We start from the raw sequence: 72089 nt of genomic DNA on the forward strand, positions 1-72089 counted from the left end.
AATCACCGGGATAAAAACTATCTAATTGTCTTAATGCCTGATCACCATTAGAATTTTTAGAAAAGTAATTTAATGCAATTTTGGTCGGAAGGTTCCCTGAAATTGACGCTGGCTTCTTGTGATTAATAATTGTAATTTCACTTAGGATGAACACCACGTCTTAAGGATTGCATGGTTTTTCAAAGGGTTTTCATAAAGCATAATGAGTCTTTCATGTTCAGATTTGATCCGAACGTCCGGACAGGTTGCAAGTTAGATATATGTTCTATGTTGGAGGTTCCAAGTAGAATATAAATTAGGAAAACCTAACGTGTAGATCATAAGTAATTGGTTAAAGTTCATAGGATTGCTAGGTGATGGTGGAACCCTAGTGTTTTCTTAATTTGATTTTTCAAAAACTGTTTCCTTTTCTTTCATCTTCAATATTGCAGATTAGTTTACTTTTATTAATTAAATTCATTTTTAATTTAAGTAGGTTATAAAATCAATCTTCTCAATTTCTACTTTACAATAATTAATTGGAATTTGGTTTGATTTGAATTATTTAATAATCCCTATGGAGAACGACCTTGCGAGATCCGTTTATACTACAACAACCTTGTAATTCTTGCAAGTATTATAGGAATTTTTATCCCGTTCACATGATTATAAAAACGAATGCCATTTTTTTCTTTACTACTCATGTGAACGGGATAAAATGGCATTCGTTTTAATTCTTGCAAGTATTACAGTAAAGAAAAAAATGGCATTCGTTATTCCAAAGGTGGGTCAGCCTTTGGGTGATTCTTTAACAGCTCATACCATTAACATACCAAGTTGCATTACTTATCCGGCAGTGGAGGAAGGGTCTACATTCGAAATAAAGCAGCACATGTTGAATATTCTTTCTACATTTCATGGGTTATCAACCGACGATCCTAACATGCATATTGCTGAATTTTTAATGGGATGCAAGAATAATTTGGTGAGAGGATTTTCAGCTGAATCTATTAAGCTTTGTTTATTGTCATACACTATGAAATATCAAGCAATGAGATGGCTTCTCACACTCCCATCTGGAAGCATTAGCACTTGGAACCAACTCAGTGAAAAAATTTTAAACAAGTATTATCCAACTTCAAAGACTCTTGACATGAGAACTCAGATTTTATCTTTTGCCCAAAAACCAAATGAGGAGTTTCATGAGGCATGGGAACGTTTCAAGGAGTTGATTAGAAAATATCCACATTCTAGTATTAATAGTACTAATCAAATGCATATATTTTTCAGAGGGTTAAATATGACTACAAAAACTATTGTCAATGCTTCATGGGGAGGTTCATACAAAGATAAAAATGCACAAGAGGCTTGTTTATTATTTGAAAAAATGGCAACAGATACACAACAATGGGCAGTTGAGCAGCCACAATCCAAGTCCGTTTTTTAGATGTCTAATGGTTCACCATATGTGTCGGTACAAATTGAAAAAATGGGGAAAAAGCTTGAAAGATTTGATGCAAAATTTGACATGTTATTACAAAGAATTTCGGGTTCACAAGTTGCTGTACAACAGCCTTTACAAGCTGCCTGCAACATTTGCAGCATGACAAATCATGATTTTTTGAGTTGTTCACATAAAGATGCTTATCCAGAGTTTACAGCGGAGCAGGTTAATTCATTTAATAATTTTCAACATCCCCGAAATGACCCTTATTCAAATTTTTACAACTCGGGTTGGAGAGATCATTCTAATTTAAAGTGGGATAGAGATCAGCATGCTAAACCACAATTTCAACAACAGATACAGCAACCTGCTACACCTAAGGCTACTTGGGAGATAGCAATTGAAAAATTAGCCAATACTACCAGTCAAGAAATCTAAAAACTGCATGCATTAATGAAAAATATGGAAAAACAAATTGAACAAATTGCGTTACAGGTTTCAGAAAGAACTTCGGGTACATTTCCTAGTCAAACACTACTTAATCCAAGAGGACGAGAAGAATGCAATGCTATACGGACTTTACGGTCTGGCATAAGTTATGACAACGGACATGAAAATTCTGTTGGAAATTCACAGGCAGCAGAACTACCCCAAACTAAATCTGATACTTTTGCAGATTCTGCAATTTCTGCAAATTATGGGATTCCACTAGATAAATCCGAAAATACTGCAGAAGCTACCACAAAAACTGCAGAACATGTTTTTGTGCCTCCTATGCCTTATCCAGAAAGGTTGAAACCTAAAGCTAAAGATCAACAGTTGACAGATTTTATGAAGACTTTGGCTAAAGTTCAAATTAACCTTCCATTAATTGACACAATCAAGAACATTCCATCTTATGCCAAGTTTTTTAAGGATGTTTGCACAAAGAAAAAGAAACTCGTTGATTTTGAAAAAGTGATTCTTACATAACAATGTAGCGCAGCTCTATTACACAAGTTGCCCCCAAAGAAAAAGGTCCAGGGAGTTTTACTATCTCTTGTACTATTGGCAATTCTGATTTTAAAAGTGCTTTAATTGATTTAGGTGCTAGTGTAAACTTAATGCCTTATTCTGTTTTTAAACGTTTAGGTGAAGGAGAGCTGAAGCCAACCTCCAACATATTCAATTGGCGGACCGTTCAATTACCTATCCTAGAGGGATCATTGAAGATGTTATTGTGAAGGTTGACAATTTGTATTTACCAACTGATTTTATGGTGTTGGACATGGATGAGGATTTGACAACACCCATCATTTTGGGCCGCCCATTCCTAGCAACAGCCCGGACTCTTATTGATGTTGAAGTCGGAACACTAACATTTCAGGTCGAGGATCAAACAGTTGTTTTTAGGTTGTTTAAAGCAAACATACATTCAGGTGATAAGCAAGAATGCATGTGTGTTGATGCATTAAATGGTTTACCTAGTGTCAAGTTTATGACCAGATTGTCAACTGACCATCTGTCTATAAAGCCTCTAAATTTGATTTGTGATTGCATAAGTCCTAAAACGCAACATCAAAGGGTGCTACATGATGACCAGCAGATTAACATTAAGAAAATACATGAAAATTTGCCAGGCAACCCAAATTTTAAGAAAATACAGCCTAGTAGAAAAGTGTGGTTGTTAAGTTCCTATTTCAAATCATCTCCAGGGAAACAAGAGTCTCGATGGAAAAGGTCCTTTTCTAGTTACTAAAGTTTTTCAAAATGGTAATGTGGACATCACGGCTGAGGGCAAAGATTTCCCATTTAAAGTTACCAAACATCAACTTAAACCATGCATAGGGAAATTTTGTGCAAGCAAGTCTCTGACTCTGAAGGAACTAGTGATCTAGCCACCGGACTTCTGCAACGTCTAGCTACAGACTTAAAATAAAGCGCTTGTTGGGAGGCAACCCAATTTTTCTAAACTCTTTCCTTATTTTATTTTTCGTTTGATTTTTGTTTTATTATTAGTTAAATCTCTAGATGCATTTACATACCTAAGTTTTAATAAAAAAAATACAGATTATAAAAATAAAAAAAATAAAAACGTGAAAAATCCAAAAATATTGTGCTTTCTTTATTTACGCAGTTGATTTTAGCTCCGTTTTTAATATTCGCATATATTGGTTAATTGCAGGTTGCACTCATGGAAACTAAAGGAAAATAGAGACAGCTTATCTTATACTGGAATCATGCACCCAGCAGCAAGTCTACATTAACATCAACCACATTTATCCTATGCTGTAATTTCAAGTAATTAACATAAAGTCATTCACAGATGCAAGTTTGGGGGTGATTGTTGCAAATCCAGTTTTCATGGCATAAATTTTGAGGAGTTATTTTCTGCAGCTCAGTTTTGCAATGTATGGATGAAGAGCACAGTTAAATCACATGTCCATACACCACAAAATTGAGTACTTTTATTACCAGATGTTCAACAATTACAATTGCAGGGATTCAAATTTTACCTCCTATATGCACCAATCAGGCCTCCTGGACGCTCTTATTGTTCTTGTTTACTGAAGCGGGTGTATTCCTTTTCTTTCACTCGGATCTATTATTGATCTGCATATCCTGCACAAAGAACACCAAAATGAGTACATGCCGGGACATAGAACAAACATTTATACAGATCAGGATCCAAACAGAGTCTGGAATTTTTCTTACCTTTATATGGTCAGCAGATTTCGAGATGTCCGCGCGGTTCATGTCTCTTATCATTACTGCACCGAAGCCATACTGGGGTTCCTACACATATCAGAACAAAGTATTAGGTCTGTTTGCGAGAACCCTTCAATACAAGGATGAAATTAGGCATGTGTTTAATTGCACAAGCATATGAATTTAAAGAAGAAGTTTCATGATATTTTTATTAGGGTTCAAAGTTTGAATCCAAGTCTTGATCAAAATGGAATGGGAGAACCAATTTCAGTTAAATTATCTTCATTTTTTAATTATATTTTTAATTTTCCAGATTTATGTTTTTTTTTTCAGTTTTTTTTTATCTTTAATAGTAATTAAAATCCACATAAGCATTCATGTCATTTAATGAATAAATAAAAACCCTTGGATGTCATGTAATCAAAAGGCTTAAAAAGAGTGTAAAAATATGTGTCCCTTGATCATATCCCTATATATATATATATATATATATATATATATGTATATGTGTGTGTGTGTGTGTGTGTATTAGTCCCTAGAATCGCAAAAAGGTTAAGAAGAAAAAAATAGAAGTTTTGCATATATTGATTTAATATCAACATATAGAAAAGGTGTAAGTTCGAAGGTTCTTCCCTTGTGCAAGGAAGAACTTCATCAGAAGAAGAAGGTTATGGGCTGCTTTATCCTGGAGACGACATGGTATTTGTGAACTGCTTGCACACTTTGGGTAGAGCCGCGAAATGTCTTAAAGACAGCGACTTAGTCCGTGTCTCATCCCAATAATTATTCACCACTCATGGCTTCTACATTTTTTGGGTAACTTCGTTCCTTTCTATTTCAGTTTACAACAATTTTAAGACGAAATCAATCTGCCATGCATTATAAGGAAAACTTTGCTTCTCGGGAAAATCTTGTTAAAGAGCAACTGATTATAATGATATCAGAAATCAACTTAGTTGATGGATCTGAGGGGTGGACACTGGTGCTTCTAGCCCTGTTTACTACGATCGTTCTCTTTTCAAGACCTATTCTGTGGCTGAGGGAAGGAAGGTGTTGTTGGGTGATTTGCACTCAACTGATGTTGGTGGTACTGGAGAGGTGGAGTTGAAGTTTACCTCTGCAAAAACCATGATACTGAAAGATGTGATGCACGCTCCAACGATAAGGAAGAATTTGGTCTCGGACTTTCTTCTCAACAAGGTTGGATTCACTTAAACCATTGAAGCAGATACGTATACTCTTATTAAAAATGGGGTTTAAATTGAATGTTGATGCTAATAAGATGTCTACTTCTACTTACATGTTGTCTTCTTTTCAAGGTTCTAAAAGATACTAGGCGTTGGCCTAGCGCCTAGGCAGGCGCCTAGGCGGACTAGACGGATTTAAGTAAATCTATTGTATTTCTTATAAATAAGTGTCTATTTATACTTAAAATATATATAATTTCATCATAAACTAGAAAATAGAATGACATATATATTATGAAGTCTTGGAACAATAAAATGTAAAATAAAAGAATACATAAATTATAAGTTTACATTTTATTAATTTAAAGAAATTCATTATATAACATATATATCTTATGTTATTTTATATGTAATGAAACATAAAATACATAAAAATTAAATATAGCGTGTTTTTTATTTGATAGTGTATACCAAAAATAAATAAAAAAGAACTATACTTACAAAATATAATAGTATCATTTTCTTTTCTTTTTTTTTCTTATTTTGTCAATTAGTGCCATGTTCTTTCAATTAAAGTGCTATTAGGATTGTGTGACATAGTGTTTTTTTTGTTCTTGGCTTCTTTATGGGCAAAAAGAGTCGCACTTACTAAGCCATATGTAAAGAGTAAGCAAAACTTAAAGAAAACTAAAACAACACCGTGTCAAATTAAAAGATAAGGGTTAACTGTTCACTTTCTTCTTCTCTACGATGGTGAGTGTGCCTGCAAGTCTGCCGAAACCAAGCTCTACAACCATGGCTAATTTATTAAAGTCGGGATTCGCATCACACCAAAAGCCACCTTGACTCCGCCTTAGACCGCCTACACCACCTAGAGCACCTAGGCGGCCACCTAGGCTCCACCTCATTCCTTCGCCGATTTTTCTTCTGATCCTACCTTAATCGGGGCTGCTGAGAAACGACTAGCACCTAGGCCGCTTTTTAGAATGCTGTTTCTTTTAATACATGGCATACTAGACTTTGTCATGTTAACAAACGCTTGGTTAAGAACATGAGTAACTTTGACTTTTTACCCAACTTATCGTTGAATGATTTTGAAAAATGTGAATATTGTAGTTAAGCTAAAATCACTAAAACTTCGCATAAATTATCAATAGAGAATCTTAACCACATGACTTAATTCATTCCGATATATGCAAATTTGATAGAGTGTTAACTAGAAATGAAAAAGGTTATTTTATTACCTTTATTGATGATTGTTCAAATTACTGTTTTGTCTATCTTATGAAAAATAAAAGTGAAGTTATTGACATGTTCATAACTTTCTTGACTGGAGTTGTAAATCAATTTAATCGTAAGATTAAAAGATTTCGTAGTGATAAAGGACAAGAATATGAAGCCACTGAATTTGTTAATTTGTTTAAGTCTCATGGAATTATTCATGAAACTACTGCTCCTTATTCTCCTGAAATGAATGGTAAAGCTGAAAGAAAAAATCAAACTCTTTGTGAACTGACTGTTGCTACTTTACTTAGTTTTGAAGCTTGCTTCTTATTGGTGGGGTGAAATTGTGTTGACTGTATGTTATGTGTTAAATAGGATTCCTAACTCAAAAACGAATATTTCTCTTTATGAAAATTTGGAAAAATAAGAAACCAAATGTGTTGTATTTTAGAACTTGGGGTTGTTTAGCTTATGTTCATAAACCTTATCCAAAAAGATCGAAATTGGCTAGTAGAGCATATGAATATATCTTTATTGGTTATGCATGTAATAGCAAAGCATATAGATTTTATGATTTGAAAAACCATGTCATAATTAAGTCACTTGATGCTGATTTTTATGAGAATAAATTTCCTTTTAATCGTCGAAATAGTGGGGGTCCTAATTCTTTTAAAATTTATTAACCTACTATTGTAGAACATAGTGAATCTGCATTAGAACCTAGGAAAAGTAAAAGAGCTCGAATAGCTAAAGATTTTGGGCTTGATTTTCATGTATATAACTTACAAGAAGATCCTAATACAATTCATGAAGCTTTAACTTCATTAGATGCAGATTTGTGGCAAGAAGCTATAAATGATGAAATGGACTCCCTGGAGTCAAATCAAACTTGGCATTTGGTGGATCTTCCACCTGGTTGCAAAACAATAGGTTGCAAATGGATTCTTGCAAGAAAATTAAAACCTAACGGTTCAGTTGAAAAATTTAAAGCCCGACTAGTTGCCAAAGGCTATAGATAAAGAGAAAATATTGATTTCTTTGATATTTATTCACCTGTGACTAGAATAACATCTATTTGTGTATTGTTTGCTTTAGCTTCTATTCATTATCTTGTTGTGCACCAAGTGGATATTAAAACAACTTTCTTAAATGGTGAATTAGAGGAAGAAATATGTATGGATCAACCAGAGGTTTTATTATTCTAGGACAAGAAAATAAAGTTTGCAAGTTAGATAAGTCACTTTATGGATTAAAACAGGCTCCTAAACAATGGCATGCAAAATTTGATAGTTTGGTTACTTCGAATGGTTTTAAAATAAATGAAAGTGACAAATGCATCTATTATAAGTCTGAAAGAATATATGCACTATAGTATGCCTATATGTGGATGATTTGCTCATTTATGGTTCGAATATTCATGTTGTGAATAATTTCAAATCTTTGTTATGTGCTAATTTTGATATGAAAGATTTGGGTGAAGCTAGTGTAATACTTGGTTTGAAAATAACTAGGTCCGAACACGGGTTTTCTTTAGATGAATCTCACCACATAGAAAAGATTTTAAGAAAGTATAATTATTTTGATTGTAAACCAGCATGTACTCCTTATGATCCTAGTGTAAAACTGTTCAAGAACACTAGTGACAGTGTTAAACAATCTGATTATGCGAGTATTATGGGTAACCTTGGCTATGCTACTGATTGCACTAGGCCTGATATATCTTATGCCATAGGAGCTTTATGCAGGTTTGCCAGCAGACCCAGTTTGAAGCATTGGCATGCTATAGAGAGGCTTATGAGATACCTTAAAAGGACGATGAATTTCATATTACACTATGAGAAGTTTCTTGCTGTCCTAGAAGGCTACAGCGACGCTGATTGGAATACCCTTTTCAAATGACTCCAAAGCCACTAGTGGATATATGTTTAGTATTGGTGGTGGGGCCGTGTCATGGAAGTCTAAGAAACAGACTATTTTGGCTTAGTCTATTATGGAGTCAGAATTAATAGAGCTAGTTACAGCAAGTGAAGAAGCAGGATGGTTGAGAAACCTATTGTCAAATACCCCTTTATGGGAGAAATCGATTCCAGCAGTTTTGATCCATAGTGATAGCATAACGGCAATAGCTAAAGTGCAAAACCATTATTATAACGAAAAAAAGTGACAAATACATCGTAAGCACAGCACTGTAAGAGATTATCTCTCTAATGGAGCTGTAAGAATGGATCATATACGGTCTGAAGGAAACTTAGCTAAGGACTAGCACAAGAAAAGGTTTGGAAAACCTCGAAAGGGATGGGGCTAAAACCCTTAGAAAATTGAGTCATTTGTGATGGCAACCTAACCTATAGACTGGAGATCCCAAGAAATAGGTTCAAAGGGTAGTAGCAAGTCACAAGTGATATGAGTGAAGTCTTCCTAATTTTTATTTGGAATATTATTCCATGTCCATCCCTAAGAAGCATGACATCCTGAAGCGTTTTTAGGTTGAGAGTTTTTTCTCTTAGTAAGGTATATACTCTATGTTGAGTGGGATATCTAATTGCAAGTATATCCTTGATAGTCTTACCTATGTGAATGTGGAAATGAGACCGCTTCCTACGAAATCTTGACCAAGTTTCTAGTGCGTTCACTATACTGGGATACAAGCACATGGCCGTAATGTATTGGCTTTTTGAACTTCACCTTAATAAAGTTGTGTGTGTGGTGTTGTCAGAGATAGAGTTCAAAATTATAAGTTACTCTAGTATAAACTGGATCACTAACACTATGTACAGGTTCAAGTTGAGAAACACCTTTACTTATGCATAGCCTTGTGATATGTTGCTAGATATACAATTTTTAAACAAAAACAAGTAGGGGATTGTTGGAGCAGTTATGTTTTTATTTAAATATTCATATATATATATATATATTTATGTTTTGTTTTATTAGAAATATTTATATAATTGTTAATTGCTATTAACCTTGTCAGTTAATAAGGAGTAATTGGCACCACATAAATATGTTTTGAGATTCCTTCTCTGCATAGAGAAGAAGAACAAATCTTTATCCATAATCATTCCATGTTGATTTTTTTTTTTTCCATTTTGATCTCTTCCGTTTTGTTTTTTCCTTCTGATTTCGTACGGTTTTGCACCCCCTAATAACTCCCTTAACGTCTCTTTCTTTATATTATATATATATATATATATTTAATAGCAACATATCAAAAAGGTGTAAGTTCGAAGGTTCTTCCGTTGTGAAAGGAAGAACTTCATCAGAAGAAGAAGGTTCTGGGCTGTTTTATCCTGGGGACGACGTGGTATTTATGAACTGCTTGCACACTTTGGGCAGAGCCGTGAAACATCTTAAAGAGAGCGACTTAATCCGCGACTCCGGGTAACTTCATTCCTTTCTATTTCAGTTTACAACAATCTAAGAAAGGATTAATTATTAAAAGTGTATCTAAATTATAATATACTAGGTACCCAACTGTGAAATATTAGCTACAGGTAAAATGAGTAGAAATATTGAAAGTCTATCTCGTCCAAACATACTATTAACTTTGGATTGTTACTGTTTTACATGTAGTGTTTATTATTAAAAGTGATTAATGAGATGAGATTAGCTATAATACTTACATGCATGTGATGTAATTATTATCTTCTAACGGTCATACATAATTCATGTAAATATATGTATTTAATACAATAACCATTTGACGGTTAGATACATCGGAATTGACCACTCAAGAATCCTACATATATGGCTCCCTAGCTCAAAAGCATATCAATCAAAGAGCGCCACAAATATATGCTTTTTCTTATATAAAAATAGGCAGTCACTCAATAAGAATGAAATTACACTTAGCAAACTCTTTCAAGAGAAAATCCTCAAGAAAGAATGTTTGGCTATGGACCTGCTTAGGGTGGGCACGGGCTAGGCCGGGCCTAAAATTGAAGGAACTGGACCGGACCCGTTTTATTTACAAACTGGGCAGGGCGGGGTGGGTTTTGGATTTTTCAAAATGGGATCCGGACCTAACCCGGCCCTTTTGAAATAGGCCGGATCCTACAGGTCCCCACAGGTCCAAATATTCACTCACGTAGTCTGGTCTTCGTCATCCTCTTCGCTCCATCAAAACCACCACGCAAGATCTGCATTCTCAAGGCAAATAGGGTTTTCACAATACCTTTTCATACAAACCCACAAATCCAATTTGCCTTCTCATCAACTATGAATTCAAATAATAAAAGAAAGGGAATACCTTAGGGTTTCTGAATCTAAGCAATTTCAATCAATTCCCCTGTGATTTCCTCTTCTTTCTCATCGACCACCAAAAGGTGCTGCAAAGAGAAAAATTAAAGAAAAAAAAAAGCATTGATGATTGATCTATAATTTCAAGTTCCAGATAAAACATAAAATTTCAAGTTCACAAAACAGCTAAATAATCCCAATAAAAACCCTTGCAGCTAAAACTTAGTCGACCTCGTTGATCTTGGGACCTAGGCCGCTGGCACTGGAAGAGCATCACCATCAACTAGCTGGCACTGTCACATCCCGGCTCGGGCCCCTACCACATCCCAAGCTCGACTCTGCCGTAGCACGATATTGTTCGTTTTGGGCCCCGACCACGCCTTCACGATTTTGTATATGGGAACTTCCCAGTGGGTCACCCATGATGGGATTGCTCTTGCTCGAACTCACTTAACTTCGGAGTTTCGATGGAACCCAAAGCCAGTGAGCTCCCAAAAGGCCTCATGCTAGGAAGAGATGAGAATATACATATAAGACATAAAGGATCCACTCCCCTAGGCAATGTGGGATGTTACAATCCACCCCCCTTAGGAGCCCGCGTCCTCGTTAGCACACTTTTGACCAAAGATTAGCTATGATACCAAATTGTCACATCCCAACTCAGGCCTCCACCATATCCCAGGCTCGACTTCGCTATAGCACAATATTGTCCTCTTTGGGCCTCGACCACACCCTCATGTTTTTTTTTTCTGGGAACTCACATGAGAACTTCCCAATGGGTCACCCATCATGGGATTGCTTTCGTGCGAACTCACTTAACTTCAAAGTTCTGATGGAACCTGAAGCTAATGAGCTCCCAAAAGGCCTCATGCTAGGAAGAGATGGGAATATACATATAAGGCAAAGAGGATCCACTCCCCTAGGCAATGTGAGATGTTACAGGCATCGTCGCCAGCAGCTCCCAGGTTCACTTTGTAATTGTGTTACAGATGCTCTCCAACTCCACCTTGTCTTCGTCTCGTTGCCTGCTCTCCCTCGCAACAGAAAAATTGGTTTTGGGATGTTGAAAGATCGAGATGGGAAGGAGAAGACAAAATATTAATTTCAATTCTTGCTTAAAACCAGGGCAACCACACTCTCAGATTTTCAACACAGCCATTTTGTTGTTGGTCTCAAGCAAAAATCAAATAACTCAACAAATTAGATACCCTAAATTCCGATCTTTATCACTGGCCTTCAACCCAAACCCTTGAATTTTTTTCTTCACCGAACCAAAAAAAAAAAAAAAAAAACCAAGAGCATAAGTAGAGAAAAGGACAAAAACAGAGAGAAAGGAGAGAGCACAACACCTAGAAAGAAAAAAGTGAGAAAATCAAGATAGAATGAGAGAGATGAGAAAACCATTAAAAAGAAAAATTAATCAGAAAAAATAAACCACAAGGAGACAGCATACACGCAAGGAGAGAAGACAAGAAAAAAGAGAGATTAATGGGAGAAACGAGTCTAGCCAGGGCCCTGTTTCTTGGGACTTTTGGACCCGTCCAGCCCCATTAATTTGTTGAACTTGCCCCACCCTACCCTGTTTGTGTTTGACAATTTTCAGACCTGCTCTGCCCCGCAGGTCTAGTACCCGTTTGCCCACCCCTAGACCTGCTATGTGAAGCATTATGAAGCTACAGTATTTGGAATTAACCTTAACTAAAATACAGACACTTAGACATGTTGTTTACTGATTACTATTGTCTGTGTCTATTGGAATTGAGATCCTTTTCAGATCTCTGTGTTTGGAACTCAAGGATCCAGAGATTCGAGCTATTGAAGAGAGAAATATTTGAGGGGTTTATGAGAGAGATCCGAACCCTTCGTTTGTGTGAGGTGGCCAGTGTGATAAGCTAATTGGGGTTGCATGATTAAAATGAATGGTCTAGATCTCTGAGTTCGTCAACTTCAGACACAGAGCACCGGAAGGGATCCCAATTCTATGTAGAGTGTTGGTCATCCATAAAGTAAATCTTACACGCTGATCTTTTGATGTTCTTGAAACTGGTAGTAATTAAATAAGGGAGATGATTTTCACACATATTTTTTAGTCTCTAACGCACTCATATTTGATCATGTTTATTTCCATAAAGAACTTATATGTTAAGAGGATTAAGTGCATCGACTCGAACAACAAACGGCAAGGTTTGATGAAAACTATATAGGCTATGTTTGGATGGGGGTTTTCACGTTCCAAGAGATTGATGTCAAGTTATGAATTAATGAATTATAAAATGTTATACAGAGGGGTTAGAAAAGTTCTCCATGAACATTGTAAAGGCACATGAGAGGGATTTGTAGACGACACCTCCCAAAGAAGGAATTAGCAAATCTCTCCCATGCCTATGTAATGCTTATGGAGAGTTTTTCTAGTCCCTTCCACTTGACATTTTGTAGTTCATTCCTTAATAACTTGACATCAGTACATCCCTTGAAAGTAGAAAACCCACATCGAAACATAGCCATGGAGTTGATTTGATCTCTCTATGGTCAATGGAAATTATGTTATATCAATTAAAAATGTGGATTAGGTGTCTATATGCTACATCAATTCTTTATCTTTATAAATGGTATCATTATCATGTACAATTCATTTGTTTCTTATTTTGTCTTCGATAGTATTAGTATCACGTTTATATGTAAGAAGTTAACAACGAAAAGTCAAGTCTTCGAGTAACCTTTATTTTTTGTGGCATCAGTTGTGTCATGAGTCATGACTGATCGTTGCATTCCTCTAAAATATCTTGTCTTGATTTTTCTTATTATCAAAATTGTGACTGATATAATCTTTCTTAACGTTGGTCTTTGCAAGAGACGATTTTTTATTTATTTTTATTTTAAAAATGATTAGTCAGTGGCTTTGTCATGGTAGTTCATTTTTTCGGAGTAAGAAAAGATTCACAAAGATATTTCAACCTTCCGGTGACTACCATCGTGTGGTTCACTAGTACTAGAAATCGAACATAGGACGTGCCGTGTGGAATATAGGTCTGGAAAATGATTTTATAAGTGGTATATTTTTCTTATAGTGCCTTCAATATATAATATGAAGTATTAATTAAGGTGGAAGATGTTTTGGCATATATAGGATGTGTTTAAAAACACCGGGGTTGGAATAAAGTCGACATCTTAAATACCTGTAAAAGATAAAAAATTGATCACTCAAACATTTATACTTATTTAACATTAACATTGTCTTGTGCTTGTTATGTTCTTATTAATTATCACTTATTGAAAAATAATAAAAAGACAATGGTTGTTCAAAAATTACCCCTCCATCTTGTTAAAATTATTTGGATTGTCACCAAATTCTGGAAAGAGTTAAGAGTTTAAGTTCATCACCACCAATTTCTTAAATACTTCTGTAAACACTGTTTGTTCTAATTTTTCCACTTTTATATGTTGGAATCTTATCCCCCTACACATAATCATGTGAAACTTAATTTCATGGTTCTTTTCTGAATGATTCTGCAGCTGCAGGTTTCATTATTCGATCTCAAAATGGTGAGCTTTGATTGCTAGAGATAGGCCACTTTGTCCTTTTAATGTGCTCTTGGCAGAAGCTACAACACTGCGTCTTGATCTTACGCAAGCTATCAGGGCGCAATATAAAAAGATTTTTGTTGGAGTGACTTAAAAATTCTTATTGATCACATTAATGGTATTCTAAACCTTGCTCATAACTTTGAGTCCATGAATTTTGTGGAGAAGCAAATTTTGTCGCTTAGCAAGTTTAGGTTATTCTTTGCATTCATATTGTATTTGTCTTCTTGAATTCCTGTTCGATTTATATTTAATTTGGATACCCTGTCGCTTTATTGTGGAAATCTTTTGTTGCATGATTTAATTTGAATTTCTACATCTTGTGTCATGCCTCTCATCCACTTAAAAAAGGTAGACTATTTAAAATAATAGAGCCCGTGACACACTTGTCTTCAACAAGAAATTTATTGTTGTCGAAGGCAGGTGGAATCAATATTTTGACAGGTGGTCCCTTGCGCGTCATGTTGGCACTTGGCATTATGTGCTAGTGAATGAAATTACATAGTTTTTTTTTTTTTTTTTGTTAAATAAAGATATATATTAACAGGGCAAAGCCCAAAGAGAACAAGGAACAAACAGAGAGAAACTCTCACAGTACCAAAAACAAAGGGAAACAACCCCAAAACAAAGCCTAACCCACACAGGGGAAGACGACGGGAAAGCCTAGAACCTAATGAGCAGCAACATTCCAATTATGGAGGATCATCATGTTAATGGTTGAGGGCTTAACATGTAAGGTACACAGCCGACACCGGATCATATTAGTGATTGACTGAAGAAGAGCAGCAGAGGTTTTCCTACAATTGTTGAACATGCGGTTATTCCGTTCACACCAAATGCAATAGACAGTGACTGCAAGAGAGAGCTTTTTAACCACCACGGGAAGGGATTTCCCCCGCCAATGGGTTGCCATAGAGTCCACAAAAGAAGGCCATGGAGGATGAAGCCAAGGAACCCCACACCTCATCAACACATGCTGCCATAGACCTTCAGTAAAGGGACAATCAAAGAAGAGGTGGGAATGAGATTCCAAGTCAGAGTCGCAAAGAACACAGTTGAGGTTGGCATGAGAGGAAAACTGACCAATACGATCAAGCGTAGTTAGCTTATTTTTGATGGCTAACCACAACACAAAACTCGCACGCGGAATAGAAGCATTATGCCACACCAAATGATCCCAAGGAATTTTCGGAGCCACAGAAAGAATACAATTCCATATAGAAGCCAAAGAGAAAATACCAGTGTTGCTAGGGGCCCAAAGTGAGGAATCCAAACTTTGAGAAGAAGGCACAATACTTTGGGAATCTGATTGAATGGAACGGAAAGCCGGGTTAGTAGTAAATGGCCAACACCACTCCGAGGCCATAATCACAGAGGAAAGTTTAGTATTTAAGTGGAGACCAGAAGCCAACACTACCTCATTACCCCAAACGTCTAAGAGAGGGCCATGAGGATGCCAATTATCATACCACAAAAAAGTTGAAGACCCACCCCCGACTGAGACATGAATAAAAGGCTTAATTAGCTCACGGAGCTTCAAAAGTTTTCTCCAATTCCAGGAGCAAATAGAAGGCACAATGAGACTCCAAAAACTCTTGTCTTTAAGAAAATAGGCTTTAACCCACTTAGACCACAAATTCCCACCTGTTTCCCTGTTCCCACCACAAACCAAAATCCAAATATGGCGAGCCATAAGAGATAAATTCCAAGAGTGGAGATTTTTAATCCCCAAACCCCCTTCATCTTTAGGGCAACAGACCTCCCTCCAAGAAACTTTAGCAAAATAAGAGCCTGATACCTTACCAGACCAAAGAAACCTTCGAAACATTTGCTCGATGTCTTTTGTAATCTTTTTTGAAAGGAAAATGTGAGAAGCCCAATAGACTTGGAGGCTACTTAAAATTGAGATCACCCATTGTAAACGCCCAGCAAAAGATAGAGTTTTATGCTCCCAACTACGAATACGATTATCGCCTTTCTCAAGTAAAGCAGCAAATCATCAGCAAAAGCCAAATGACTAAGCCTAACCTTGTCACATCTCCAGTGAAAACGAAAACAAGGGGAAGCAGCGACTCTAGCATGCATCGTTAAGGAAAAAATCTCCATGTCAATAACGAAGAGGTAAGGAGAGAGGGGATCTCCTTGCCTAAGACCACGTTTCCCGGGAAAAAAGCCGACTAACTCACCGTTAACAGCCACAGAGAAATAAGGGCTAGATATACAACACCGAATCCATTGAACAAACCTCGGATGAAAATTAAAAGCTGAAAGCACTCCAAGCAAAAAATTCCAATCCAAAGTGTCATAGGCTTTACGGATATCCACCTTGATTGCACACCTAGGAGTACCATTGTTCAGATGATAACCTCGAAAAAGCTCCTGTACAAGCAAAATATTATCCCCAATACGCCGTCCACCAACAAAGGCAGACTGAGCATCACTAATAATGTTAGGAAGGACAACTTTGATTTTATTAGCAAAACAGATGTAACAGACCCATCACTTCTGCAAATAGAGGCAATACGGTTCCGATTAGCACGTTGCTTAATAGAATTGTAAAAGAAAGCAGTGTTCCTATCGCCACAGGCCATCCAATGAACACGAGATTTTTGCTTGACAAAGCTCTCCTCCCTCACAAGGCAATCAGAGTAGTTCTTCAATAAGCTTTGCTCTAGATCAACCAAAGACAAGTTGGTGGGCGTAGAAGCTAAATTTGCTTGGCAATTATCAAGGGAAATCTTAGCATTCTTAACCGCAAAGGAAGCATGATGGGAAGGGTCACAATTGAGCCTTTTCAACTCAACTTTAACAAGCTTAAGCTTTTTAGCAACCTGGAATTGATGACAACCTTGTATAGGAGTGTTAAAAGCATGGGTAACAATATGTAGAAAATTCTCATGATCAGCATAGAAATTGAAGAATTTAAAAGGAGACTTTCTATGAGTTTGGGAGGTACCCACAAAGACCACCCCAGGGCAGTGATCAGAGGCACCAGGAGGAAGAAACATGGCGGAGCTGCAGGGGTATAAAGATAACCAAGCACTGTTTACAAGGACACGATCCAATTTGCGGTGGATAACCATGCCATTAAACTGCCTATTACACCAAGTAAGGAGCTGACCATAGTATCTCAAATCGTCAAGCCCAACATCAAGTAAACATTCACCAAACTCAATGACAGCATTAGACCTAATATTTAAGCCCCCATCAATTTCACCAGTGAACCGAACAACATTAAAGTCACCAAGACTAATCCAAGGACTATACCCAATGGAGTACCCAAAGGAGCAAAGGTTTGCCCAAAGAGACCTACGGAGAGTGTCGTCATTAGAGCCGTAAACAAAAGAGGCAAAGAAATTATGGCCGGTATCAATAACTTGAATCTGACAATGAATAACTTGATCCGTCTCAGCCAAGAGGGAAACATGAAGCATAGTAGGATTCCAACCCACCCATAACCGGCCATTAACATGACAATTGTAATTGTTGAGGACCTTCCAATTACGAAAGATAGACAAAGTAACAGCATCAAAATTATTCACATGGACCCTAGTCTCGATGAGGCCAACCAGACAAAGTTTATTTGTATCAATGAACTTACGAACCTTCAGTTACTTAGGGAGCCCGTTAAGCCTCCTAACATTCCAACAAGCTAGATTAATCATTTCGGTCTGACAGAGGCGAGGCCTGGGCACTAATACCCTTACCAACAACTTTAATAGGTGCATTTTTACTCTTGCTTTACTTTTTCTTTTTCTTCTTTTGGCGAAGCCCCTTGGAAGGGAGAGCATCAACATTCCTACCCAAGATACGACTCAGCCATCTCGACGTATCAGGAGAAGCAGTAGCCTGAATTTCAGAGTCAGAGGTAATCTCAAGGCGATTAAGAGCCTCAAAAGAGTTCGACACCGCCATGTCATCCTCGGAAGGGAGAGAAATCACCTTGGGGCTAGAAGGGAGCAGTTGTGGTTGAGTACCAGAGGTAGTGGTAGGAAAAATAACCATCCCTTTGTTACGCCCTTTCTTTTTAGGAGTTTTAAAAGTATTAGAGCAATCAGGAAGCTGATGAGGTTCTCTGGGAAGAGGTGGAGGAATTACTGAGGTGGGTTTGGCGGGTGTTTCAGATGTGGCAGGTTTAGGCGTGTGGGGGCAAGCAGATTCATAATGGCCAAAAGTTTTACAATGAAGACATAAACAAGGTCTACATTGGTACTCAACATTAACTTCCACAGAAACGGGAATTTCCCCTTCCTCCTCAGGTTGGACCACAAGATCAAATGAGTCAATAAGAGGCACAGAGGCATCAACTTCCACACAAATTCTCATGAAAGAGATTCGCTTCTTCAATTTAGTGAGAGAATCCACATGAAGGGGTTTTCCCACAACACTTGCAATATGACAAAAACCTTCATGATTCCAGTGTTCAAGAGGAACATTGAAAAACTTAACCCAAATAGGGACTTTAACATATGAGGCCTTGGATAGCACCATCCCAGGTCTCCATCGAGTAATAACCAACATTCTCCCTGAAAGGTGCCAGGGACCAAATTCAAGCACACTAACACAACTTGAATCATCCCTAAATTTGAAGAAAAAGAAGCCACTATCTTTGGCAAGAACATCCACTAGACCCTTGTTTGCCCACAACTTTTTAGCTAAAATGCAAACAGCAGAGAATGGGAGTTTCTTATCAATAAAATACCCAACAAGACAATGACGCCATTCTTTCGCCGCTTCAGCCGCAACAGTGATGGGAGGGCAGACCACTTTCCTATTGCCCACAACTTTTGGTTGACAGTAATGGAGGTTGAGAGGCCCAGTTAGACGAGTTCCGTTACCACAAATGGCATCCGAATACCTACCTTTAGGACTCACCACCAAGGCATGAGGAGTCGCATTCAGACTAGTGACAAGACCAGGCTCTTGAAAAATGGGATTTTCAGGCCTCGAGACCGAGGTACAGAAACCATCATGGGAATAGGAATTATCCTTTTGTAAAGGAGGATAGCTCTGCACCTTTTGCAATAGATGGGAAACGGTGGGCGACTTAGTCAGGATATAGGGACCCACATTTGGGAAGGGGTGCAAATTCAAACCAGAGTCAGAACAGATATCTTGTGGGTGGACCCATCAGGGGAGACCATTCCGTTAGAACACGGTAGACCACCGTTTCCCCCCAAGCCCAGATCTTGAGTTTGATGACTAGATGGGCAGTCCAGTGCAGCTTCTTGGTGAAGAAAGATCCCATTCACAAGTCGAAAGCTATATTGAAGATTACCCAAATGGGAACTAGGATTTCTCAAAGCAAGCAAAGAGGTGGAGGGAGCGGGTGTAAGTGGAGCCGATGAAGGAATGGGAGGGGGTGCATAAAGTTTAGTATAAGGAAGATGATTGGGGTGATTAGGAACACCTGCTTTGGGGTTTTGGCTAAGAGGGCGAAAAGGGGGGTTGGATTGACCATGGGGCCTGAGGTTGAGGGTAAGAGAAGGAGATTGCTCATCAGGAGATGAAATCATTGCATCTTCTATGCTATGAAATTACATAGTTTCTAGGGCCGAATACACCATATTAAATGCATCAAAGCAGGAGGAAGTAGAAGAAGAATTAAAGAACAAAATTAGAGAGAAAGAATGTGTACGAGATACATAAAGGCTCAATATCTCAATAGTACTTTTGTCTAAAATTTCGAATGAGACTTCATATCCCTTAAGGGTGCGTTTGTTCTGGACTATCTCGGATTGGGCTAAGCTCAAAGGCTAAGCTAGACTGGCTTAGACTAGACTAAGTTGGATTAATTTAGTGAAGCATTTGTGGATGCAAATTTCTTCCTCCTTGATCTTGGACAAAATTGCATCTACAAAACAATTAACACCTTAGGTCAAGGCCAAGAGCCTCATGCGCCCATGATGAATGGGGGGGGCTTTGGCCGAAGAACCTCCAATGCCAAAGTTAGAATTTAGAGAGAAAAAGTGTTTGAGAATTCTAAAGAATTTTAGCAAGAGTTCGAAGTCATTTTTTGGAGAGAATGGTGAGCTATATATAGGGATATGGCCGACCATATTAGGCAAATAGGGACCGGCCATTTAGGTATTTTTTGGGTGTAAATTATGGTTAATTAGCCATCAATAGATTAATTAGGTAATAAATCTATTTATTGACTAATTAACATATTTTGAAAGAAATTATTTGGGGAGTTATGGAATGATTAAGATAATTAGCTAATTGATTAGCTAAAAAAGGGAAAATGAGGTAAAAAATATATGGAATGAAATATGTTTTGGGAGTTACCTTGTAGAAGGGATTTAATGAGATAGGTTTTGAATTGCTATGTATTTTGGGCACTTTTGACTTGGTTGAGGGATGATTACCCGCTGCTCGCGCGTAGGAATCCCGTTATGCCTTAAGGGTATTTTTGTCCTATTTTGTCCAAAAATCCACGTGTCGCCTTGTGATTGTTTTTGGTTCCACAAATGCCCCCATACCTATTGGGCTGCTTGTAGAAAAGGGCAACAGGTGTAGAGATGTTCTTGCTTTAGGAAACGTAGGACTGCTTCCTATTTTGATGTAGATTCCCTCTTTAATAGGAAATTAGATCTTTCTAAGAAAAGGAAATAAATTTCTCTCAAAGCCTATTTAAGTTCACCTTAAGTGGGTTATTAAATCAACTTTGGAGAGCGATTTACCCTACAAGAGATAGAGAGCTTAGAGGATATTTGTTCCCCCTCCTCTAGCAATCTTCTACATCTTGCCCGTGCAAAGGACCGTCTTTCGTTGATTTCTTCGTCTTCTCCGTGCCACATCGATGTAAAAAATTTAATTTTTCTTGTTTTCTTCTTGGATAGTGTTATCGCTGGGCAGCCGTTGGGATGGTGTGGCATGTCGGCTGGCAAGGGCCAAGAGTCAGCTCGGCATAGGTTAAGGAAGTGTTGTGGTAGGGACTACTGCTTTAGGTTGCTCAACTTAGCTAGAGCCATGGATAGCTTGTGCGGCTGGGATCGCGGATTGAAACGCTGGGATGTAGTGCTAGATGGGCTGCATGGCTCATGTCTTTTGGGCTCTTGGTCTTGACGCGGGCTAGGCCGGTGATTGAGAGAAATGAGAAGGTCGTGGACCTTATAAGCTACTGGAATGCTGGGCATGCAGGCCTCTTGCCTACTAGAATGCTAGGTTGAGCTCCCCTACTGAGTACCGTGAATGGCGTTGGTTGCTTAGTTCTCTTCGTCGGGAGAAAGTTAGACTACTCCCGAAAGATGAGGTAAAGAGGATCAAGGCGGATGCATTGGCTCGTCTGATCACTATCGTGGAGCCTACTATTAATGAAGGTGGAAAAAAAAGATCTTCCTCGCCTGCTCAAGAGATACCGGTTGAGAAAAACTGAAGACTTCCTCCGCTGCTCATAAGGGTCTGCCTGCTGCCGATGAGATCAAGAGGTTAGATTCTAAGCTTGTTGCTTTAAAAAGGTCTAATATTTATGCCCTCACTTCTTGGCAGCTTGAGACCGCTCGCCATGAGATTGTTGACTTGAAGACTAGGCTTGACGCGATCCAAGTTAAGTATGAAAGTACAGAGAATGAGATTGGATGTTACATACCTTAGATTCAAGATCTTGAGTTTGCAGTTTCTAAGCTTCGTTTCGCTGCTTATGCCAAAGATGAAGAGTTGATTGCTGCTTATAATCAAGTAATCCATTTTAAGAGAATCATTGATAGGCTTGAACCCCAAGTGTTGGAACTTCAAGGTGTACTGAAGATCAACAAAAGTTTGAAGAAAAAAGTGGATGAGCTGCAGTGCATCCGTGTTGGTATGCTTGAGAAGAATAAGCAGCTGAAGCGTAAGAAATATAAGCTTAAGGTTTCGAGACCTTCTTTATTTCTCTGGAAGACTTGCTTGCTTTTACTTTTGAGGCTTCCATTGGTGAAGTAGTTGGAAAAGTTAGTGCCCAGGCTGGGGTAGCCGGGGGAGAAGCGCCGGATGATGCCGCTATTAAGAGCGTTGCAACTACTGAAGGTGTGACGACCGAGTAGTCGTGGGATGTTCAAGCTGTTGTAGTCTTCTAGGTAGCCTTCAGGATTTTATTTATTTTTCCTTGTAGCTCTTGTTTTGCTTGAACTCTTTTGGCCTTTGCTAATTGTTTATAAACATGCTTCCTTCGCTTTTCTTCATCTCCACTTTTTTTGTTCATGCCCTAACCTTTAGACTTGATAGACCAATGGCAAGCATGCTACTTTTTTATAAGCAGATAAGCTCACGTAGCCTATGCAGTCGTAGGTGTTGGTGTAGAACTTTGCAAAGTTATTAGCCATAGGGTTGGCAGCCGAATGCTTTACTTATAGAAGCAGACAAGTCCGCGTAACCACTAGGCTGCTAACCTTGGCTTTCTCCAATTTCGTAGGTTGTATAGCAAGTATCACAACATTTTAGGACTTGGTGTAGGTTGTTTCGCACTTGGCAAAGGTGAAGCTTATTGACTACGTAGCATGTCGGTAATGGATAAAGCTTCGTATATGCGCGCTAGCTTGTTTAACCTTTCATAAGAATGTGTGGTTGTATAAGTCTAACATGGCTTTATTGCTCGAAGGGCAAGCCGTAGGCAGTTTTCTGGAAACCGTAGGTTACCTTAGTGCCATCGGTAGCAACTTTAGGGTTCCAAGGTAGCCATCTGTAGGGCGTACTGCGTAATGTGCCCCCTCCGTCTCTAGGGCCCGGTTCCCCACGGATTAGGACAAGAGACCCAAAATCCTTCAATTAGCTAAGCCTTGAAAAATACCATCGTGGCTACTTTTAGGAATCCCGGCGCAAGCCATCGTGCAACTAGTTATTTAAGGCAGTCAGGCTCATCCACGTTTGGATATTCGGAGTGTAAAGTTTATCCTCCCGTCTTGGAGAGCTGACCCATGTGGGTGTCGGGCAATTGGTTTACCCTCTCGCACTGGAGAGCAATTAGTTTACCTTCTCGCACCGGAGAGCATGGTTGGTCTATCGGGAGGCGTAATTCTTGCGATGAGTCCCTAAGAAGGGCGTAGTCTTCTTTTAAAGTGCAGGAGTGATCAGTTGTTGTAAGTATGCAGTTGAGTCAAGTTGTGATTATTTCTGAATTCCTCATTAAAAAATGAGTGAAACGAAGAAGAACTTAGTTGTAAGGTAGGAACTTCATAACAACTGGATAGTCCTCGACTTCTGAGGTGGTGCCCATCGAGCTTTTTAAGTCTTTGGGTTTTGATGTAGTAGGAGGTCACACATGGTACTTCTTCAGATTGTAGGCGCTCCACTGCTTTTCAATCTTTTTATCGTTTCATGGTGGCAAGGGTGTAATTATTCTTCCTGCCTACTCTGCTAATCTTGTACGGATCATCCCAAATGGGATCCATCTTTTTAGAGCTTTTTCTGCGAGCAGTGATGAAGGCTTTTCTTAGGACTAGATCTTCAGGCTGCCCATAGATATCCGAGGAGTTCATCTGGCCATTTTCCCTTTTTGTTGGTGAGGGATTTCTTGAGGTAGTCGAGGATCATCTTGTTGGATGCTTCGGCCTGCCACTGCCTTGAGGATATCTTGGCATGGACATGTGCTGCTTGATGCTATACTTTTGGAAGAACTTAGCTACATCTTAGCCCACGAATTGCGGGCCATTGTCGGTGACGATGGATTGAGGGATGCCAAATCAAAAAATAATGTTCCCCCATATAAAGTGCCCTACGTCTGTTTTAGTCGTGGTCATCTTGGGCTCTGCTTCTACCCATTTGGCGAAGTAGTTGGTTGCCATGATCATCATGCCTCTGCCCCCAATAGCAGGCGGCATAGGTTCTACCAGGTTGATTGCCCATTACATGAACAACTAAGGACTCGTTTGCAGGTGTAGCTCGTTAGTAGGTAGTGCTGGTACCTGCTTGTAGCGTTGGCAACAGTCGTATTTTTGTACTAACTCCTAAGCGTCTTGGTGCATGGTAAGCCAGTAGTAGCCTGCATTAAGAGCCTTTTGTGCTAAGGATCGACCTCTGGAATGATTTCCACAAACATCTTCGTGGATTGAGCTTAAAACCTTCAAGTCATCGGGAGGCGCTAGGCAACGAAGATGTGGTGGTGTAGGATTTTCGGATGAGAATGTCGTTCCACATGTAGTAGCGTGTTGCCTTGATTTGGAGCTTCCTAGACTCCAATATTTTTGTGGGGAATTTGCCATTGACTAGGTAGTCTACGATAGAATCTTGTCAGTTTGGAGTTGTACTAACCTGTGACACCTCGGCTGCTAGCTTTTCATTTGTTCTCGGCTCATCTAGATACTCCACCGAAATAGAGCGTTTGAGTTGGTGGTCAAGGGCGGAGCTTAGGCCAGCTAGTGTGTCCACGTGAGCGTTGTCTGCCTGTGGAACTTGAGTGAGGGTGTAAGTCTGAAGCGCCTCAAGCAGTCTTGCTAGTGATTAGCTGGGAATCAGAATGAATTGCGAACTTTTTCACTGCCAAACCTTTTGCCATTCAGAAGCCTGCTAGTAGGGTTTTGTATTCTGCTTCATTGTTGGATACTTTGAATCCTAGGCATCGAACCGTCTGAATGACAGGATTACGCCTACTCTTGAACCTTTGTAGTTAGATGCTCCGTGGACATGCAAATGCCAGAAGTCTCCATCGGTTGGAGCAAGCATGGCTAGGGCGCGTTCAGCTACCTCTGGGGCATCGTTGGACCGCTCTGTTGCATCATGAATGTGTGGTAGAGAGCCTGTGAAGCTGGGCCCATGTTACACGTAGCAGGAGATGCTCAACTGTTGGTATTGGACCACTCTAAAGTTGAATTATGGAGTAAGGGTCGGCTAGGACCGTGTGACATGTAGTAGGAAGTGGTGCTGAACTGCCGGTACATGTTGCTCTATGTAGAATCTTTTAAGGCTACAAGGAAAAAACTTGATTTCGAGTGTGTCCTTCCAATGTTCGTCTTCCTTTGGCGCGTCTTTTGGGCCGAGTTGTTACATTCGTCAGAAAACTTTGCATTCGCCAAGGTCTTATGCATTTATCGTCGCGTGTCTGGATTGGGCAAAATAGTGCTTCATGAGGATGACTGCATGCATTTGAAGGTAAAACTTAAGCTTCTGGGTTACAACAACTATCATCAAAGTTAGCTTTTGAATTTTTAATAGCATCGAGGAGAGCTTTTAAACTGTAGAATACAGGTAGCATACAGGTAGTCGGGCACCCAGCTATTCTCGCATAATGGTAGAGCTTATTGCTGCTTTAGATACCGTCAAACATGCTAATAAGTCCTCCACTACTTCCAGTTTGGATAGTAGGGAGGTGATGTTGGGTACTTCTTTATGTCCTTGAATGTGCATTGGCAAGCTTCGTCCCAAAGTGCATGCTTCTCTACTAGAGCGAAAGAGTCTGCCAGAGTTAGATCTTTTTTTCATGATTAATTTTTCGAATAGCGGGTGGTCTGCTGGAAGTCATTTTTGGAAGGCTGCTCTAGCTATCGAGTTGTTGCATTCGATTATCCTTGCCTTATCTACTTTGAACCTCCTCACATAGTCGCGAAGCGACTCCTTTGGGTTCTTCTTGACGTCGAACAAATGGTCGGACTTCTTTTTGATCGAGTGATAGGATGAATATTCTTTAGTGAAAACCAAAGAAAGTTCGTCGAAATTCCAGATGGATAGTGGCGGTAGAGTGTAGAACCAATCTTGTGCCTCGCCCTGTAGAGTGGTGGCGAATATCTTGCATACGAGATCATCGTTGTTTCGATAGAGGATCATTGCACTTCAGTAGTGCTTTAAGTGTCTCTCTGGGTCTTCATCCCTTTTGAAAAATGTGATATGTGGCATGTTGAACTCGCATGGAGGATTTGCCTAGATCTCGTCCGTGAAGGGTGACCTACTTATGTTGGTCATGCTCCGTCGTAGTGCCTCGTCGGTGACCTCGTTGCATTGGAAATTGCGCAATCGTTTGGTCAAGAGTCTCTGTACTTCTTCCTGAATTTGCCTTTATTGAGGTAGTGGAGCTCTCAGCTGCCCCCAACTATGACTTGTTGGTCTAAGTTGCTCTTCCATATGTTTGGCTCGTCTATGTCACGGATGCGAAGCGTGTAGCGCGTTCCTAACAGGCGAGTGAGTTCTTCATAGGCTACTGGTTGAACTTAAACTGGATTGAGTGACTGCTTCTTTCCGTCCGTCGTGCTGCCTACTCTGATATGAGGTGGATAATGCTCCTTGCTGGTTTAGCCACGAATAAACACTTTGCCTGGAAGGTTGCTCATGTTGACTATCGGAGTGTGACCCCAACTGTAAAGGTATGCTCATCTGTGGGCCTAGTCAAGAGTGCACGCTCCTCTGCGCTCTAAAATGGGAGTATACGTTATCTCGAGGGCCCAATCGGGAGTGTACACTGCTTGAACGCTCGGTTCGTGGCTGGTCAAATGGCTGCTTATAGGGACGCTGCTAGAGAAGTTCTTTGTCTGACCTTATCCTACTTCCGGACACGTCGTCTGGGGCACGTTGCATCTCGGTGCGCTGCAATAGCTAGTTCTCCAAGAAAAATGTAGTGAAAATGCTCATGGTTCGATCGTCAGTCTGGAAATTTGGAGCCGGGATAATTGAACTAATCTTGGATCGATTTGGGCTACTTGGAAGGCCACGGGAGTAAACTGGGCCGTGGAAGTAGGTTAGGCCACGAGAGTGGGCTGTTCAGCTGGAGCAGGCTGGGCCACAGGAGCAGCGAAAGTGGACTGCTCGGCGGGAGCAGGCTGCTCAGAGTGTGATGCACATGGGTGCGAGGCTTGGGCTCGGCTTGGCAACGCGTTGAGTTCACATTGGGCTTGGAATGACATGGCTTAGGCTATGGCCTTAGTGTGGTGAGCCTTGGATGGCACGGCTCGAGCCGTGGTGGTGGTACCATGGACCTCGCCACAGGTAATGGTAACTGTGGTGGCCACCATGGTGATTGCCATGGTGGAGCCCCTTAGCGATGATGTCGCTCTTATGATCACATTTAGCTTCGTGGATTGTCGTGGTCCCATTTCTTGAATATTGGAATTTTCACTTGTGGAATTTTCTAAATTTCTAGCCATTGTATTTCTCTTTTACATTTTATCAAAGAATCTTTGCAAATAAAAAATTCTAATAATAAGAACGTACGAAAAATCTACAAATGGACAAGAAAATAGAAAAACCTTTTGATGCGAGAGTCTTCTACGAGTGTGTGACTCTTCTCTCAATGAAAGCACCAATTTGTGGATGCAAATTTTTTTCTCCTTGAACTTGGACAAAATTGCACCTACAAAACAATTAACACCTTAGGTCAAGGCCAAGAGCCTCACGCACCCATGATGAATGGGGGGGGGGGTTTGGCCGAAGAACCTCTAATGCCAAAGTTAGAATTTAGAGAGAAAAAGTGTTTGAGAATTCTAGAGAATTTTAGCAAGAGTTCAGAGTCGTTTTTGGGAGAGAATGGTCAGCTATATATAGGGATATGGCCAGCCGTATTAGGAGAATATGGACCGGCCATTTAGGTAATTTTTGGGTGTAAATTATGATTAATTAGCCATCAATAGATTAATTAGGTAATAAATCTATTAATTGACTAATTAACATATTTTGAAAAAATTATTTGGGGAGTTATGGAATGATTAAGATAATTAGCTAATTGATTAGCTAAAAAAGGGAAAATGAGGTAAAAAATATATGCAATGAAATAGGTTTTGGGAGTTACCTTGTAGAAGCGATTTGATAAGATAGGTTTTGAATTGTTATCTATTTTGGGCACTTTTGACTTGGTTGAGGGATGATTACCCGCTGCTCGTGCGTAGGAATCCCGTTATGCCTCAAGGGTATTTTTGTCCTCTTTTGTCCAAAAATTCGCCTTGTGATTATTTTTAGCTCCACAGCATTTAGTCCAGTGTCGGACTAACAAGCAAAATAATATTTGGGTAATTTTATTTGAACCCATACAACCTATTTTTACACCCAACTTAAACTTTAAATGTGAAATGTCTTTTTTACTCTATTGCATAATTACCATAAAGTACAAGATGAAATTAACAACAAAATTAAAATTGATCAATAAACTCACACCCAATAATACCATTGCACAATCTTCATCCTACATTCTATTCTAGCTAAAACCCTGAGACTAAATAAGCTCTTTTCGATTATGCAAGTTTTTTTTCACTTAGTTCTAAATTTAACTTACGTTCATAAGGTTTGAATACATAAACTCACTATAATTTAGAGAAAGTAAAAGTGCAAGACTAGATGGCACTAACAGGACGATGATCGGTAAAATGTATCTTTTTTCTTCTTCAAATGATCAGTAGAAAAATCATGAGTAACACTCCTGTGGTCCAGTTCACCTCCATTTCTTTCAGAAGACTTGAAAAGTTGGTCTGTTTCTTCCATTGCATTGTCAAGTCTCTTAATTTCACATCTTCAGTTTAAGGCATTTCATCTTTATCCTTCCTCCGGCGCATAGTTGTCTCTCACACAGTTGAGCTTGACATGCAAAGTTTATATGCTTTCTTTGGTGTTGTAATAATAGTTTTTGGTTATGTCTTGATCCTTTTGAACAAAACTGGGGATTATGTTCACAGTGGGAATGTGATAGATTCAGTTTCTGTGATTTGGTTAGTTGTGCTGCTCTTATTCAACCAGCCCGAATTCGGTTTTGGCTTCAAAAGATTCAAAATAAGTCCCCAAGATAGAATGTTCCTGCTTGTTATTGTTCAATTGGACAGTTCGACAATAGTCTGGACTGGGAATAAGGTTTTCCCTATTTTAAATTCTGAGAAATTTGTGTTTGATGCTAATAAGAGTGGTGTATTCTTGCAAAGCGAAGGAATAACTAGAAAAAAAATACGACGACTGTTGTAAAAGTTGTGGGAGTGAATGCCCACATGTTTTTAGCCAAAGGTGAGGAAGACTTTAGAATAGTGACCATGTTGTTGTTGTATGAGGTTTTTCAAAGAGCACTCATTCCACCTTTGTAAGTTTCCACGGGTGTGGATCTATTTAAAGAGCACTCCGTGTGTGATCATAACACACAACAAAAGAAAATAAGTGAAAGCAATAATATCAATGTGATAAATTGCACCAACTTCGCTTCTGCCCCTAGCAAAGGTTACCTCTCTAAATTTTGCCTATTTATAACACGTTATCAGCACGACTTTCTAACCCTAACTAGTTCTCATTCCCTTCTCCGAAAAATGCTTCCTCTAAGGATCTTACTGCTCTTCTTCCTCCTCTACCTCACCTGCTACCCTTACCAAGATCTGCTAGCACCATGCCTAGTCCTAGTTCTCAATATAATCATTACTTATATTTTTGATTTATTGTTTGGTGTAGCTCTTGATTACTAACCCAGTGTTTATTTATTTTAATTTTACTGCGATCAACGATTGTATGATACAAACGTCCATCTTGAACTACGATCAAAGATGGTGCGATATAATTGCCCACCTTGCTCTACATATTTAATTTTCTGCTGCTTGAGTGGTGCAGTATAATCGCCCATCTACGTTATATTGTTTCAATGAGAGTAGTGCGTTACAATCACCTTCCTCATTAATTATGAAAATCTCAAGCCTAAAGTTTCGAGTGCTTATCATTTTGGCCTAAAGATCAAACTGAAAAATTTGTAAGAACCAGAAGTTCTAACACTACATTCCTCCAGAATACATATTATTGAAAGTTCTTACACATCTCATTTTTCTTTTAGGAAAAGAAAATGACGAACTTGGCAAAACTTGATTTTGTTGCCTTGGATATTACTTGGAAGAACTACCTTACTTGGTTAGTGGATACCAATATCCATCTGGAGGCAGGAAATCTTAGAGAAACCATCAAGGAGGGAAACAGTGCATCCTCTCAAGATCGGGTTAAGGCCATGATCTTTATCTGTCGCCACCTTGATGAAAGACTGAAAAGTGAGTACCTAACAGTTGAAGATGCATTAGCCCTCAGAAATGCATTGCGAAATAGATATAATACTTAGAAAACAATGATTCTTTTAAGGGATCGTTATGAGTGGACACACCTGAGGATCCACGATTTCAAGTCGATTACGGAGTACAACTCTGCAATGTTCAGAATTAGCTCCCAGATGAAGCTTTGTGGGGAAACCATCACTAAGGAAGATATGCTGGAAAAGTCTTTCAGCACCTTTCATGCCTCCAACGTGCTTCTGCAGCAATAATATAGAGAGCGAGGTTTTACTGAGTAAAATTAGTTGATATCGGTGCTCCTTGTGGCTGAACAAAACAATGAGCTCCTGATGAAAAATCATCAATTCTAACCTACTAGATCAGCACCATTTCCAGAAGTGAATGATGCTTCCCTTGAAGTGAAAACCACGTCATCTTGTGGCAATAATTACAAACGAGGACGTTGCCACAGGTGAGGCCGATGGAACAAGAAAGGCAACTAGTCTTACAACTAGGGTTCAAGGCATAATTCAGGCCCAAACTTCAAAAATGTAAATCGCCATAAAGGTAAAGCTCATATGAATAACAATCCTAGAAATCCTGAATGAGTCTGCCATACGTGTAGTGGCAATGGGCACTGGGTGCGTACCTGTCGTACCCCAAAACATCTGGTGGACCTATATCAAGTCTCCCTCAAGGAGAAGGGTGTCGAAACCAATTTTCTTGACCAGGCTAAACCAATGGATATTCCTGATCTAGTGTTTGATTTATTAGGGCAATTGAACACAGCCCTCCTAGATGTCTCAGACTTCATTGTGGAAAGAGGGAATGAAGTGTATCAGTCTAATTGAATCATTTCTGTTTGATGTACTCTTATTATCTGAACTTGTAGTTTAAAGCTCGCATTTCAATTTCCTTTTACTATGAATAAATTGTTTTTAACTATGATTCTTTTACTCAAAGAGCATGGATAAAAACTATGGTTATTCTTAAAACAAAAGCAATGGTGGAGATATTAGTCTTGCAAACTATGCAACCACGCATACAATACTTCGAGATCGAAAATATTTCTCAAGCTTGATGATTACAAAAGTAAAGGTAACAAAAATATTTGCCAATCAGATGTAAATGAAGGCTCAGGAAAGTCCAGATTATGTTGCCAAATGGAACAATATTGTCCATACAAAATGCTTTGTACGCTACTCGATCTACTCGAAATTTGTTTTGTCTCTCCCTTGGCCACATCAATCTTGGTTTGGGCTATTTTCATGAAAAGTCGCCCAAGTAAGATTGGCGATGGTGAAGAGTAGGTTGAATCCTCCATGTCAAGCACATAGAAATCTATAGGAAAAATCAAGTGGTCTACCTACACCAAAACATCTTTCAAAACTCCTTTTGGGTATACATTAGATCGATTGGCTAATTGAATAATAACACCATCATTTTTAAGCTCTCCCAAATTTATAGATGGATAAACAGAATATGGCATGACATTAATTGATGCACCTAAATCTAGCATAGCATGTTCAAACCTTGTATTACCAATTACACAAGGGATAGTGAAACTACCTGGATCTTTGCATTTAGGTGGCAGCTTTCTTTGCAACATTGCAGAGACATTCTGACTCACATGTACCACCTCTTTCTCCCAAATCCATTTCCTTGTTGTACAAAGCTTATTAAAAAACTTAGCGTACTTCGGGATTTGCTTTATACATCAAGGAGCGGGATATTGACGTTCACCTTCCTAAACATCTCCATAATGTCCTTTTATCCTCTTCGTTCTTGGCTTGCATAAATATGCTAGGAAAAGGCACATTTGGTGGAATAACGTTAGAATTAACCGACTTGGAACCTTACCTAAATTTGCTGAATTGGAAAGTTTAGGGGGCTGCGGCAAGGGTTGTGCAATCCTTGCCGTGGGTTTGTCCAATTTTTCTTCTTCGAGCAGCAACTTCTCTTCCTCTTTTAGACTTATTATGGTCATGTTTGGTTTGGTTCCAATCTCTTTACCACTTCTCAAAGTGATGGCCTTGGCAGTTTCAAAACCTCCTTTTGGATTAACAATGGTTGAGCTAGGCAATTTGCCTTCTTCTCGAAACTGCCCAAGAAACTCTGAAATATGCCCTATTTGCTTCTTTACTTCACTCATCTCCTTGGCTTGATTTTGTTGGCCCTGCGTTAATGAAGTTAGTAATTGAAGAAGTGTATCATTATCTAATGACAAACCTGAGTTTGTTTGGGCAGATTATGGATGGGGTTGAATTGGTGTGAATGGTCTTTGATAGAGCCCAAGAGGTGGCTGTCTATATCCTCCTTGTTGTTGAGGTTGTTGAGGCTCTCTCCACTTAAAGTTTGGGTGATCTTTCCAGCCCAGATTATAGGTGTTAGAGTATGGATCATTCTGTGGCTGATTTTAGCCTTGATAGCCCACGACATTTGCATTTTCCCATCATCCATTCTCTATCAACTGAGGGCATTGATCATTAAGATACCCCTTCATAGAGCACACTCCACATATGGCCACGCCTTGCACTTTGGATCCATCGACAACCTGTGACAAAAGAATAGTAAGATTAGCCATTTGAGATTGAAGTTCGGAAATTGCACTTACCTCATTCACTTGTTGTTGCCGTGGGATGTCTCTTTGTCCAACACCTTCGTATTGTTGTGCATTCAAGGCTCGTTTGCAATTAAGATCTTGGCAGCCACCGGTATTTTATCAACCAAAGCACCTCCCGCTGAATCATCTAACATGTGTCTTTCAATTGGGAGGAGTCCCTCGTAGAAATATTGAAGTAAAAGTTCCTCCTTCATTTGATGTTGAGGGCAAAATGCAACTAGACCCTTAAAACGCTCATAATATGCTGGACAGGATTCGCCTTGGCTTTGTTGACTGCCACTAATTCTTTTTTCTCAAGAGAATGACTCTCGAAGTTGGGAAAACTTTTCTAAAAATGCTCGTTTCATGCTTTCCCAAGAAATGACAGTTTCGGGTGCCAATTCGTATAGCCAATCTTTAGCCTTATCCATAAGAGAGAATGGAAAGGCCTTCATCTTTAGAATGCTCCCATCAACATTGATGGGTGTCATGCTTGAGCACACCATTTCAAACTCCTTCAAATGCTTGTTTGGATCTTCCATGGACAGCCCATGGTACTTGGGAATATGATGCTGCAAGCTTGACTTCAACTTGAACTCATCGGTCTTTCCTTGGGCAGCCACGAGGTATTGAATGCAAAAGGGCATAACATTGTCCAACCCCGAGGCTGAAAGTTCTTTGATTGTACGATTGTCTGCTACCATGACTTGTTCTTCTTCTTCTTCTTCTTCAAATTCAGATTCGGCCTCTAAACTTGAACTAGGTGGATTAGGTTCTGGTTGTTTCCTCTTTCTTCTCAAAGTTCGTTCAAAATCGTCGTCGAACTCCAAGATGTTTGCACTAATAGGTTGAGAACTACGAGTCATAAACTAGTACCTGAAACAAGAAACAAAAACAAATAAGCAACCAGGTAGAGGGTACGGCAAAAACACACAAAAACATACTTTGACACTTAAAAGAAAACACAAAGACACGACACAAACAAGGGATTAGCAAATTTGCTAATCCCCGGCAACGGCGCCAAAATTTGATGTGAAATATTCTAACACTCAAATTAAACCCTATTAAGATAGTTGTAGTATATGAAAGTAGGGATCGTTCTAGGCCGGGGATTAACTAGGGCGGCTAATCTACACAAATATGACTCCAAAACACAAAACTGGACTTAAAAACACTTAACTAGACTCAAGGAACTCAAAACAAACTAAAAAGACTCAAAACAGCACAAAACAATCAAATAGACTCAAACTAGACACTAGAGGGTGAATTGGACGAAAATTGATTTTAACTTGACTCAAAACACTTAAAAACACAAATTGGACAGATTCTAACTAACTTAACATAGCAAAATAAAGGGGATTGGGTTTTTCACGAATTTAGTAAAGACAATTAAATTAAAAACTTAGACAGATTAGACACAAATTTGGGGGAAATATGGGTGATTGGCTAGCTAGAGGGTTCTTCTCCACACATGACACACTTGCATACAAAATGATTTCTAGTTGCTTTTCCAATAAACCATGAACCTCAATGCCTCAGATTAACCGTGAAAAGCACTAATTAACCCTCAGATTTTCCTTAAGTCATTAAATTGGATGGACAACGCATCGGCAACCAAATTATTCTTCAATAGTTCCCTACATGACAGCATAATAGAGATGCAATCAAAGATCATTAAGCTTTGTGAAAATCATAAGCATTGACAAGGCATTCGTAACTACGAACGGCATGATACTCCTGCCAGGAATTCACTTAACGCGATCGTGACTAGCAACCTCCACTACTTATAAATATAAGTTCATAACGATTAGGTGAAACTCCCTTATATTTTAGCATCAAATCCTTGCATGTAAACTAAGTGTGCACCCTTAATCAACAAACAAGAATAAGTTCTTAATCAAATAGTTAAGTAAATTGCATTCACGATTCATGAAATCACAACTGGAAGTAATCAATTCATATTGCAAATATGTTCATGGCTTTGAATTTCCCCTAGCTAAAACGAGTTTAGCTCCTCATGTTCGCAATTAAACAAAGACAATTTAAACATTAAAACAATGGATAGAATACACCTAGAAACGCTCCAACAATCCAACGTCTTGAATGGCAAGCAGGGCTCCAAGGGTCTCCTCTCCTTTCTCCTTGCAAATCAACAGCACAATGGGATGAATGTGTATGGGTGTATATGGCACGAATTTATAGTGAATGGTGGTAGAGGGTGGTGATCTGAATGAATGATGCAGCAATATATTTATAGGGAGAAAAGACACGGCCTAGGTAGCATTGGAAAATGATTGGCACTCCAAAACCCAAGTGGAATGGGTTAAAAGAATCAGAAACCAAGGGAAATTAGGATGACACATCAAAAACCATCATGAGGGTGCGGCACAACTAGGAAAAAGGGTTCTAGAAGGGGTTGGGGTGCCACTTTTGTAGGGAGAGGAGATAAGGCTTCTAGAATCTGAAATATGTATTTTAAATGCATAATTATCCCTTATAAATGGCTGGAATTAAGGCACAAATTGATTTGGATAAGATAAGATTGGATAATGCTAGATTAGGAAAGGATAAGATAGGATAAGGTTAGTTTGGATAAGATAAGGTTGGATAAGGTTTTGGATAATGACTCATTCTTTTGAGCTGACTCCTTATCTTCTTTGTCTTTGATTTATTTTCTTCATCTTTTCAGCACATTCCTAGTCTCTTGAACTTCAAATTCGTCCATCCATCTTGCTCCACTCATAAGTTATCCATTTGATGCCCAAAACTGCCTCAAAATGCTCCAAATTACACTTTCTTGCCAACTTTGTCATTTGGACCTACAAACACACGAAAATAACACTATAATAAACACAAACTAACTATGAAAATGCAAGAAAATAAGCTAACTAAGTCGCATAAATTTGCTCCTATCATTTAACCCAAACATCCACGTGTCGTCTCCATATTTTTCTTCATTATTTTTGGCTCCACATAGAACACACCAAACATGTGAATATCTAGCCAACCTACACACATGTGAATATCTAACCACAAACCTACACGCATGTGATTATCAAACCACAAACCTACACACGTGAATATCTAACCACAAACCTACACGCATGTGATTATCTAACCACAAACCTAAACGCATGTGATTATCTAACCACAAACCTACACACGTGAATATCTAACCACAAACCTACACGCATATGATTATCTAACCTACACGCATGCGAATATCTAACCACAAACCTTCAATCATCCTCTACATAAGCATATGTTGAATATATAACCATCACACAACATATTCACCAATCTTCCAACTTTCAAAGTGTTTTTGTTTCCTCAAAATCATCAATACAAGACCCGACAAGATAGGGTCACATTGAGTGAGTATATGAGACGTTTAAATAGAATGCAAGCTCCTCAAGGTCATGACACACTCCGCAAGGATTTGGTTGAGCATAAATAGCACCGAGAAGAAGAACATTGATGATGGATAATCTTAAGTGTACTAATGTGTTAGTGTTGGTGTATTAATGTGCTAAGTTGGTGTATTAATGTGTTCTTGTGTTAAATTTAAGTGTGCAATGTTGGTATTTTCTAGTAATAAATTGAAGTGCCTTCTTGTCACAAGTCTTTTGTCTAGTACGTTGTCAAAATTACTGAAGGCTATTTGAAATATTGAAGGCATCTATTGTACATCAAAGTGTGCAACAATAAGTACAATAATTATTGAAGGCATCTAAATTAATAGAAACAATAAAAAAAATTTAATTATTTTAGATGCAGGATTTAAATTTGGGTAGTTAAATCTTTTTTCTTTTTACCTTTAGAATTGATTATATTCGATCTCAGTCATTGGATTCAATAAATATATAAATATAAAACAAAAAAATAATTTGAATGTAGGCTGTTGGATCAACCAACGGCCTGTTGATTGCATCTGTTGGATCAAAAGAGTCATTGGTTCAACTGGCCCATGTGGCCGACATGCCCACGTAGGTGGGGCCATGCCATTCTGAAGCCTCGCGCGCTGCGCACTTCTGGGGCATGAACTGAGGGCATTTGGCGCTCAAGCGCCAGGTTTCAGTAACAATGGTGGGGCTCACACTGATTATGTAAATTATTTTTTCTACCCTATTGCATAATTACCATCAAATACAAGAGAAAATTAACAATAAAACCACTCAGTAATCAAACCATATCATCACATCAAATTTTATGATCACGCAATATTTATCATACATTCATTCTAACTAAACCCTTAAAAAGCTCTCATAGAGAAAAATATGCTCTTCTTGACCAATGCACGCTGATTTTGAAGTTTTGAATCCTCCAACTAAGGTATAAATCGATTTATGCAAGTTTTTTTTCATTTGATTTTAAAAATTTTAGGATTTAGAAACAAAATTAACGTCTTTTCTATTACACTTGCCCACAAACTTAATCTAAGTTTAAGTCCGTAACAATAAATGTTCAATTTATAGACTACACTAGATATATAATTTTCTTGGCTTTTGGCTGACAACTACCACATAGATTAGTATTATCCAAACCCTTATACTTGTTTCTGTGAAAGTAGTTAATCTTCTGGGCAAGTAGGATGCGAAAATTGATTAAAACATTGACACACAACAAACTATTTTTATGATTTCTAAACTACACTTTGTCTATTTTATATAACTTAACAATTGAATATAATTTATACCTAGCTCTAATTAATTAAGCTTGAACTTGACAAATGTAGGAGCAAGGATCAAACATTAGCACCGAGATGACACAATTATTTAAACTCGACTTAATTGTATATCAAATTGACGAGTACTGCACCATTTCCAGTATCCACTAGGACCTTGCCTTTGTATACTACAGTGGCAAATATGCAGCAAAGATTAAGTATGAGACAAATAGGTAAGATATATTACTCTCTTTACGCCTTGACCGAGTTCTAGAATATTGATTTCGTGTTTTTGTTTTCTAAATGGGTGTAAAGATAAATTTATATTTGAAGTGGGTTTATGAGGATAATTTAGGTAGTAAATTTGGGTTTAAAGTGATATTAATAGTTTGATTTAAAGTAATATGGGGTTAGAGAGTAAGTTGGGTGTAGAAAGAGATTACATGTGTTCAAATAAAATTTTCCAAAAAAAAGGGATCCCTTCTATTAAAGTGCGTAATACTCACATTCCTAGTAAGGAGAATGCACATATCCCACTCATTGCGTATTATATATTTTCACTGTATAAATGTTTACAATAATCATCATTTAACTCATAATCTTATGAAAAATTATTCGAATTGAAGATCATGCATGCATCCAAATGTACAGAACAAGTCGGCAATGTTAATACTACTAGCATATTCATTAATTACGGTTTATTTACATGACACATTTTGGTGATAGACGACCCTTTTGGAATGATTTTTTTTAAATGTTCTTCAATAAAGATTAAAAAGTTAAATAATTCTAATTATGCGATTTATATAATAATAATATGCTATTCGTAAGAATCAAATACGCATTTTCTCCATATGATGCAAGTATTACTCTAATAATAATTAGCAATACAATAATTGTAATAAATAGTCAAAGAATAATTTATATATATGCATGGTGGCATAAAAAATGGCTAAGACAGGATTTATTATTAAAAGTGTATCTAAATTATAATATACCTGGTACTCAAATGTGAAATATTAGCTAGAGGTAAAATGAGTAGAAATATTGAAAGTCTCTCTCGTTCAAACGTACTCTTAACTTTGGATTGTTACATTGTTTTACATGTAGTGTTTATTATTAAAAGTGAAATATTAGCTATAATACTTGCATATATTTAATATAATTATTATTTAACGGTCATATATGATTCATGTCAATATATATATGTAATACAATTACTATTTGATTGTCAAATAAATTAAGATTGATCACTCAAAAATGTTGAATATGTCGCTCCCTAGCTGAAAAGCATATCGATCAAAGAGTGCCATATCATTTTTCCTTATATACAAATAGGCATACAATAAGAAGGAAATTACACTTAGCAAACTCTTTTCAGAGAAAATCCTCAACAAAGAATGTTTGGCTATGGACATATACATGAAGAACTACGAAGCTACAGTATTTGGAATTAGCCTCAACTAAATACAGACAATTAGACATATTGTTTACTGTTTAGCATTGTCCGTGTCTATTGGAATCGAGAACCTTTTCAGATATCTTTGTTTGGAATTCAAGGATCTGGAGATTTGAGCCGTTGAAGCGAGAGAGATCCGGGTCCATTTGCTGCAGACACAGATAGCTGGAAAAGATCTCAATTATGTTTAGAGTGTTGGTCATTCATAACGTAAATCTTAATTATACTCTTATCTTTTGACGTTCTTGAACTGGTAATGATTAAAGAAGGGAGATGATTTACACACATATTTTTTAGTCTCTCACACACTCTTATTTGATCATGTTTATTTCCATCTGATTTAATCAATTTAATTGTTAAAAATAAAAATGGGTGTGTAAGAGGCTAAAATATGTAATGTAGAAATTGGTTTCCATAAAGAACTTACATATTAAGAGTGCATGGACTCGAACAACAAACGGCAATAGGTTCGAGAAAACTTATAGGCCATGTTTGGATGGGGATATTACACGTCTTAAGAGATTGATGCAAAGTTATGGAGTAATGAATCATAAAATGTTATATAGAGGGCTAATAGAAGTTCTCACTGAATATTGTAAAGGCATGTGAGAGGGATTTGTAAATGATACCTCCCAAAAGAGGAATTACCAAATCTTTCTTATATGCCTATGTAATGCTTATTGAGAGTTTTTCTAATCTCTTCTATATGACATTTTGTGATTCATTACTTAAAAATTTGACATCAATATATTCCTTGAAACTCTTAAAACCCACATCTAAACACAGATGTGGAGTTGATTTGATATCTTTATAGTCAATGAAAATTATGGATATCTTCTATGTATAAAGCCAATGGAAAAGGTGAATAGTGATTTTGGGGTCACCAAGCTTCAACAAAATTATTTGGACAACAATGCTCCCAAGACAAAAAACTTCAAAGGCATCTCAAAATAATGCATCAAATAAGGTAGGGGCATTTTCGTTATTTTAACAGTATTTTTTTAATAATGAAAATTTTTGTGTTTTTTTTTAATTAATACCTCACAATAGGCTAGCAATAATGTGATTCAATTTCTTTATTTTTAAACACGTTCAAAACATCTTAAGAGGCGTGTAATGTCGGTTATGAAAAAAGTCTTTCGCATGCAGATAATAATGTTATTAAATTAGTTGTCAAATGATTGTTTTTATTTTATTTTAACAAATGATATTATCTACACTAAAGAGAAGGGGGTGGGCTTAGCCTCATAATGGGCTAGTAATAATGTGATTCAATTAGTTTTTTATTAAATATTATTTTCTCTAGTTTTAAACACGTTCAAAGCATCTTAAGAGGTGTGCAATGCATGTTATAAAAAAGGTATTTCGCACGCGGCTAATAATGTGATTAAATTACATTAAATTAGTTGTCAAATGATTGTTTTTTTTTTAACAAACGATATTATCTACACTAAAGAGAAGTGGGTAAGCTTAGCCTCACAATAGGCTAGCAATAATGTGATTCAATTAGTTGTTTATTAAAAATTATTTTCTCTATTTTTAAACATGTTCAAAACATCTTAAGAGACGTGTAATGTCGGTTATAAAAAAAAGTCTTTTGCACACAGGTAATAATTTGATTAAATTAGTTGTCAAATGATTGTTTTTTTTTAACAAATGATATCATCTACACTAAGGGGAAGGGGGATGAGCTTAGCCTCAAAATGGGTTAGCAATAATGTGATTCAATCAATTGTTTATTAAATATTATTTTCTCTATTCTTAATGTAAATTCTATACAGACCAATTTTATTATGTGAATTCAGTTGCTTTAATTGGTTTATGAGGGGTTTCTTCTAACATGATCTAAGATTTTTCATTTACTTCAAATAAATGACTTTCCTTTTGTCAATTTACGCATATAAATACAATTAAAACGTGTAAGTTGTTCATACCACGCCATGATTTAAAAAATGCCTTCGTCATTTTAATTAGTTTTTTTGTGCTTTTTTTATTTTATTTATTTATTTTATTTAGTACCTCACAATAGGCTAGCAATAATGTGATTCAATTTCTCTATTTTAAAACACATTCAAAACATCTTAAGAGGCGTGTAATGCAGGTTATAAAAAGGTATTTCGCACACGGATAATAATGTGATTAAATTAGTTGTCAAATGATTTTTTTTTAACAAACGATATTATCTACACTACGGGGGAGGGGGTGGGCTTATCCTCACAATGTGCTAGTAAAAATGTGATTCAATTAGTTGTTTATTAAATATTATTTTCTCTATTTTTAAATACGTTCAAAACATCTTAAGAGGCGTGTAATGCCAGTTATAAAAAAGGTCTTTCGCACGCAGATAACAATGTGATTAAATTAGTTGTCAAACGATTGTTTTTTTTTTTAACAAACGATATTATCTACACTAAGGGGAAGGGGGTGGACTTAGCCTCACAATGGGCTAGCAATAATGTGAATTCTATAGAGACCAATTTTATTATGTGAATTCAACTGCTTTAATTGGTTTATGAGGGGTTTCTTCTAGCATGATCTAAGATTATTCATTTACTTCAAATATTTGACTTTCATTTTGTCAATTTACGCATATAAATACATTTAAAACGTATAAGTCGCGTGTGTGCATGAAGGCTAGTCAAATAAGAATGTGGATTAGGTGTCTATGCTAAATCAATTCTTTATCTTAATAAATGGTATCATTATCATGTATAGTTTTGTCTGCGACAGTATTAGTATCACGTTTATATATATATGAAGTTAACAACGAAAAGTCAAGTCTTCGAGTTAATAACTGATATAACAGAAATGCCACATGGCATTATTCTAGTGATTGAATTTGTTAATATAGTTAGAAGGGTATTATTGTAATTAGGATATATGACTATATAAGGGATTGTATAGCTATCATTTTCTTAAGTTCATTTGTATACATTTTCTCTAATCAATCAATACAATCTCTTTTGTTTCTCTTTACCAATTCTTTCTCTTCCTCTGTACCAATTCTTCATCTTTTGCAATGTAGTTAACATGGTATCAGAGTCATCAGGCTCATGCCATGGATTCTGGTGGTTCCACTTCTTAGTAGTTCACATTTTTTTTTCTTCCTTCTCTAGTTTAGTTTCTCTTCAAATTTTCATTAGATTTTTTATGCTTCCGCAATTGTTCTTGGGTTGATTTTTCTAGGATATGAATTGAGATTTCACCACTGGTCTCTGATCTCGATTTGATATGGGTTCATCTTTTTCAAGGGAAGTAGAGAAATTGCTCGATTTGATCCGATCCCCCACCACTCTCGCGCCATAGAGTAGAGACTGCAGCTGCCTAGCCTAAAGTTGAAATTTTTCCTCTTCAGGACGATACGGGTGAAGCTAAATCTTGGAAAAACAATGACTGCCTATCAAATTTGGGAGTTCTATGTACTGTGGTGCTCATCCTATGATATCTATACAAACGAATTCCTCTGAGAATTGGGTTGTCGGCCTTGGAGGGTTTAGGGGCCATTGCAATTTAGGGGGATTAGGGCTTGTGAGATTAGTGGAAATTGGAAGTTTAGAAAAGCAAGCAAGACCAAAACCGAGAGCCAAGATGAAGTGGCGGCTCTGTCAAGGCGGACAGCGACGGTGTCGTCCTTTAACCTCTCTTTTTATTGAGAGACTAGGATTTTGGAGGAACTAAGAAAACCTAGAAAGCTTGGAGGCAGGAGTTTTATTGAATTTCTTTTCCAAATACTGAAAAGCAAGAAAGGAAAGCCATGGTTGCTGCTAGTTGGTAGATTGATTCACCAAGATTTTTTGTTTGCTTCCTCTGCGTGCTTTGGCTCAAGATTGAAGTTCTTATCAGATTCTTGATTTCTGGTTTTCACAGTGCACATAATCTGTTTGATTAAATGTTTCAGTAAGAAAATGTTCGCTATTTTGTCAATTAACAAGGCCAATAGCCAAAGAGTGGTATATTGAATTTACACTCCGCTTTTTCATCTTTTTTGTGAATCTTTTCTAGGATATTAGTGTGATATTTGGGATATTTGGGTTCAAGATTCTTCATTGCTTCAAGATCAGTGTTTGTCATGGACTTCATTTGGTTTGCTGGATTTGCGAACCATGAACTGTGCAATTTTTATGGTGTCCAATTTTGTCTCTCTACCTCATTGAAATTCTACTATCTCTTTATTGGGTTTGAATTGTTCAGAAGCTTATAACAGATTTAGTAAACTATCAAGAGTGTTAATCTTCTCGGTTGATTTCTTGGAGTGTCATTCTCCTTGGTTAATTTTGGTATATGGGAAGATTTAGAAAGCTATTAGGAGTGTCAATCTCCTTGGTTGATTTGGTTTCTTGGAGTGTCATTCTCCTTGGTTAATTTTGGTATCTGGAAGATTTAGTAAGCTATCAGGAGTGTCAATCTCCTTGGTTGATTTGATTTCTTGGAGTGTCATTCTCCTCGGTTAATTTTGATATATGGGAAGATTTAGGAAGCTACTAGGAGTATCAATCTCCTTGGTTGATTTGGTTTCTTGGAGTGTCATTCTCCTTGGTTGACTTGGTTTTTTGGAGTGTCATTCTCCTTGGTTAATTTTGGTATCTGGGAAGATTTAGTAAGCTATCAGGAATGTCAATCTCCTTGGTTGATTTGATTTCTTGGAGTGTCATTCTCCTTGGTTAATTTTGGTATATGGGAAGATTTAGGAAGCTATTAGGAGTGTCAATCTCCTTGGTTTTTATCAGCAGTTACAAAGGTGTCAGTGGGTGCTTTCTTGTTTGCAACAGGTTAATTCTTGAAGCATGGCAGATATCTTGCTCTCACAGTTCCAGATCAATCTAAAATACTTGGCTACTTCAAAGTTTGCTTGGATACTCCAAGTTTAGTTTGAGGGGGAGTAATAACTGATATAACAGAAATGTCACATGGCATTATTCTAGTGATTGAATTTGTTAATATAGTTAGAAGGGTATTATTGTAATTAGGATATATGGCTATATAAGGGATTGTATAGCTATCATTTTCTTAAGTTCATTTGTATACATTTTCTCTAATCAATCAATACAATCTCATTTGTTTCTCTCTACCAATTCTTTCTCTTCCTCTGTACCAATTCTTCATCTTTTGCAATGTAGTTAACACGAGTGACCTTTATTTTTTGTTGCATCAATTGCGTCATGAGTCATGATTGCTTGTTGCGTTCCTCTAAAATATCTTGTCTTGAATTTTTTTATTTTTTTTTATTATCAAAATTGTAACAATGGTCCTTATAATCTTTCTAAACGTTGGTCTTTGCAAGATGATTTTGTTTTTTAAATAAAAAAAGGGATTAGTTAGAAGCTTATCATGGCAGTTCAATCTTCGATGGGCTAGGAAGACTTACAAAGGCATTTTAGCCTCCCCTTGGTTACCATCGTGTGATTCACCAGTACCAGAAATCAAACTCAAGACGTGCCGTGTGGAATACGGGTCTACAAGATGATTTTAGAAGTCGTATATTTTTCTTGTAGTGTCTTGAATTATATGAAGAATTAATTAAGGTGGAAGATGTTTTGGAATATGGGTAATGCTAGGGAGATCAATTTGAAGACAACTTTATATACTAAATAACATGGAAGTTCATGATTGGATTATTAATTAAGGGTTGATAAATGTGTATTGGAAGAAGTATGTCAACTAGGGCTAGGTTGTATGTCCATTGCACAAAGTTGTTAACCTAGTTTTAGGGTGATAGTGTGATGTACTGTGTAGAGTGGCTGGTTTTTTCCATCTTGAGCATGGGTATCACCAATTGTTCCTTGCTGTCAATTCCCTTAATTCATGGGATGTGTATCTTACTTGTTTTGTTAGCTTTAGGCGTAAATCAAGGAGTGGTATGTGGTCTTGTTTCTTCCCTCTAGCACATATATATTGGTTGTCTCTTGTACTTTGTTCTTTCATAATGAATATACAATTCACAAAATACAATATAGTATCAGAGCAGTGACCCAAACCAGCATGTCTCTTTGGTTTTTCTTGAGATTTGTGTGCTTCTTCTTGTCCTTCAAACATGGCTGAAGAGAGCTCAATGAATTTGGAAGGAGACAGCTCCCATATTGCTCCATCATCACCACGTTCAGATGTTGATATCAACCCAAATCAATGTCTTAGTTCTGTCTTGCTACATGAGTTTAACCACCTTCCATAGGAGAGAGCAGTTTCTCTTGCTCTGGGAGGATGATCAAAGATTGGTTATGTCAACGGTGTTATCCCAATGCCTGAGATTACCTTACTGGATTATGATGCTTGGCTATGCAAAGACCAGTTGGTCATGTCATGGATACTCAATTCCATAGATCGTAAGATTGCAGAAATTTTCAGCTATACTAAATCCTTCATGACTTTTTGGAAAAATCTCAAGGAAATGTATGGAAATTAAAACAATGCGGCTCGTGTGTTTCAGTTGAAAAAGGATATTGTTGGCTTGCAATAGGAAAGGAGGCCATTTGTGCAACATCTTGGAAAGCTAACCACTATGTGTAACGAGTTGAATGTGTATCGACCACACACCATCGACGCTGCTGTGCTAACTAAGAGAGCCGAGGAAGATAAAATATTCCAACTCCTAGCAAGCCCGAGCCCTAAATTCGAAGATCTTAGAAGCCATATCCTCATGAATCCCGACCTACCTTCCTTTTCAAGTGTGTGTGCCACAATTCAAAGAGAGGAGGTTGGAAGGAAGGTCACCTTGGAAGTAAAGGAAAATATACCAGAAGTTAGGGCTTCTCTAAACACAAACTTGTTGAGGATAGGGGTTATAAAGGAAAGAAAACTGGCTTAAAATGTAGCCATTGTGATGATGGTGGGCACTCAAAAGACCGATGCTGGATTCTTCATCCAGACCTAAAACCAAAGTTTCCTAGGGATAACAAATGTGACTCTAAAGGCTTGTACAACCCTTCTTACAAGGCAAATCATGTTGCCACAACTTCTTCCGAGGAAGCATTGAAGTTCACCACTAATCCAGCCGCACTGATCAACAAGTTTGCTGCATTTCTTCACAAGAAACAAGGTATTGAAGATAGTGAAAGACCACCAAATTAGTGTGACAACAATCAAACTGCATTACTAGGACAGTTTATTGGCTTTCTGGCTAGAAATAAAGGCGTGGTACAATCGGACATCCCAGGTATCTTACACTCCTTCTCAACTGCTCTCAACATTGGTAATGTGCATAATTATTGGATTATAGATTCAAGAGCCACTGATCATATGACTAACAAGTCTACAAACTTGCATAATTTTGAAAAACTTTCAATTCCATCTCAAGTGTAAGTTGCCAATGGCAAAAATGCAATGGTTGTAGGAAAAGGAAAAACGCATTTGATCTCAAGTGATGTTGAGTTTAAGGCTTTTTATGCTCTTTCATTCCCTTTTCAAGTTTTATATGTTAGCAAGATCACAACCTCATTAAATTGTCTTGCTATTTTCTCTCCAAAAAAATGTGATTTTTCAGGATGTAGTCACCAAGAAGACGATTGGTGAAGGACTTTTCTTAAATAGTCTTTACCATCTTTCCAAGCATATTCAAGTTCCCAAGGTTTTTCAAGTCGCTTCAAGCTTAGCTCAAGAACAACAACTTTGGCACCAACGACTAAAACATCCTTCTGAAAAAGTCCTATCCACCTTGTTTCCAAACCTATGCAAAGTTACAAGTCCTTGTGATGTTTGTCACTTCTCTAAGTTTACTAGATTACCATTTACTCCCTCTTTGTCTAGGGCTAGTAATTCTTTTGAAATCATGCATTCCGATGTTTAGGGACCAATCCTAGGGTCTTTTGATGGATACAAATATTTTGTAACTTTTATGGATGATTTCAGAAGGATCACTTGGTTGTACCTTTTGAAATTTAAAAGTGAAGTGATGGAAGTTTTTCAAGATTTTCATAGACTTGTAACCACACAATTTGCTTCAAAAATTCATGTTTTACGATCATATAATGGACCGAATATATGTCCCATAACATGTCACACTACTTGTGCACACATGGTATATTACACCAAACAAGTTGTGTTGGAACACCCTAACAAAATAGGGTGGCCGAGAGGAAGAATAGAGATCTACTTGAGAAGACTAGAGCTTTTATGTTTCACATGAATGTGCCTAAGAAATTTTGGTCCCAATGAGTCCTTACTGTTGCATATCTCATCAATAAATTGCCTAGTAAAGTATTGAATTTTAAATCACCTTATGAGGTCTTAAAAAATAGAAAGATGAACTTATCCCATTTGAGAGTCCTTGGGTGTACAGGCTTTGTTCACATTCAAGCACAAAATTGTGACAAGCTAGACCTAAAGGCTGCCAAATGTGTCTTTCTAGGTTATTCATCTACCCAAAAAGGGATGTTAAATTTGAAGAACATGTTCCTTACTTCTCACAATCATTGGATTATTCTAGACAGGGGGAGCATTTGCTGGATTTATTCCAATTTGATATCCAAATGGAGAAGATACAACATGCATTCCTAGTGATCAATCTTCACTCGGTGTCAAATCTTAAAGATGAAGCCTCTTTTTCATCAGAGACTCAACCTGCACCCTCCAGTGATCCTTCCAACCATGATATTGTTTAGTTACCTATAGCTCAATCTCCTCCAATTCGTCGCAATCCTGCACGTGAGAGGAAACTTCCATCCAAGTTGCATGATTATGTGACCTACACTGCCAGGTATTCCGTGACTGATGTTATTGATTATAGCAAAGTCTCATCTTCTTTTTCTACATTCCTAAGTGCCATTAATGAGGATCGGGAACCACAAAGTTTTTCAAAAAGCCAATCTTCATAGTAAGTGGAGAATTGCTATGGCAGAAGAGCTTCAAGCTCTCCATGAAAATAACACATGGACCAAAGTGAAACTTCCAAAAGGAAAAAAGGCAATGGGGGAGCCGTTGGGTGTACAAAACAAAGTTTCATTTGGATGGCACGATCAAAAGGAATAAGGCTCACTTGGTTGCTTGAGGTTTTACATAAACCTATGGGGTTGATTATTGTGGAGCCTAAAATAATCCAAAAAATTCTAGAGGCAACACGTGAACTTTTATTCAAGAAAGACAAGATTGCCTTCAATAAATGGCAGGCTTCTTAGATGCTCCCACACGCAGCTCACACCCCTGGAGGTCTCAGCAGCTGAACACAACTGGCCACAGCTCACCTGCCATTGGCAAAGAATTAAAGATAAGGATTAATTACCCAAATCCTATCTTTAATATATTCCTAATTGAAGATTGACTCCAATCAAGTAAGTAATCATAATTTAAATCAATTAGGGATAATTACCCTATTATCTCAAGATATTATCTCCTATTAAATATCTTAGGAATATTTAGAGAATATCTCTCCATTAAACACTATATGGCCAGCCCTAGCCCTATAAATACCCCACATTCTACCAAATTTTGAGAGCTTTTGCAACCCTATAAAAGCCCTAAACACTTTACTCTCTTATAGAAACTAACTTAGGCATCGGAGATCCGTTGAGCTAACCCCCCCCCCCCAACCTTATGGGTGCGTAAGGCTTAGGTCTCTGATCAAAGGTGTTGATTGTTTTGCAAGTGCATTTTCATCAAGACTGAAGACGGTGGAAATTTGCATCTAGAATTATAAGGAAACATTTGCTCCTTTGGAAAAAATGAACATTGTTAGGGTGTTGTTGTCAGTTGCAATTAACAATGCATGGCCTCTTTTTCAAATGGATGTTAAAAATGCTTTTCTGCATGTGAACTTGTAGAAGAAGTTTACATGAAGCTTCCCCCAAGTCATCCTCAATCAAACAACCCATAAATGGTGTGCAAGCTTCATAAATCCATTTATGGTCTCAAGCAAAGTCCATGTGCATGGTATGCCAAGCTCAGTCATGTTCTAGAGAGGGTTGGTTTTTGTCGAAGTAATGCAGATTCCCCTATTTGTTCACTCTAGCTCAGTGGGCAAACTCGTTGTGCTCATTTATGTTGACGATCTAATTGTGACAGGTGATAATATGTCAGAGATTAATGCTCTTAAACAGTATCTCAACAACAAGTTTGCTATCAAGGATCTTGGCACTCTCAAATACTTTCTGGGCATCGAGATGGCACACTCTCACAAGGGTTTCTTCCTCAACCAATGGAAATATGTTATCGATCTTCTTCTCGAAGCAAAAATTATAGATTGCAAGCCTGCTCGCATCCCCTTAGATAGCAACTTAAAGCTGAAAACTCACAGTGATCCTATTCCCAATTTAAGCTACTATCAAAGAATGGTTGGTAAACTTATTTATCTGACTATCACACATCCTGATATATCATATGATGTCAGCCTTGTTAGCTAGTTTATGCACTCTCTAAGCATGGATCATTTGAAGATTGTTCATTGTGTGCTTTGTTATCTCAAGGGTTCCATTGGTAGAGGAATTATTATGCTCAACAATAGTCATACTCGTATCTCAGGTTGCGATGCTAATTGGGCAGGAAATTCTCTCGATTGCAAGTCTACCACTAGGTTTTGTACATTTGTGGGAGGCAACCTAGTTACTTGGAAAAGCAAGAAAAAAGTGTTGTTGCATGCTTTAGCGCAGAGGCAAAGTATCCTGCTATGGTGTCGACTGCTTGTGAACTTATTTGGCTCAAAAGCCTTCTGTTGGACTTAGGTTTTTCTCATCAACAACCCATGTCCCTACACTGTGATAATCAGGCTACGATGCACATTGCATCGAATCCTGTATTCCATGAGCAAACTAAACATATTGAAGTTGATTGTCATTACGTTCAAAATCAAGTTCAGTCCAAGGAGATCGATACTCACTACACATGCAGTCATGATCAACTTGCGATATTTTCACAAAATGATTGACATCTGCTGATTTTCAGTATTTTTTGTTCAAGCTTGGATCAATTAATCCCTTTGATCCAGCTTGAGGGGGAGTTTTGGAAGAAGTATGTCAACTAGGGCTAGGTTGTATGTCCATTGTACAAAGTTGTTAACCTAGTTTTAGGGTGATAGTGTGATGTACCGTGCAGAGTGGTTGGTTTCTGCCATCTTGAGATGAGTATCACCAATTCTCCCTTGTTGTCAATTCCCTTAATTCAAGGGATGTGTATCTTACTTGTTTTGTTAGCTTTAGGCGTAAATCAAGGAAGGGTAGGAGGTCTTAATTCTTCGCTCTAGCACATATATATTGGTTGTCTCTTGTACTTTGTTCTTTCATGTTGAATATACAATTCACAAAATACAATAATGTGCCAATTTCTATTGGCGACACATCATTTAGTTTGCAAATTTTATCTACAAATTTAGTCTCCTTAACATTACCCTTTGGAATACATAGGATGTGTTTAAAACCATCGGGGTTGGAATAAAGTCGACACCTTTTGTACCTGTAAAAGATAAAAAATTGATCACTCAAAGATTGATACTTATTTAACATTAACATTATCTTGCCACTCAGTACTACATCTGGTGATATTCCTATTCGCTTAGAAGTGAGAGGTCTTAGGTTCGAATCTCGTGGATGACGAATTCGATACCAAATTAGGCTGCCCATTGTGTGGCTTAACCGAACTTTCCCTCCTCCTAGTGTAAAAATATCGATGTACTTAAAAAAGAAAAAAAAACATTAACATGATCTTATTCTTGTTATGTTCATTTTAATTATCACTTACTGAAAAACAATAAAAAGACAATAGTTGTTCAAAAATTTACCCCTCCATCTTGTTAAAATTATTTTGATTGTCACCAAATTCTGGAAAGAGTTTAAGCTCGTCACCTTCAATTTCTTAAATACTTCTGTAAACACTGTTTGTTCTAATTTTTCCACTTTTATCTGTTGGAATCTTATCCCCCTGCACATAATCATGTGAAACTTAATTTTCATGGTTCTTTTCTGAATGATTCTGCAGCTGCAGGTTTCATTATTCGATCTCAAAATGGTGAGCTTTGATTGTTAAAGCTGCCTCTTGGTCCTTTTAATGTGTTCTTGACGAAGCTATAACGCTGCGTCGTGGACTTATGCAAGCTATCAGGGCGCGGCATAAATTGTTGTTGAGAGTGACTTAAAAATTCTTATTGATCGCATCAATAGTGTTCTAAACCTTGCTCATAACTTTAAGCCCATAAATTTTTTCCATGTCTTCCGAAAAGCGAATTTTTTCGCTGATAGTTTAGCAAGTTTAGGTCATTCTTTACATTCATATTGTATTTGTCTTCTTGAATTCTGGTGCGATTTATAATTAAATACCCCGTCACTTTGTTGTGAAAATCTTTTGTTGCATGATTTAATTTGAATTTCTACATCATGTGCCATACCTCTCATCCGCTTAAAAAAGATAGACTATTTAAAATAGTATAGCCCGTGACACACATATTAGTCTTCAACCAGAAACTTATTGTTGTCAGAAGGCAGGTGGAATGAATATTTTGACAAGTGGTCCCTTGCGCGTCATGTTGGCACTGTCATTATGGGACAAGGATTGTCTACCCTCTTATTTTTGTTGCCCTTTCATGCCCTCCTGTTTTGTGTGGTCACGGTTAAGCCACGTTAACGTTTTATATTGTTGTTTTATAAAGATAATAAGACAAAAATGAATAGTAATATAAAATGTTGACGTGATTTAACCGTGACCACATAAACAGGAGGGCATGAGAGGGCACCAAAAATAGGAGGGCAGACAATCCTTGTCCGCCATTATGTGCCAGTGAATGAAATTAAATAAAGTTTCTAGGGCCGAATATACCATATTAAAATGCATCAAATAAGAAGTAGAAGAAGAACCAAAGAACAAAATTTGAGAATGTGTACAAGATGCCAAAAGGGTGCAATATCTCAATAGCACCTTTGTTTAAAGCTTCAAATGAGACTTCATATCCCTTAACTATATAATTCACGTGGTGTTATTTAATTGAATGTATAGGTTCATAGTGTGCTACATTTGTAAATTAATAGAAATATTTAGAGAAATAGACGATATGGATTGATGAAATAGAGGGTGTGGGTTAATGTGTTGTGGTAAAATCCAAAGACAATAATAATCAATTTTAGAACTGATGGATCAAAATGAGAAGCAAGGTCAAATTTCTAAAATCGTCCTTGACAAAGCTGCCTCCTATTTCACTCACAAAAAATATATTACAACCATTTCATTGCAGTAGAAACCAATCATATGTTAGCAAAAAGATTTAAGTATTTAACGCACCCAACTCAACCCAACCCCACACACAATTATTATTCACCCACAACCAAAACTCAATGTTAATAAATTTAGTGAGCTGATTGAGGAGTTTCTCAAATATCTTCAAATGGCTCATTCTAAATTGCCTTTCAACGATCCAACCGTCTATTTTTTACGTCTTCTCTATAGCAAAGACCACCCAAATTTGAATTGTATGACTGTTGGACTAAATGGTAATTTTTATTTTTGAAACATTGTTTTATTCACTGCAATTGAGTGTCATAATAGTTTTGAATTTGTCTATTTTTACTAAGATAATATATGAATAACGAATTGAAATATAAACTCATCAAATCATTGAAAAAGTTATGAAATGCATCCGTCTCTCAAATCCTCAATATAAGAAACGGGTGATAATAGAATAAAAGATAGGTATTGTGGAACCAAAAATAATTGAGAAAAATATGGAGGCAACACATGGATTCTAGGGTTAAAAATATAAAATTACCCTTCAGGGACACATAAGCTTCTACGCACAAGCAGCGAACAATCATGACTCAACCAAGGTCAAAAGTGATCAAAATAAGTATTTATTCAAAACCTATTTCATCTATCCTCATCAAATCTCCTTTACAACGTAACTCCCAAATTATTTCTCCTAAATTATATTAATTAGCTAATTAATTGATATTAATTTGTGTCTTGTACTTATAGGGCTTGTTGCCTATTTTGTCTGTCACAACCCATCCCGAAACATTTTCTCTAATGGTGTGAAATGTCTAAATTACCCTTGGCATTGTGATGTGATATGTGTGATATGTTTTTGGTTGTGGTCCAATTCCTAATTTTCCTAGACTTTTGGAACTAATTAGGATTTAGGTTTTATTCTCTTTGTTTTGGTTGGCTGCAAACTATACCACACACACACTCACACACCCATACCCATCCCGTTGACTCTTTCTCTCTCTCTCTCTCTCCTTCTCTCGACTTCCATACATTGTCCGCACAAGTTGTACGGTCACTCTTTGAATTCAACTCTCAAACCACATATCGACGTCAAGGAGGTTGCTTTTGTGTTCTTTGTGAGCTCAGGAACACACCCATACCTTTAGTTCGAGGTGAGAACCCGTAAAACCCGAGAACCCAAAATCCCAGATTTTGTGTATTGTTCATGCACTTGTGATTTTGAAGTTTTCAAGGAGTTTTAAGATCATAGGAGGCTTTAGAACGTCTTCGCGAAGCTCGAAGAAGAAAAATGAAGTGTTTTGGACGTCGGGAAGTTGATTTTGGCAAGTTTCAATTCTAGCCGGATTATCAAGGTTTCTCCAGTGAAATCCCATGGATTTCAAGGCATGAATTTGATAAGGGTTTGTTCCTCTCATCCTAAGCTTCAATTTGGTTTAAATTTCATGAATTTTGGTTGAGAAATGAAGAAGATATTGAAGTTTTAAAATTTCCCAGTTTCCGACGAGTGTAGCAACGACCTGCGCAGGACTCCAGCGACCAAGGAAGAAGGAGGATAATATTCCGTCAAAGTTGACGGAATATTCTGACGTCGTCAAGTAACTTTAATGGCATATGCTTATATTTAACGGAATATTCCCTAATGCCATTAGGGAATCCGTTTGGTGTGCCAGGCACGTGCCTAGCGTGAGGGTGCCTGGGTGGTTGGAAAATTTTTCAAAAAATATGGGGATGCTTCTGAGGTTGAGTAGGTCATGTTGGTATATTCAAATACCCCATTTGAACATTGTATGAGAAGTTATTTCCTAGTTTTGTGTATGTGCTTTAAGTAACGTTTATTCAGTTATTTCACATATAGGTAAGACCTATCCTGAGGACGAGACCCATCAATCGAGGCTCGGGGGCTACGTCCCTTCGACATATCAATGAATGGGCTTTTGGTTTTCCGTGTATACTTATATACTTGATATTTTTCCCAGAAAATAAATTTGAATGATTATACATTTTTGAAATGCCATGAAGTATCTGTCTATTTCATTATGCATTAGTAGTTGCATATAATTATGATTGATGCTGTGGACGCACAGGTAAGTGCCAGGTAAGTTCATAATTAAAGGTATGAGATTGTTTCAGTTATGCAATGTATTGAAGGATGATTTTGTGAAAACATGTTCATTTGAATAACATCTATAGCATGCATTTAACAATTAAAAGGCGGAATCATGCTTTCATGCATTCAAAAACAAAACATTACCCATGAAATTCAAAGCCTAGTAGATTGGTGAACCAAGACTCAACTCAAATCAAAGTGAGTTGAGAAATATATACCTTTGTACATTCCTCTTTGCATAAACAAAGGCTAATCACCCAAAGAGAGGGCCTTCATTCCTTGCTTCTTAGGTCCATGGATTTGGATGGAAGAATATGGTTCTCCAAGTTCCCAAAATTGAGAACCTCTAAGTGTCTACACCAAGGTTGGATTGGAGAAGAAATGAGTGACCTTGGAGTGGTAGGATTGCTAGATAATCCCTCCAAGGGGGCCGGCCTCTTTAGAGAGAAAATGAGAGCTTTGTGTTCTCTCCAATTTCCTAAAAGAAAACCCTAAATGAATTTAGGCTATAAAGTCATATTTATACCTTAATTCATTGGAGTGGCAAACTTGTAAATAAGTCCAAAACCCACTCCAAAACCAAATGGCCGGCCATGGGATATTATTGGCCTAATTGGGCCTTTGTGAATCATTATTCATTAAGTTGTCATACAACTTAAGTCAATGGACTTGACGTTCGAAGCCCATTGGGCCTTAAAGTCCAAAACTATCCCGAGGTCTTTAACGAACTTTATTCGTTTGATTAATTAACATATTAATTAATCCTTACCATAAATAATTAAACCATTTAATTATTCTTACTCATCTCCATTGTTTCTTCAATCTCCACCTTACACGGTGTACGATCCATTAGGTTCCTTTTAGCGAGGCAGTGGGCGATTAAAACCATTTCACATCGATTGTGAATTTTACTTTCAATTCTCCCTTTAGTGATTACACACGTTTAGGGCTTCCACAAACCAAGAGTGACACCTAGCAGCATATCATGGTTACCCAAGCTAATCAGAAGAGGTAGAGAACCTATTTAGTTTAGGATTACAAATGCAATACGGTCTTTCTCTAATACAATACTCTTGACCACATTGTTTGGTTTGATAGTTTAGTTTATTCATGTCTACTATCCAATGTGATTTGTGTGCTTATATGATTACCTTGAATGTGATTTGGAACGACTTCATAAATCTCATTCATACTTTGGCCAGAGATTCTAAATCATATCATAGAGTATTCTCCCCCAAACGGTTTGAAGGTTAGAGATCCCTTGTTGCGCATTCACTTGCCTCCATAGCTAAGTGACTTAACCCCAACGATGCCGTGGACACCTGCGAATGGGGTGACTTTGACATAATCAAAGATCAAGGACTTAACCACAAGACAGCTGTGATGCCTCAGGTCAAAGGACTAATTTGCATTATCCCAACCATGAGTTCTCATGTGACATGAATATGAGAACTCTTCGTTGATCGTGTTCAGTGAACTCATTCTCTATTGAGCACCTACGTATTTGTCTTGATGTCACACACACCAATGACTCGAGACTAGTCACTCTCCCTGAGAGAAGACACAGCACGTACTGATCTTAACGGACTGTCAATGCCCAATTGGCAATCCTATGATCAGGAACGTTTAGGATGTGTCTATGAAAGAATGGTCTCATGAATCTAACTTCTTTAGATCGTATTCTCCCAATCACATATTCCTTGGACTTATCGTTTAAGCATATAACATTTATATGAGACGGCTCAAACAATAATCTTTGCCCTTTATATGTAAACTAGATTAGTTTAACATGTGAAATGTCCGTAAAGTATCATCATATGATTGGTTTTAGGGCACATTTCCAACATGTATGATGTGATGTATTGAGAGCTCATAAACCTGCACCCCGGTGTTAGTGCTCCCGCCCAGAGTTAGGGCATAGTCCTTCACGTGATGTTCACCTCCCGCACCATATGCTCACCTTGGATCCAAGTTAGGTGCACAGGCTTGTCGTACAGACCATTATAGATGGTTCCGACTCGTAAGTGACCCGTGATTATTCGCACAGTCTTCACGTAATTGTAGCACAAGAGTATATTTATTTTACACCTAGTCTTGTCGTGCATACAACTTTAGGTGGTTCCTACTCGTGTGTAGGATTTGATTTGATTTGATATGATTGAGATTGGTTATGAACTATAAATTCAACCATGCAAGTCACTTTAGGTGGATCCGGCTATTATGATATCTGGTACTTATATATTTAACTGGATTACTTTGGCATTTCATTGAGATACTTTGGCATGATATATTTTATGGATTTTCATCCTGAGCATGGATTCTGATATAGCATATATTATATATTTCTGGGAAAATTATACAGGTTTTACAGAAAAGGGTTAGAACTTTTGAGAAATGAAATGATTTTGAAAAGCTTTGTTTTTTGCCCACTCACACTTTCTGTTTTGAGCCCATCCAGGTTTTAGGTAGAAGTGCTTTGGTGGCTCACAGGGATTTCGACGGTGGTTCTGACAGAACATCATAAATGCAGGATCACCTTTGGGTGTCGTACTATTAGTACTTGTCCTGCTTGACTGCATCTACGATATTTATGCTCTGGTTGTGTACTTCACACTTAATCTCACACTAGCACTTTATCTTAGCTAGTAATGCTAGTAGTTTGGTTTTTATTTACTCATATTTCTCTATATCCTTATTGCTTCCGCATTGTGCACATGGTTACATCACGCTCACGTGACAGCCAGCATGCCTTGATCTAGGTCGAGGTGTGTCATTGTCAGCAATCTTTAATTCTTGCTTGTTTTGTGAAGATGCTTTAGCTTTCTTTTCGGTTTTTGGAGCAATTTGGACCCCTTGCCGATTTTAAGTAATATTTCCCCATTTTTGCCGAATTTTGGGGAAATTTTGAGCTTCCTTTGCTTGATTTGTGCCACATGCCATTGATGACTTATCTATAAGTCATATGCCACATGGAGGTTTGTGATGCATAATTTGTATCAACAAGATAGGAGGCTTACCGATACAAGGTAAGTTTTACGACGAGGTTGTGCCTAGCATGGAGGAATTTTCTCATCACAATAGTCAGGGATTGCCTGCGAGTTGCCACTATTTGTTTTGGGCATATCACAAGTTTTTCCAAGAGGCTCAGGGTAAGTCAGGAGTGAAGATTTCTTCATGGATCCGATTTTGGTATTGGGATGCCATGAAGTACAAGAAGCCTTCGAAGAAAAATGGTAGCAAAAAGACCACTAAGCCAAAGGGAGATTCAGACCCGTCGGGTGCCATTGGTTCAGCTAGGCGCCATGCCCCTGCCGAGTTGAAAGCGTTTAAGGATCTTGGCGTAGCGTCAGAGAACATGGAAGAATCTTACCTAGCTGCTTTCTTAGCTTGTTTGCTTTGTAAGTTTGTTTTTCCCAAAAACGATGTCAACTTTATCCACCCCAGTCTTCAAAGTGGCTAGCAAGATGGTTGTAAGTGAATCTTTCAGCCGTGCTATTCCGGTTTTAGCCAATATTTATGATGGCTTAAGTGTTGTTTCGAACTTGGCAAGCATCGAAGATTGTGCTGTAGTACTTCCCTACCACTATGTGTACGATTGGTTAGGTGAGTACCTTGGAACTCATTTTTCTTCGTTGACTTTAAACAAGTTGGAGCCTTCTTCGTCAATTTCGATCAAACTAGGGCCTTTGATGACAAAATACTCTTGTGTGCTTTCTGCAAAGAGCCTTGATGATTTGCAAGCATAGACATTGTTTAGAACCTGTGAAGGTTTAAGAACGGACCATCTAGCAAGGGTTGGCTCGAAAGATTCGCACCTTCGTTTCTCAGACTTGTCTTATCTTACAAGTCTTTGTCGGGGTAAATTTCTTTGCGGCAAGGAGACCGATGTATTGTTCAGCCGTATAGCCTTCACCGTTTCAGCAGGCAATTTGGTTTTGTCCAATATGTTCCAGGCAAGCTAAAGGAAAACACACAGCCAGAATCCTTGCAAGCCGTGTATAAGCATTAGAAGTCTTGTACCCATGCATGCATAAATGCTTCCATCACCCTGCCAGTCAAAGATGAGTTCAAGAGTAACCTAGTGACCCGTGCCTACATAGGTTTGTGGTCAAAGGTACATCATGAAGACCTAGGGATGGCAAGTGGCACCAATTCTTCTCATTCACGCCATGACTCGCCGAGAAGGGGTTGTTCTACGGTTCATACGCAGATGGCACCTTTTGATTATGAAAGTGCAGCTCCTTTGCAAGATGGACCTGTGGCTTTAGCTTCTCAACACTTGTGTTTGTCTTCTCATCATTCATATGCTTCTAAAAAGGTGGGTGACGAAGTTAACTCGTAAGAAGATGAACTTGTTTTGCGACAGCATCAACAAGTTTTGAACAAGCAACCGCTTGAATGTGCTCAGGATGACAGCGATGTTAATTTTCATCAGAAGAAGAAGAAAGTGTTTAGGCCTCCTCAATTTGATGGTCGTGTGTCACTTGAGAAAGATGTATGTATTTCCTTCTTTCTTATGATTTCTTTTGCTATCATTGGTTTAGCTTTTGTTTCTAACATCTTTCTTTGTCTTCTTTAGGTTGGGCCCTCTTATTTTTTTGATTTGGTGAACATATGTGTTCATTCCTTTATGGAGATGCTATTTAGAGGCAATCTACCTACAAATAAGGAGATTGGAGATCCGCATGGCGCAAAGCTTATTTCGAATCTGCCGAGTAACCCAAGGTTGTTGAATGTAAATGTAGGTATGCTAGAGCTTGTCATACATCCAATACCTTTGCCAGCTAGTTCTGAGATCTCTCTTAGAGGGTCAAACCTTAGTGGCACTGAGCAGCTTATCCATTGCATTAACCTTCGCGCAGCTGTAGATATCAAAAGCCATATTAAGAAGAGGATTTCAAAGTGCCCATTAGAGGACCTTGCATTGCTCACGGAAGACTTGTTGAAGCTTGTTTATGCGATTGACAACCTTAACGTTAATTCCTCACTCTTGAGAGTCAAGATTACCGAGCTTATGGCTACCTCAACTGAGTATTCTTCTTTACATGATGTTTCCTCGAAGAAGTTGAATCTAGAGGTTAGAGCCCAGCAACTTGCGGCAATAGACTTATCAATTGCCCAGGTTCGGTCTTCGCAGCAAGCCACTTCAGAAAGTTATCAAGTCACAGGGACTTTTTTGGCTTCTATCTAGGCACGTCTAGAAGCGTTGGCGTGAGAACGAGAATAGTTGGAAGTCGAAGCTGTAGACATCGAAATTTCGATAAATAAATGTTGATCGATCAATCAAAGTTTCAACGCTCATGTATTACATAAATTTTACACGTAGCGTGTGACTCGACGAAAAATTGAAATGAGTTGGAAAAGTCATCAAACAGGACACGTGTCAACACCTGGCATAAACAACTTATTTCATCTGGAATATTATATTCAAAATTAGGCCTTGGAAATTTCTATAAATAGAAGGCTAATTCATTCATTTGAGGGGAACCAAAATCAGTAGGCAAAATTCTGAAGCTCTGAAGCTCTGAAACTCCGAAGCTCTCAAGCATCCAGGTTCCCAAAGAATCAAGAAAGCCTTCTTCGTTCTTCGTGCATCATTCATCCAACAATCATCCACCTTCAAGATCAAGCCCCAACGGCCCTTGAAGAAAGCCTTCTTCGTTCTTCGTTCATCGTTAATTCAAGATCAAGCCCCGACGGTCCTTGAAGAAAGCACCATCGTTCATCATCCGTTCATCCAAGATCAAGCCCCAACGGCCCTTTGGATCAACAACGTCGACAAATCCACACATCCAACCGTTCTTCAAGATCAAGCCCAAAAGCCCTTGAAGATCCGTTCATCACCGTTATTCAAGATCAAGCCTTAACGGCCCTTAAAGAAACACTCATCCTCAAGATCAAGCCCCAACGGCTCCTTGAAGATCCGCTCAAATCCACCTTCAAAGATCACGCCCACGGCCTCTTGAAGAAACTTCCAACAGTTCATCCAAGATCAAGCCTCGACGGCCCTTGGATCAACGAAACATCCACAAATCAATACCTTATGGAGATCGAATCAGAGGATCAAAATAGAGAGAGATTGTAACCCAAAATCATCAAATACAAATATTTGTTTGTGCACGTTGTTCTTGTCTCTTTCCTTTCAGGAATTTTCCGTGTTCACAAATTTGGCACGCCCAGTGGGACAATCTCTACCTCTCATCTCTTTCTCCGTTCAAGAAATTCAAGCACACTTCCAAAATCAATGGCATCAAGCAAAGGACAAGCCGTTCTCATAAAGGGAAGAAGCCTGAGCACTTCCGCCATGAACGGAGCATCCATTGGCGCCACAACCGCTCATCAACATGTTACTTCAAAGTTGGTGCCGCTAAAGGAGCAAGGGGAACATCAAAGACGCGAGTCCGTCATCAACCTGACCTCGCTGGGGGCATCGAAGCATGATGCTGAGGCACACAAGATGACATCCCAAAGCAGCCCACAACGTTGTTCGTCAGCATCCTAGATGTCTAAAAGAAAGTCACGTCTATTGGTTGCACAAGTCATGACTATCGGCGTTACCTCCATTGAATAACAACTGGCTCAAATGAATGAAGCAATTGCAAGGCTAACACAGATTGTGGAAGAAAAAGATTTGCAAATCGCTGCACTCGTCAGCCGACTGGAGCCACAGGACAGCGAGAACCCTAACCCTGAAGATGATCCACTAAAAAGAGGAGTTGGCGATGAAGATAAGCCTCCGGTGGAAAAAATCGATGTGAAGCCGGAGCCAGACCAAGCAGCGGCACTCATGGGATCTCTTTCTATCCAGCAGCTGCAGGAGATGATCACCAACACCATCAAGGCACAGTACGAAGGGAGCTCAAATACCTTTGGGTTGTACTCGAAGCCGTATTCAAAGAAAATTGACGCCTTAAAGATACCGAGGGGTTATCAACCGCCAAAGTTCATGCAATTTGATGGAAAAGGAAACCCAAAACAGCACGTCGCCCACTTTGTTGAAACTTGCAACAACGCGGGGACCGAAGAGGACTACCTCGCCAAGCAGTTTGTGTGCTCGTTGAAAGGAAACGCCTTTGAGTGGTACACGGACCTAAAGCCTGAGTCCATCAACAGCTGGGAGCAATTGGAACAGGAATTCCTCAACCGCTTCTAAAGCACATGCCGCACTGTGAGCATGTTAGAGCTAACGAGCACAAAGCAGTGGAAGGACGAGCCAGTCATTGACTACATCAACAGATGGCGCACTCTAAGCCTCGACTGTAAAGACAGGCTCTCGGAAACCTCTTCAATCGAGATGTGCATCCAAGGCATGCAATGGGGTTTGCAATACATCCTTCAAGGCATTAAACCACGGACCTACGAGGAATTGGCCAGTCGCGCCCATTACATGGAATTAAGCATCGCCCATCATGGGAAGAAAGAACCAATCGCTGACTACAAGAACGACAAAGTTTTGGGGCCAAAGGTGGATAAGGCTGCATGGAAACCCACCAAGGAAGCGATGACGGTCAACACTTTTCCCGTCAAAATCTCCACACGAGGCAAGGCAATTCAAACCGAAGCTTTTCGTGATCAAGAGATGCACTTTGAAGGAGCTTGAGGAGAAGACTTATCCATTCCCCGACTCTGATGTGGTTGCCATGCTGGATGACCTGTTGGACAAGAAGGTGATCGGTTTGCCTGAGTGCAGACGGCCGGAAGAGATGAATCGTACCGACAGTCCAAGGTACTGTAAATTCCACCGCTTCATCAGTCATCCGACAGAAAAGTGCTTCGTGCTGAAAGATCTCATCATGAAACTGGCTCATAAAGGAATTATCGAGCTAGATCTTGACGATGTGGTGAAGTCAAACTATACCACCATCACTTTTGGCTCTTCCAACTCAAGGTTTTTACCTCAACCGCTGGGGGCATCCTCCAAGACAAGCAAAGTTGAAGGATGGACTTAAGTCACTCCTAAGAAATTGCACAAGAAGCATACATCTCCTCCACAAGTCCGCCAATCGGAAATGGGGCAAAGCAGCTCTTGTCAACCTTCAAAGCAACGTGAAAGTGTTGAAGATGATGAAATTGCGACACAAAGATCGTCTGTTGCCATCACAATGCGCGATTTCTTTCCCGAAGACTTCTTCAATCACTCGATCAAGGCTCCTTGCTATGAAGATTGTGAGGAACGCCTCTCCAAAATTGCTTGACAAAATTCACAAATTCTCCTCGCCCGCACGAGTCTAAACTGCATGGCACAAAGCTCCTGGTCTGCACGAGCATAAAAGGCAACACCAATGCTCCTTGTTCGCAAGAGCCTAAACTGCACGAACCAAAGCTCCTTGTCTGCAAAAGCCTAAACTGCAAGACACAACGCTCCTCGCCTGCACGAGCCTAAACTGCACACAACACCAATTCTCCTCGCCCGCACGAGTCTAAACTGCATGGCACAAAGCTCATGGTCTGCACGAGCATAAAAGGCAACACCAATGCTCCTTGTTCGCACGAGCCTAAACTGCACGAACTAATGCTCCTTGTTCGCACGAGCCTAAACTGCACGAACCAAAGCTCCTTGCCCGCACGAGTCTAAACTGTATGGCACAAAGCTCCTGGTCTGCACAAGCATAAAAGGAAACATCAACACTTCTGACCCGCACGAGCATAAAAGGCGACACCAACGCTCCTGGTCTGCACGAGCATAAAAGGCAACACCAAAGCTCCTAGCCCGCAAGAGCATAAACTATGTACGGTAAAATCATCCTCAAAATCACTGTTAAATTCATCACTCATTTGAACTACGTTACGACTTGATATCTTCTTTGGAGGGGTACGTAGGCAGCTTGAATATTCAAAATTTTGAGTCCAGTCACATCAAAATATAAATAAATGTTTCAAAAAAAAAAAAAAAAAAACAGTGGCTGTACAATAGCAGGCGGTGCAAGGCAACAAAAATGCAGTGGCGGTGCAATGGTCGTGTAGTGGCAGTGGCAAACAACAACGGCGAAGAACTTCAATAACCGCCGTCAAACGACTAGCCGGTCATGAAGCCTCGACTGTAGCTCTCCGTCCGTGGCAAACAACAATGGCGAAGAACTTTAATAATCGCCGTCAAACGACTAGCCAGTCATGAAGCTCAACGCATTACATTCTGCCTCAAGCTCCAAGCGGCAAGGGTAAGTAGCAAAGCTGTCAGCATCAGCTTCGTCACTCTGGCCACCATGCTTCAAACGATGAAGACACTTCAACGACCGCCGTCAAACGACTAGCCGGTCATGCAACTCGACGCTTTACATTATGCCTTAAGCTTCAAGCAGCAAGGCTGTCAGCACCAGCTTTGTCACTCTGGCCACCATGCTCCAATCGACAAAGAGACTTCAATGACCGCCGTCAAACGACTAGCCGGTCATGAAGCTTGCCACCTTACATTCTGCCATCAAACGACTAGCCGGTCATGAAGCCTCTACTGCAGTTCTCCGTCCGTCTGCATCCTCCCTCTGCTTAATCTTCTACCCATTGCCAAGCAACATATGGGGGTATTTATAGAAAGAAAAAAAAAAGGGTGATGATTTTTAAAAAAAAAAAAAAAAAAAGATGGTGCGGATTGCACCATCTAAAAAGAAAAAATATAAAAATATAAAAAATTAAAATAATAAATAATAAATAATAAATAAATTTAAAAAAGGGGGGGATGGTGCGGATTGCACCATCTGAAAAGAAAAAAAAATATAATAAAATAACATATAAAAAATATATATATAATAAAAAAATAAATAAATAATAAATTAAAAAAAAAGAGATGGTGCGGATTGCACCATTGAAAAGGAAAAAAAATAACAAAAAAATAATTAAAAAAAGGGGGGATGGTGCGGATTGCACCATTTGAAAAGAGAAAAAAATATAATAAAAATATATATATATATATTATATATATAAATAAAATAAAATAAATAAATAAATAAAAAAGGTGATGGTGCGGATTGCACCATCTGAAAAGAAAAAAAAAGATATAATAAAATAATATAAGAAATATATATATAAAATAAAAAAAATAAAAAATAATAATAATAAAAAAAAGGGGATGGTGCGGATTGCACCATTGAAAAGAAAAAAAAATAATAATTAAAAAAAAAGGGGGGGATGGTGCAGATTGCACCATATGAAAAAAAAAAGAATATATAAAGTAATGGGGGGATGGTGCGGATTGCACCACATGAAAAAAAAAAAAAAAAAAAAAAAAACAGAAAAAAAAAAACGAATGCATTGAGAAAAATAAAGTCTATTTCATTGATTTCTCTGGAAAATTACAGAGGGAACATTTACATGCCAAAAAAAAAAATGTGCAAACAAACAAAAGCCTTCATTGATCAGGTGGCGCCTCAGTACTCGGCGGAGCCCCAGATCGGAAAAGCACCAGAGAGTGATTATTCAGAGCCTCAGTACTAGGTAGAACTCCAGGAAGAAGAGGAGCCGGAGGTTGATCATTTGAGGCTTCATTACGCGGTACAGCCCCAGAAGACGAAGGCAAATGCCGTTAGAACAGACCCACGAACTTTTAATGATCAAGTAAAATCTGACCATCAGATTCCTACATCTGGTTAATCTTCCTCTTCATGTTTGTAGCATAGCTATGTGCAAGCCTGTGCAACTGTTTATTCTCATGCTTAAGCCCCCTAATCTCCTGTTTGAGACTCATCACTTCAGCCGCCAAGGATTCAACTTGACGGGTTCGAGCAAATAGGCGTTGGGCCATATTAGACATAGAATCTGCACACTGCACACTGAGAGCCAGAGAATCCTTAACAGCCAACTCATCAGACCGCTTGGAAAGTAGTCAGTTATCTTTGGGAGTGACAAGGTTCCGGGCCACCACCGCAGCAGTCATATCATTCTTCATCATCGAATCCCCAACGGTAAGAGGACTAGTAGAGGATATGAAGGATGGACGCCATATGTTGTCTGGAGAAGGCGGGACTACCTCTTCACCAAGGTTCAAATCAAAACGACGGTCGGAAGGTCCAGACATTTTCAAAGGTGTTGAAGAAAGAAGAGGTCGGACAAATCAAGATCTTAGAAGTGCAAGAAGGGAGTTTCTACAAGCGAAAATTCAAGTGTGCTTTGAAACGAACTGCGTGCCTCTATAAAGATCAACACTCAACGGGATTTCAAAGATCGAAGAGGCGAGCTCAAAATTCGAAGAGGCCAATTCAAAAATCAAAGAGGCAAGCTCAGAAATCGGAGAAGCATCTTGCTTTTCCAGACGCGTCAGCACCCGTCATGCGCAAACTCAGCTTTGCGGAAATCACGGGCAATTTGTCGAAGCGCCAATCCCAGATATCGAAGAGGCGCCAGTCCTTTTCAGCCTCATCAACACCCGTCACATGCAAACTCAGCTTTGCGGAAATCACGAGCAATTTGTCGAAACACCGATCCTAGATATCGAAGAGGCGCCAGTCTTTTTCAGCCTCGTCAACACCTGTCACATGCACACTCAGCTTGACGAAAATTACGAACAATTTGTCGAAGATTTCTGATAAAGAAGAAAGCACGTGAAGCCATACTGATCAATCACGCATTGGTTGCCGACACGAGTAAAAGAATAGTACCTCTACAGGTACTAAAGAATTTCCTATAACTGTCCACCTTCACCCTCCATAGCAAGGCAGACATACATAACCTTTCTTCATCTCCAAGAACCTTTCTTCATCTCCGAGAACCTTTCTTCATCTCCCAGAATGCCTTCCCAACGAAGCCTCTCGAGTCACTCAGTGTTTCTTATTCCTTGGGGTACCTCTGCAAACAAATGACACCAAAGCAAAAGTATCTCATATCACCAGGGTAGAAAGCAAGAGTATCTTATATCATGCGTTCTCCCTGTCCTTTCCTTTGTCCTTGTTCTTACCTACAAAGACAAGGATAAAGAAAACAATATGCCGGAACCTCCACTCAAACTCGGATGCCACATTTGCCTGGAGAACAGATAAGGTAAGTGAAAATGATACCTTGCAGCATGTGGAGACAACGTGCAGAAGAAACAAGCAGAGAAGAATGCAGTCTTCACAGTCAGCTCAGCAGAAGGAGTCCGAGCTGAGGAACCAAAGAAGTTGCCACATCTGCCTGAAGAACAGATAAGGCAAGTGAAAATGATACCTTGCAGCACGTGGAGACAACGTGCAGAAGAAACAAGCAGAGAATAATGCAGCCTGCACAGTCAACTCAGCAGAAAGAGTCTGAGATGAGGAACTCGAGAAGATGACACATATGCCTGAGGAACAGATAAAGGAAATGAAAATGATACCTTGAAGCATGTGGAGACAAGTGCAACCAAGCACGTGCTGATTCATCCGCTACTTCTTCAAAATCAAAAGTATCTCATATCATCAAGGTTGCAATCACTCTGGACGGTGAATTCGTTTTGACCCTCAAATTCTTGGGTCGACTCGCTAGGCGTGGTGGGCTCCACGTGCCGATTCACCACCCTCGAATCAAATCCTTAAAGATCAAGTCACCAATTGGAAGAAGAGCCCATTAATCGTGAAGATCATACCGTTGACCAAACTGCTCAGGTGTGAATTAGAAAGATTGAACAAAGCAACAAGTCGTCACCTTCACCTCGTGCCTGCTTGCCATGTGTTCGAGCCAACCTTCAAGAATCAAGCCTCAACAGCCCTTGAAGAAGCTTCCAGCCAAATTCAAGATCAAGCCTTGACGGCCCTTGAGGAAATCACAAGTCCGATTCAAGATCAAGTGTCTACCACCCTTGAATCAAAACCAGTTCAAGAATAAGCTGTGGAAAGTCAACAATTGGAGGAATCCAGAAAATCCTCCAACCCAGTTCAAGATCAAAGCTGTGGAAAGTCAACAAGCGCAACAAAATACGTGCTGATTCATCCACTACCAAAGCCAAAGATCATCTACCACATGAAGCTCCTTGTGGTCCAATTTCAACCTTCAAGATCAAGCCTCGATGGCCTTTGAAGAAATTTCAAACAAAAGTTCAAGAACAAGCCTCAAACGGCTCTTGAAGAAATCTCACACAAAGTCCAAGAATAAGCCTCAACGGCCCTTGAAGAAATCTCCAGCCCAATTCAAGATCAAGCCTCGATGGCCCTTGGATCGACATCTACATTAAGGGACTTCAAAACGCATCTCCTACACGCGACAAGCACATGTATACGACGCGCCTTGAAGTGGGGGCATTTGTAGACATCGAAATTTCGGTAAATAAATGTTGATCGATCAATCAAAGTTTCAACGCTCATGTATTACATAAATTTTACACGTAGCGTGTGACTCGACGAAAAATTGAAATGAGTTGGAAAAGTCATTAAACAGAACACGTGTCAACACCTGGCATAAACGACTTATTTCATCTGGAATATTATATTCAAAATTAGGCCTTGGAAATTTCTATAAATAGAAGGCTAATTCATTCATTTGAGGGGAACCAAAATCAGTAGGCAAAATTCTGAAGCTCTGAAACTCTGAAACTCCGAAGCTCTCAAGCATCCAGGTTCCCGAAGAATCAAGAAAGCCTTCTTCGTTCTTCGTGCAGCATTCATCCAACAATCATCCACCTTCAAGATCAAGCCCCGACGGCCCTTGAAGAAAGCACCATCGTTCATCATCCGTTCATCCAAGATCAAGCCCCAACGGCCCTTTGGATCAACAACGTCGACAAATCCACACATCCAACCGTTCTTCAAGATCAAGCCCAAAAGCCCTTGAAGATCCGTTCATCACCGTTATTCAAGATCAAGCCTTAACGGCCCTTGAAGAAACACTCATCCTCAAGATCAAGCCCCAACGGCTCCTTGAAGATCCGCTCAAATCCACCTTCAAAGATCAAGCCCACGGCCCCTTGAAGAAACTTCCAACAATTCATCCAAGATCAAGCCTCGACGGCCTTTGGATCAACGAAACATCCACAAATCAATACCTTAAGAGATCGAATCAGATGATCAAAATAGAGAGAGATTGTAACCCAAAATCATCAAATACAAATATTTGTTTGTGCACGTTGTTCTTGTCTCTTTCCTTTCAGGAATTTTCCGTGTTCACAGAAGCATCACGACTTCATCGTGTTCTCTTAGAGCAAGAAGCTACACTTTCTCAACATCACGATTAGATTTTACGCCTAGAGCAAAAAGCATAGCTATAGAGTTGCCCATCTTGTCTCTCACCGATATGGAGACTTTGAAGACTTTGGAAGGCTTGCTTGAAGATAGTCACCGCAATTTTAGGGACATAGCTTTCAAGTAATGTCTTCCGTTCTTTGTACTTTAACCTCTCTTTTTTGTAATAAGGCTTTGGAGCCGACTTCTCCTTTAAAGAAAAAAGTATTTACATATTGAATTTACTCCTTATTCTTCGAGGTGTTTGCATTTTTTTTTTGTTGGTGATGTGATTATACTTGAAGTTTTGAAGTTTCAAGTAGCCTACGAACCCTCGGTTGAGGAAGGATCAAGTCATGACGTGGTTCAAATGAATGATGGATTTCTTTGATGGTTTTGAAGGTTTTGATGGTGATGTTGTCATACACAGTTTATGTTCTTACAGGCCAGGAGCGTTGAGTGTCTTCGTTTAAGCTCATGTGAACAAGGAGCAGTAGTTTAGGCTCGTGCAAATAAGGAGCATTGTTGCCATGTGTAGTTTAAGCTCGTGCATGCGAGGAGCTTTGTGCCATGAGCAATTTAGGCTCATGCAGGCGAGGAGCATTGAGTGTCACCTTTTAAGCTCGTGTTAACAATGAGCATTATGCCGTGTGCAATTTAGGCTCATGCAAGCGATGAGCTTTGTGCCATGTGCAGTTTAAGCTTATGCAGGCGAAGAGCATTGAGTGTCACCTTTTAAGCTCATGCGAGCAAGGAGCATTGTGCTGTGTGCAGTTTAGGCTCATGCAGACGAGGAGCTTTGAGTGTCGCCTTTCAAGCTCGTGTGAACAAAGAGCATTATGCCGTGTGTAGTTTAAGCTCATACGGGCGAGGAGCTTTGTTTGTTTGGTTTAAGGGTAATAGAGTTTCAGAAATCTGACGTTGATGGGGCCAATCTTTAAGCCGTCTTCTGTCATGATTAGGTAGGCGCCGTTGGTGTAGACCTCTTGTATTACGTAAGGTCCATCCCATTTTGATGTGAACTTGCTTTTTATTTTGTGAGTTGTGATAATGGGCCTTCGTAATGCCAAGACAAGATCTCCAGTTTGGAAAACCTTGGGCGAACCTTCATATTGAATGCCTTGGATAGCCGTGCTTGGTATCATTCTAAGTGTTGTTGAGCTTCAAACCTCCTTTCGTCGAGTGTTTCTAACTCTTGAAGTCATAACTTTGCGTTTTCCTTTTCAATCAATCCTTCTTGTATAGCCATCCTTAGTGAGGGGATTTGACTTTCGAGCGGTAAAATAGTTTCCACACTATATACGAGAGAATAAAGCGTAGCTTAGGTAGGAATCCTATGTGTTGTACTATATGCCTAAAGTGCATCGCTTATTCTTTCATGCCAGTCTCTCTTTGTTCGACCGATTACCTTCTTTATGAGGTTGCACAACGTTTTTTTGAATGTTTTCGCAAGACCATTAGCCGAAGCATGATACATGGAAGACTTATGCTGCTTGAACTTGTATTTCTTGCAGAGCTCGTCCATGAGTCAGTTGGAGAACTGTTTTCTGTTATCGGTGATAATGTAGCAAGGCACACCATATTAATGAATGATATGCTCTTTGATGAAATGGACGACAGTTTCCTTCTTAACTTCCCTTAGGGGTACGGCTTCAGCCCACTTGGAAAAGTAATATGTTGCGGCTATGATGTAGGCTTCTCCTGCAGATGATTTTGGTGTGATTAGTCATACGACGTCCACCATGATTTCGATGATTGACAAGGTAAAGTCAACCTTCGGGCAAGCATCATTGAGGCCTCGAAAGTCTACGTAAACATGTATTTGTCCAGATTTCTTAAGGACAATAACAATGTTAGAGATCTATTTAGGGTATTGCACCTCTCGAATGAAGCCTGCTTCAATTAGCTTGTCAATCTCTGCCTCAATTTATGGAATAAGCTCAGATCGATAGCGTCTTTGAGTTTGATTTATTGGTCACATCCTAGGTTTGATTGCAAAATGATGCACAGCGACGGTAAGGTCAAGGCCGGGCATTTCCTTGTAGGTCCAAGCAAAGACATCTTTGTACTCTAATAACAGTTGGTAGTACTCCTCAATCTCGTCCGCACTTAGCAATGCACTTACGAAGATAGGCTTCAGCTCCTTGTTTGTGCCTAAGTTGAGCTCCTTGAGATCATCAACTGTGGCTTGCCCCCCATCCTCAATTTGTGGTGGTACAGCAGTGATGTCTTCCTCGGGGGTTTCGTTCTCTTTGTTTTCTTAGATCTTGATGTGGAATACGTCTTGGACCTCCTATTCAGTGCTATCTCTTTGGGCTTATTGGCATGAAGATTGGTCAGTGTGTACGATGGTACGCCTATTTACCTTTAGTTGTCCATTTATGTTGACTTCCAAGGTTGCTTGGTGCTTCATCCTTGAAAGAATCGAGCTTCGAACGTCGTCCTTTGCTGCTAGACCGTCGAGCTTTTCTTCTTTTGGTGTTGTCTTCTTCTTTCTAGAAAGCTACTTGGTTTCTTCAAGTCTTTCCAAGGCCAACTATTATGGAGGAGAGCTAGCCGTGTTGCTTTGTTTCTTAGGTTTTGACAACCTTTCAAAAATAGAGCTTTAGGGTGTTGGCATGTTAAGCCGCTTGAAGACGGAAGTTCGGTCTTGACCACTAATACGATCAAGTGCTGAAATTCTGAGTTTTGAATGATTCAACCTATCAAAGACTAGCGTTTGAGGGGGAAGTTTAGGCTCCTCTTGATTTTGTTCAACGCTCACGCTGATGTGTAAAGCACTAACGTTTTTCGCTTTTCTTGAAATCTTAATGGATGTATTTGGTGTGAAGCCAAGTCCAGCTTTGTTGTTGTCAACTTTATAGCCATGCTTTTTTAACTTCTTTTAAGTCTCGGTGAGGTCGCGTTCCTTATTCTTGACAATGTTTGAAACCTTATTTCCAAGATTTGAAGGGGAGGCGAAATCATACCCAGCCTATGGGTCGAAACCTTCTTCAGTCCTCTTGGTTGGAAGAGTGCTCAGTTCCGCCCCCTTTGGCAGGAGTTTCACGAAACCTTGCGGTGGTTTTGAAACTTTAGCATAGCCTAGCTATGTCAGAGGTAAAACTGCATTTGTCTTGAGTAGCTTTACATCGTCATTGTGCAGCTGTGTGTCAACTTTGCTTATTCCAGTTTAAAATAAAGATTGCCTATTCTTTCTTTTCGACACGGGGATGTATCAGAAGATGAGTGTGTTTGATCCTTTTGAGGGCGTCACACTCCCTTTGGTTGTTGCAGGCTTAGCAGGCTCATCGTCGTTTTTGCTTGAAGATGGCACGGCTTCCCCTACTTGTTTCTTAGGCACGGCTTGCCACTCTTGTTTCTTAGGTTTAGCTTTGCCTGTGGATTTGATTTCTTTTGGAAGAGCTTCAGGTACCATGTCTTTATCCATGTAGAACTTGGCATCCGCGAAGTGTGATTCAGCTTCGGTGAATGGCTTGGTGTCACCTTGTATCATCTTTACTCCTTCTCGGTAGAACTTTAAGCATTTATGAATAGTGGACGGCACTACTCCATTCTCGTGGATCCAAGGCCTTCCTAAGGGCAAGCTGTAGGAAGTTCTTGCATCAATCACGTGGAATAGCATGCTTGATTTGAGTTCACCAATGGTCATCTCCACTCAAATCATACACATCGCTCTTTTTCCTCATTGGTTAAAACCTTGGATTAGAAGGCAGCTCCGGGATAGTTCATCCTCCTTGATGTCGATCGTGGTCATTATTAACTTTAGCATGATGTTTAAGACCGATCCAC

General features: G+C 38.8%; 1 long non-coding RNA gene and 1 other non-coding gene across 2 annotated transcripts; both read right to left on the reverse strand.

The window, feature by feature from the left end:
- Window positions 1–1129: 1129 nt before the first annotated feature.
- LOC126591663 (small nucleolar RNA R71) lies at window positions 1130–1234 on the reverse strand. The gene has a single exon (XR_007612477.1). It is a non-coding gene; the product is annotated as a small nucleolar RNA R71 (small nucleolar RNA).
- Window positions 1235–31294: 30060 nt separating this feature from the next.
- LOC126588394 (uncharacterized) lies at window positions 31295–35204 on the reverse strand. Its single transcript, XR_007611446.1, has 2 exons — window positions 31806–35204; window positions 31295–31602 (listed from the first exon to the last, which is right to left on the reverse strand). It is a non-coding gene; the product is annotated as an uncharacterized LOC126588394 (long non-coding RNA).
- Between the last annotated feature and the right edge of the window lie 36885 nt (window positions 35205–72089).

This window comes from Malus sylvestris, chromosome 11 (assembly GCF_916048215.2).
Source record: "Malus sylvestris chromosome 11, drMalSylv7.2, whole genome shotgun sequence".
NCBI classification, from domain to species: Eukaryota; Viridiplantae; Streptophyta; class Magnoliopsida; order Rosales; family Rosaceae; genus Malus; species Malus sylvestris.